This window comes from Schistocerca serialis, chromosome 2 (genome assembly GCF_023864345.2).
Source record: "Schistocerca serialis cubense isolate TAMUIC-IGC-003099 chromosome 2, iqSchSeri2.2, whole genome shotgun sequence".
Classification (NCBI taxonomy): Eukaryota; Metazoa; Arthropoda; class Insecta; order Orthoptera; family Acrididae; genus Schistocerca; species Schistocerca serialis.
Window position 1 is genome coordinate 138667101 of NC_064639.1, and position 72089 is coordinate 138739189.

Below are 72089 nucleotides of genomic sequence, written 5' to 3' on the forward strand. Positions count from 1 at the left end.
TCAAGGATTTTAATGTGTTCTATAGTGTAATGGCAAATGTCTCAATGTATGAGAGTGAAATTACACCTCGTGTTGCAAAGAGAGATGTAAATTAGATTTGTAGTGAATGTAACAGTTAGTAGGGGGATCATTACACTTTGATGAATACACTATTTGGAGCATTGAGCTTCTCCAAGCTTGGTGGTTCTATCCTTCCTTTCTAGAATCGCTCCATTCTCTGGCTACCCTGACTATCCTAATCTTAGTTTGTAAAAAGAAAAAGACAGTTATCTCCTACTATTCACCAATGTGTATAATAGATCACTATGTTAAGGTTTAAATTCTTCATGCGTGCTTTTAAATTAAAACTTGTGTATGTTAATGTATATTGAAAGAAAGGTAAGATACTGGAATTCTATTAAAGGTCAGATAAAGTTTATAAAGAATTATCTTGTGTCCTGCTATGGTATAATTTTTGTGCTAATAACAATGAATTTATATCAGATAAGAACAAAACTTAGAATAATAGGTAAGCCAGGGTTTGTGGAAATCCTGATTGTCAGAAAATACTGGGAATCTTTAAGTACCTTAGGAAAATGAACTGAAAATTTCGTAGCAGCAAGACGGAAAGATCTTTAGAGTGTGTGTAATTCAATTCCAACTGTGTAATTATATGGGTAAAGAGGTACATGAAATGATGAAATAATTTAATATTATGAAGTATATGTGAAGCAGTGGACTTGGAAGCCTCATCTTTGTAGTAGCTTCTTTTGTGAATACATCTCTTCAGTTGACAAGAAGTGGAATAACAGGCACTGATGAGTAGAGTGTGAGGAGGTACAGGAGAATATTGTTGTAGTGACACATTCAAATAATGTGAGACAACTTGATGAGAAACTAATTATAAGTTTGGCACTGCAATCAGTAACCATTTGGTATTTCCTGCAAGAAATAATGGTACTAATGAAAGTTTGTGCAACATTATGAAGTCTAACTAACTGAAATTTATGTAACAACTTTTGAATAAAAACTGCTACTAAGTTCATTTCAATGACACTTTCCTGTTTATATCTCACATAGTGTGATTGTTTTTCTGACATAAATTAGAAATTGCTGAGTTTCACTAACTAAATTTTACATTTAAAAATCTCAGTTTTACATTTTTCAAGTAAGTTAATTGGTCATACTTCAGAAGTGAACACTTGCGTAATTGAAACAGCTCTTTAAAGTTTTCTGCATACATAATTATAAATTTTCATTGTTGTGCTATGTTGCCAACTGAATATATCCAGAAGAAGTAACAAATGTGTATCAAATGAGAAATCTTTATAGCAGGTTTAATGATAAAAAGCGCTAATATAAAAAAAATTGTTTGTCTTTTCATGTTTACTAACACTGAGTACTGACTTGTCAATGAATACAAGTGAATATATAGGGAAGAATAGATATGAAGAAGGCAGTGAGAATGGTTTTTGTAAACTTTGTGCTCACAGTGAGTAGTAAATCTTGTTGGTAAAGTGACAAAAAATTATGAAAGAACTCATAAACTGAAGACATGAGGAAATATGACAAATATGAAGTGAAATATTGTAAATTCTTATGAAATGCACTTCTATGCTTTGACGTTTTGTAAAACAATGTTGTAAAAATGATGGTCAGTAAAGTTTATTAGGTAAAATCAATTTATGATAGCTAATTTGAAAATTAGTCTCAAATATTATTATCAGGTTGTTTCTTTTCTGTTTTGCATAAATAAAACAAACTTTTATAGGTCATTGAATTATGCTGTCTGCTCTTTGTCAGTGATTGGCTGTTCAGGGGGTGTTGAGATGTAGCAAGCTGGAGTCTAATCCATCTGCTATGTTTTCTGCTCCTAAGAATAACTTTTTTTTTCACTTTTTGTTCTGTATCCAATGCAGTGCACACATAATACACCAAATGTACAGGAATATATTTTATTATTATTAATGCAAATCTCATTTTTATATTCATGCTCACAAGTATAATGTTGGAATTCGTTTTATTGGAAGCTCAAGTAATTAAAATTAACACCCAATTAAAGTTACAACAATGTTGTTTGATGTAAAAAGCATTGTGAGCAAACAAACAGCAGTGAAGGTATTGTTACCAATCATTTGAAAGTATACACTCCAAACATTCTGAGAGCATATTTAGAATTATCACAAGTTAATTAACTCATAAAATAATTTACATTAAAAATTTGAACCCTCTAAATTTCAATTGCCTATTTTGCTTTAATGACTGCAAGATTCTGAACTTTGACAATATAATTTTATTGCTGTATTTGTTCTGAATCAGTTATCATGTTACTAATTAATTCAGTCAGTAATTAGATTTCAAATAATGCAGAATCCTAAAGTATCCATTTCAAGATGAAAGCCATACTCATGAATATGGGACTCCAAAAACTGCATTATAATAATATACTTGTACTGTCTTAGAGCCCCCGCAAAATAGTAAAACCTAACCTACCTGAATTTCAAAACATTACATAGTTTCAGAATTCACATCATTTTTTTTTTACATCTGTCAATCAATAGCCACCCTCAACCAAATGTGTCTGAGCCAGACCAGCATCAAGGTAACATCTCTGTGTCAGTAAAAGTGAAATTTTCCACCAGGAAGTAAATGCTAAACATATATGTGCATTAAAGTCTGCAACAGGGGTTCAAACTTTTAGTGTCATCATTACAGATTACATAAGAAAGTCAGTGACTGGCTAACATACTATTAACATCCATATGTTGGTTCATGTTTGAGCTCATGGTTGATCAGCAATTTGGTAATGTTTATATGTTAGTAAAGTATGTGCCCAAAGTTTATGACATTGGCATCTCTATGTCCAACCATACTGTTCGATTAACATCAGTGTGTTGTTCTTTATGGGATGCTGCATAGTGCTATTGTTATGTTCAAATTTCTATGTTGGCCACAGTGAAATACTGCATCTCAATGTTAAACATGTAACAAGTGTAAGTGCCAAGGGTGTGAAACTGTGTAACTGACTTTGTGTTTAAAGAATCTCGGGTGATCCAATGGGTATCCAACCTGAAGATGTGAATGATCTACTGGACAGCGTTATTCAATCTGGTAACAATACTGCAAATCCTTTTGTGTGCACTGATACAATCATATTTCAGTAATCATATATTCTGCCGCTGTGAGCTTCAACCAAATCTCTGATGTTGCCTTGTAGCTGCGTCAGCCTGCTAAGGGAATACAAAGAAGAAGATGCAGTTCCATTACCTGTATATAGAGTGAACTGTGAAACTGGAACTGGCCACCAACCATAATACAGCACAAATATATCGGAATGAAACAACTTTGAAACTCATTTCATGTGCAGTTTACAGGATCTGTACAAAAAGTACAAGGAAAAGTTTGAAAAAATAGATTTATTTGAGCTATTGCTATAGTATCTCACAATTCTTCAAAGTATAGCCCTTTACAGTCAAAAAACTTTTGCCAGTGGCTTTTCGTGACTTGAAATAGTCTACTGGTGTCAAGTTGGGACTGTAAGGGGATTAGGGAATCACTGTGATGCCATTTATCATCAGGTAGTCAGTGTTTGTGGACCAGGTGTGGCTGGGAGCATTGTCATGATGCAGTTTCCAATTTCCACTGATGGCTGGACTCACCTGGTTGACCTTGTCTTCAGTCTTATTAGCACTTCTTGGTAAAAAGCACCATTCATTGTCTGCCCCTCAGGTACAAATTTGTAGCAGCACACCTCCTTGATATCAAAGAAAACTATAAACATGTCTTTCACCCTTGATTCACTCATTCAAGACTTTTTGAATGAGATGCTGCTGTAGTGTGTCATTCACAACTTTGCCACATATTTTGTCTGCCATGACAGTGGTGTCATGGGGTCTTCTTCAACAAATTGCGGACAGTCTTCACAAGCAGACACTCACCTATACTTTGGTTGTTTACAAGACCTTCAGAATGAATTTAGTGCATATCATTCTTATCACAGAATTGTCAGCAATAATGATGTATGCTGTCAGCTTATCAATGCCAAGTGCAACTGTGTTCATGCGTGCACTTGAGTGATGGTCTGAATTCAGCACTTCGCGCATGCTTCGCACATTGCCATCGGCCCTTGACGTCAATGAGTATCCAAACTCAGGGCTCATCTCCACACTCTCTCAGCCATCTTTGTTGGACTAGTGCCAGTTAAAAATGCAGTTTGTGACGTGCTTTCAACCTTCATCACTTGGCGAATCATGGCCAATGTCCCCAGCCCAACACAAAATTTAATGGCATACCGGTGCTCAATCATACTCTGCATATTGCGCTTGCACTGAGTCACTTGACAAGGTTCCAATAAAAACATGATCTTGCCTGAATGCGTGCTTGCTGTCAACTAGTGCTTGAAGTTTGTTGAAGGTCACACCCTCCACCACCAAGCCTGCATGATGCCGGCACACTCCAATGTACAGTCATGCGAGGAAAAATTTTTCCCAATACTTGTTATAGAGACTCCATATATCATTTGTCTCTCTCTTACTTGACCTTACTTGACATCACTTCTCAGTCTGTTATTTCAATTCAGTGAGATATGAGATTCAAGATTCTTCATAACTAGATATTATGCAAATCCAGATTTTGGCTAGTAGCTAGCCATTCTCGATGTGCTTTCTTTTTTCTTTTCTGTTTTTTCAGTGCATGCAAGTCCCTGTGGTTCAGGCATCAGTCACAGTTCTTTGTGACCTTCACTCATAACTCAGTGCAACAAAACAACAGACTAGCAGAATATCACAAACTGTAGCGCAAATACTGTTTTCTGATACTGTGGATATTTGGGCTGAATTAAGAGTAGCATTCATTTACTGCTTTCAGAACGTATTTGATGCCAAGGTAAACCATTAAGAAGTGATAACAGTTTTCAGCATTGAACATTTTTGTGATGTGGAAATATTTGAAATATTGTTCACACTTTTTCGCCAATACTCAACATTTGGTGATGTGTCAAATTGGAAATTGTTGACAACAAGACAGTGCAAACCCACAGCATTCTTATGAATGACAAGAAAAAAGACATAAGGTGATGAGAAAAAAGATGCACTGGAACAAGAAAAGAAAAAATTACAATTCCTTAGCAGGAAAATTTTATTTTACTTGCTTTGAGTGCATGTTCATTTAATTGATTTTTCTACCAACAATGCATGGCTTTATTCCCTGTTTATTAAAATTAGGATTGCTAATCTGTTTTGTTTCCAGAACAATTTTTGTGAATTTTATATACTGTTCTGAGCATGTTTTTCAGACATGACCCAAACAGGACTGGTCCTGTAACTAGTGCTAACCTTATTGGAACAACTGACAGTAGAATCTCTTGGTGGCATGCTTCACCTGACTTGAAGTACACTAGGATGATTTCCAACACAAACAACTACTGGCCATTTGGGATCCACATGCAGCTGAGAGTGGAGCAAGTACAACTGCAAATCCAGGATTTTCACCATGTGCCACCCTGGTTACTGTGGAGGCCCAGTGTCACTTTAAATTTAATGCTGTACAGGAGTGATTGCACTCCTCTTTCTGTTTTTAATGTGATATTTTCTGAATTTTATATGAGCACCAGAACTATGTAGCTGCTTTGCAGATGTGTCTAAACAGGGGGAGCCCATTGGTTGCTCTGCCATTTTTCTGGATCATGTCCTCAACGTCTGACTGCTTCAAGAATTTACTGTCTTCAATGTAGAATTACATGTGATATTGCTGGCACTGGAGCAGATGGGATGTTCTTCCAGTGATGAATTTATTGTCTGTTCCAATTCTCTGAGTGTCCTTCACTCTCCACAATGTTTATACCCAGCAGATAAAGTAGTGCTGAATGTCCAGGATGCAGGACTACAATGACTAGGGAAGAAGACGTCTTTCTGCTGGGTACCAGGAGCCATGGGTATTGCAGGGAGTGAAAAGGCGGAGCTATCAGCCTAGGAAGCATGTCCTGGTCCTGATTTATTGCAGAGTACTATTTCCCCAACATGCTGTCACCTCACTGTTGATGTACAAGGTCATTGGAAGATGAGTGGCAGGGATTGACAGAAAATAAGCTCTGTCTAATATAGCCCACAACATGGCTGTAGCATATCTCTTTCTAGCCACATCAGTGGGACGAGGTCCTCCTTACTTGTCTCTGTGGAGGCCAGAGCCATGTGATGCATGGCTTCTTGCTCCGAAAAGAGGAAATTTCAATGTATGGTGCTTGTGGCCTACAGATCACTGTGTACCAAATTTTATTGGTCTGTGATTTATTTTCTTACCAGCAGGCCATGGCTGATTTGTTACAGGTTCTGCCCACCATTTTAAGTGATGTTCAAATGAATGTGGTTTGAATTTAAGAGTTTTGTGAATTGTCCAATATTTATCACAACATTTTAGAGAGATGGTTTTAATGAGTTAACAGGGTGACTGGCTCACACATTTTTTTGTGTTTTTCTTTTCTTGTGTTTTTCTCTTAGCTCCTTTGTCATTTTTATTGTGTTTTAATTCCATGGTTATCTACTTTTCCTCTACATTTGAGATAATGATTGTGTGGTCAGTGCAAGTGGGGTGGTAGTGAGAGCATGAGTACGCAACAGTTTTAGATATTTGATCCACATTCATTTGCTTTAATGAGTGTAAGGGCACTGATGATCACCTCACACACACACACACACACACACACACACAGACACACAAAGCACTGAAATTCAAGCTGCCACCACCACCCTTTCTGACCAGAAAAACTGGTTCTTATAACAACTGCATCCAGGGACTTGTGCAGCATTAGCCTACCCTACTTATTAGATATTGGGTGACGTGAAATGTAAGTAATTTTTATTAGCATATGCAGGCCCCAGTGTATTTCAACTTCTTAAAAAATTGTGTCTTACATGCGAACCAATGACTCTCATATTCTGACATTAAAGAAAGACTCCTTTTGGCTTGCAAATTCATGTTACTGCTGCAAGACATACACTTTTCTCAATGTTTCAAGAAGCCAGATCAAAACTGTAAAAAGTGGATTAATCAGTTACAGAGCCTGATATGAGTACCTACATTTCTAAATTTCATGGCGAAAGGGGTCAATATAAGAAATCTTATCCAGACTCACTAATTTGTGGCATGCTTTACATGCAATCCCCAGACAATGAATTAAAGAAGAAAGTGTTTATTTTAATAAACACATTTTTACAAGATTGTTTGACATTAAATTTGGCATATGAACAAACACATGTGCCTGCAGATGCTATACAGTGTGAAGATACTGACATATTCATTACACATCAACAGCTGAATGGTCCAGAAACTAGCATGGTGAGACCTGGAAATCACATGACACGCATGCTACTTGACTCAGACTTTCAGAAAACAAGTTTATAAATTCTAAATTACAATTTTGTTCATGCTGTGGCATAAAACACAAAAGAGATGATTGTTTCTATCACTACACACATTGCACTTAATGTAAAAAGACCAACTGAGGGCTGAGGTGAGAAAAACAAAGCACAACTGTCAAGAGCAGCACACACTCAAGCATATGTCAATGAGTAATAGTATACACTCAAGTATGGTATTGTTCAAAATGAACATGTATGAGCTCCAATATTTTCAAAGGTGAAAAATCACATAAATGCCACTTTGCTGCAATAATAAGCATAACTGTAACTCTTTGAGTTAACAAAGGTCTGATCAGTTTTCAGATTGACACATGGTCATCAATTTCAATTGTTAACCTGCAGGCATATGAAACATAGGAATGTCAGTGTTAACAGCAATCAGGAGAATCCAGTAAAAGGACAGTTTTCAACAGATGTGTAAATAATTTACAAAAGTGGCTACATTCACAGTTGTAAGTGCCAATAAAAGAAGTTTTTACTAGGACTGGGTCTCTTATGCTTTTGGCTTCACCATTTTCATGGGAACAAATCAATTTAAACTAACATTCAGAATGTAAAATTAAATCAGCTGCTGCAAAAATATGATAATATTTTTTGCAAAGTGATAAGCAGTAAAGTTTACAAATGTTGAAGTTGAATGCAATGACAAAGGTTTGCAAAGCACACAACATTCCTTTTGTGTTGAAAGATAAAATAAAGCAGCAACTCAACTCTTTTAAACAGAATGAAGTTAACAAAGCCATGACCAGTAGCTAATGGGTAATACCAATTGTAGTTGTACATAAACCGAACACCTCTCTTCACATCAGCAGAGATTTCAAAGCATGGGTTAATTCTCAATCTATTATTGATTCACATCCTTTTCCCAGGCAGAGAGAACTGGCATCAAAATTAGCTGTTGGCGCATACTTTACCATGCTGGATCATAGAGAACATATTTGCAATTCGCTTTGGATGAAGGCACACAGAGAGTTATGGTCATAAACACTCCATTTCATCTCTATCACTACTAAAGGTTTCCCTTCACAGTAGCTTACATTGAGTCTGTTCTAATGGCATTAAGAACAATTAATTTGGAAGGCTCTGAATGTTGTGAACTACCATAACCAACTCAGGCACAATTCCACAGGCACTCTTGCAGAATTTGGAATCTGTTTTCAAAATTCTATAAACGGCCAATTTGAAATGCAACAAAGGTAAGTGCAATTTCTTCCAGTGTGAAGTACAATACAAAGGAGATATACTGTCTGCAAACAGCATCAAGTTGATGCTACAGTGTACTTATGCCATTAAAAATCTGGCTCACAGGGCCATCAAGTAATTATGGTGGGACAAATAAATTATAATCAGAAGTTCCTCCTTCATGCAGCTTCCATCAGTGAACCCCTGCAGAAGTTGCTGTGTAAAGGCTCAAAATCAAACTGGAACAGCAAATTCCAACATGCATTTAAGAAGGTGATACAATGTTTGCTTGATGCCAGATGTCTTACGACATATAATCTGATCAAAATGCTCCATTTTTGCAGACGCTTCAGATTATGGCATAGAACAGACATCATGGTTTTGAAAGACAAACTGCATTGGCTTCAAGGGCTGTGACACAACACTGGCACAAAGAAAATACAGTCAGATCTAGCAGTATTTGCTGTCAAGAAATTTCATGATTACATTTATCCTACTTCCACACCACAAATCTTTACTGGCTATATTTGGACCAAACAGTACTGTTCCTACACAGACAGCTCAAAATATGCAGTGATGGATGCTACTTCTGCTGCATAATGATTCTGAAATTATATTCAGGTCCACAGCACAACAGATGAATGCTGATTCCTTTCATGTTTGTCAAAGGGCAAGACAAAAAGTTTGACTCATCAGCTGAAGTCATTTTTCAATAGATATCAGTAGTGACAACAGAAAAATTTCCCAGTAAACTCAAATTTAGTTTTCAAACTTGTACCTAAAGATCCTGTTTTGTCGTAGGTTCAACAGTATTTTCAAATGGAATGGCCTAATGAAAATAAGTTAATTAAGCGGCCAGAGATTAAATCTTATTGCAGTATCAAGCATGCAATATATGAGCCATGTAATAGTGTAAATATATGGAATATGGATTGGGTTGGTGTGATATTGATGGTGAATCATAACACAGCCTCAACAATATTGCCCATGGCCAAAGGTATGAGACTCCAGGTCATATCTGCATGCTGATTTTGTATGACCATTGATTGAAAGCTACTGGCTCATCTTTATTGATGCTTTCTTCAGGTGTCCATTTTCAATGCAGAGTACAAAGGTGACACTCTGGTACATTCATAATCAGGCAAGACGAGTGGTTATTCCTGTGATGTTTAAATATTGGGTACTTCAGATGCTAATTAGTGCCACTGGTACATGGTTCAGACCAAACGCATTGCCAGAGGGCATTGGTACTGGAAGAATATTGACAAGGACACTGAAATGATGTTGGCTACATTCTGCTTATGTAAAAAATAACAGTCAGTTTCCTATCTGTTTGGTCATCCTCTGGTGGATGCCGAGGTGTTGGTGGTTGCTATAACATGGAGCAAAAGAATGAGACCCGTTAATAGTGTGCGATGAACTTCATTTACTTAACTCAGTTTCCAGTGACAACTCCAAATCAATAAACAGCACAAATGCATGAGATAGTCCAAGTCCATATTAACACAGTAGTGGCAAAGGCTGAGTGCCATCCACCACAATTATACGGTGAGCTAGACCAGGCAGGTGTGATAGCCTTAAAGTGCCTCTGGTCACACTGCTGGTCCTGCATACTGATGAGGACATGTCTCAGAGGTGGCCACAGATTGGCAGTGCAATCACATGCTTGCTGCCAACTTCAGAATGTGAACTGGCTTGGCAAGGTATTGATGGTGAATGATACCACAGCCTCAACAACATCATCCATAGCCGTAGGTATGAGAACCCTGGACACATTTGCATACTGATTTTTCTTGATTTCATTCTCATCAATGCTTGCTCCAAATTTCCATTTGTGATACAAACGTCATCAATGCATTATAAACAACAGCCAACCGGCTGCAAAATGCAGGTTTGTTAAACCTTGAGAACGGTTTTAATGGTTTCAAAACTATCTTCTTCAGAAGATGTAGGACGTAAAATCACATTACCTATAGTCAAAGTGGGAATCGTTGACTGTCTAGTAAATGTCATTCAGTTAATCACCATGTAAATACATTATACAAAAGTAACAGCCATCTGCTGTATGGTTTTATCTCCTTTTTCTTAAGACAAAACCCTACAGCAGACAGCTGCTACTTTTATATAATTTATTTCTGTGGTGATTGAATGAATGACATGACGTGTACCAGTTAGACAAAACTCCCACTCTGACTATAGATAATCAGTTTTACATCATACATCTTCTGAAGAAGATGATTTTAAAACTGTCAAAACAATGCTCAATGTTTAACAAACCTGTATTTTGCTACTGATTCCCTTTTATTTGTAATGCATTGAAGCTCTTACATGCACAGTTGTTGATGTGCACCCATATTCAAAATCTTACAGATGTCATCAATCATAGATATCTTTATCAAAGGGTGTTCAGGCTTTGTTTAAGGTTTTAGTTTTTGAAGGACTACCAAAATCTGTTGTCACTGACAATAGATTTTGGCAGTCCGATGTTCTTCTCAGGAATTTGAACCATTTTGTGAAACCAATAGCATTTTATACTTCAGGACTACACCATTTCATCATGAGGCTAACAGATTCACTGAAAGCATCATATGAACTTTCAAGTCACACATGATGAAGCTGGTTCAACAATAGAATAACATCAATGCCTTACTGATCTTCTAGTCTCAGTATGGAGGCACTCTATGCCATGCACTGTCTCCAGTGCAGAAACTCCATGGGAGACCACACTGAACATTAACACCAATTTTAAAGCCACTCATGCTTCCACATGCCAAGCATCAGACACTGAGTAGATGACAATTTTTTAAACTGAAAGATCCAGGACTCATTTCAGTGTACAAGTACTGAGACATGGGTACCAGGCACAGTCATAGAGCAGCTCAATAATGCTGCCTTTAAGATTAAATGAGCACATAGTGTTGGAACACACCATAAACATCGAATCAGGCTGCGCCACATTCACATGCATACAGATATAACTTCTAGGTTCTTTTCCTTTACAGAAGCAGAAGACCTGTATGGACCGAGCTACCTGAGTGATCTTCCACTGCAGCCAGTATCCGCTCCCACCAACTCCTCCAGCAGCAGGCCCCAACTGTATCCAGCCTGTGTCGAACTGATGGAAGTGGACATCATGCCTGCCACCTCAGACCAGTCTACGGATGTCTAAATGGCAAATACTTGACTGGCCACCCCATCAATGTGACTTTGTGTGGGTTCAAGTACTGTGCACCCACCTAATACACATGGCTGCAAGCGAGGAAGCAGAAAATTAATGAACTACTGAGACTAGGTACACAACAAATACCACAAGAGGGCACCACCACATAGGCACAACTGTTCACCTGGCACCTCTCAGCACCTTGCAGCAACCTCTACATGGTGCTTTCCACTTCTGTGCCATTTCCTCCAGTACACTGTATGTCAGTTGATAGTGGGGATAGCCAATAGGGAGTGCTGTCAACCATGGACTACTTCACTTTTACCATGTGCTGGCAGTCTTATCAGTTCTTCCATCAACAGGCTCAAAATACGACATACCACAGATATTCAGACAGTTCTGCACCAGCAATTAGACAGCACCATTCAGTGCCTGCAGTTAGCTCAGTAGAATACTATGAAGACTACCTTTTGACATAGCTGTTGCTGTTCTTGGAGAAGTACAAGCAGTAACTGAGTGTCTGTAAACGTTATTACCAGTGATACTTACAATATCATAGACTGCCAAGAGACAATAAATTAGTTAGATATCATTGTATTATGTTTAGAACATCAAATGTCACCCATTGAACTTTACCAAATTTAGGCACCATTTGTGACACTCTCTTAATAAATGTTATCTGTTATTTCTTATTGTATTGCCACATACTTGTTATCATGTCATCCTATAAGATACTTGTTTAATAATCATAGCAAGCAACAACCATTATTCAGGACATGTAGCCTGGAAACATTTTTCTGCTACTGTAAATGTTTCAAATGAATTAAGAGTAGCATTCATTCACTACATTCAGAACACATTTCAGTTAAATAAAATTTGACATATAGTATCCATGTTGAGAGTCTTACTTGGTTATTTTTACTTTGTTTCTTGGTATTACTACTAGTAGAGGAACCACAAATTCATTAGTACAATCCATCATCCATCACATTTTACCTTTAATTACAGTTAAAATTATCTCTCAGTTCTATCATCATATAAGTTCACTGGTACTATCAGTTTTTCGTGGTGCTCACTTCTTGTCCCAGATCTTGTCATCCAATGTGCTTTGTTTTAATATCTGCCTAACAATATTTTTCATGATATTATTTTGTAGGATGACAAAAAAATATTGCTATATGTGATCCATCTCTACTGTAAAACATAATGGAGTAACACTAAGCACTGCCATAGCAAATAATTAAATAAAAATGCCAATTTGACAGGTGCTTTTTGACCATGAGAATTTCTATATCATATGGTGATGGCATAGCCCTATCTGAAAGGCCTGTTGAGAACCATGATGTCCTGAGATTTGGCATTAAAGGGTAACTGGTGGTATGCCTCAGCCAGGTCGATCTTTGAAAAAAACTCTCCCCTGGCAAGCTTGGCGAGAAGGTCTTCCTTTCAGAGAATGGGGTCAGTGTCGACAAGGGACTGAGCACTGACATTAGTTCTGAAGTCCCCACACAGCTGAAGGGACCAATTGGGTTTACGTATGACCACCAATGGTGTCGCCCAGGCACTGTAAGTCACAGGCTCCAGAACACCAGCAGCCTGGAGCCGATCAAGTTCTGCTTGACTACTGGCTGTAATGCCACCAGAAGGGGCCAGGCCCAGAAAAAGTGAGTCTGTGCATCCGGCCAAAGGGTGATGTGTGCCTGACAACCGGAAGCACATCCGAGATCCGTTGCAAACAACGAAGCAGCGAAAGCGGGAGCACAGATCGTCCAGGTCCTGAAAAGGAACAGCTGTGGAAATGGCCTTAACTTCACCGGAAATTGAAAAGCCAAACAGTTGAAAGGCACCCAGGCCGAAAATATTTGAAGCTGGTGCATGGTCGACGACAAAGAGGGTAAGGAGCTGCGGAACACGCTTGTACATCGCCTTGACGACGTTTTGTCCATGAAGGAGAATGGAATCGTCTCCATAGGTGACCAAATGGCGAGAGGGAGGTGACAACTCAGGAGAGCCCGGCCGGGTATACGTCATCATATTAATCAGGGAGAGGGTGGCCACAGTGTAGACCTGAAAACTGACATCCTCAGTGAAAAGGCGGAGCATGAGGGAAAGCTTCCGCGCCAACGTGTCGTACTATGGGACAACTGATTGCAGAGAATGGATGGTATCTTGAGGCCCAGGAGGGGTAGGACTGGAGTGAGTTGAGCGACTACGACAAACCAATCAGATGTGACCCTCCTTGTTACACAGGTTGCAGGTTTTCCAGCTGTGGGGACAATCAGCTCGAGAATGTGCAGTAAGGCACTGTGGGCAAGACGGAAGTGGGCCACGCAACTGGCAACGAGGGGTGACAGGAGGCACCGATGCCATAGAGACGTCAGACAACGAGGAGTCTTGACGGCGCTGGCCTCTGTCGGTCGGGCCACGTTGATGGTGCGATGGTGGGACCCGCTGTGACGCCTCAGTCGCCGCCACTGGTGGCCACGCCATAAGATGCTCATTAGCAGCTTGAGCAATTTCAAATGAGTGGGTAATGCAGAGGGGTTATCGAGTTTCAACGCCGCAGTATGGACATCAGGATCAGGAGCCAGCTGAACCACCACATCTCAGATCAGAGAGTCTGCATATGAAGCCTTACACTGCTGATTGGTGGACGTAAAATCGCCTTGACGGTTGAGGCCTTGCAAGTCCATGACACAGGAAAGATACGATTGACCAGACTGTTTATGGTACTGGTGGAACTCCACCCGAGGGGTGGCCACAGGGTAGCGTTGGGAATAATAGTTTGTCAGCAAAAGGAGATCTTCTGGAAAGAGAGAGCCAGCTTGCGGAGAAGAAAGAACATGTCTGGGGAGGCCCAAGACTAAAACAACAACCGCTGCAAGGAGTCATCTGTGACTTGAAAAGGCATGAAATGTTGTTTCAGTCAATGCAAGTACGTCTCCAAGTCTTCTTTAGCGCCATTAAATGGTGGGAACACATTGGACACCCAAGGACTCAGAAGCTGTTGTGGTAATCTGTCCTGGGCATCGACTTTGTCCATTAGCAAATGCAGCGACTGCTGTAAGATGTCTAACTGGAGCTGCTGCTGCTGCATGAGCTGCTGCTGCTGCTCCAGCAGACAGACCAACTTCACCTGCATGCCAATAACGACCACCGTTTACATCGTCGCCAAGATGTTGTAACTGCAACTGGACCAGCGGGACCCACGGAGTGGCCCGCGAACAACAACATAAACGGAAAAGGGTGGACATGACCAACAAAGGACCTAATGAACAACAACAAGACTGCAATGACTGAATCACAAGAAAACCATGTCCACTCATACACCGAACAAGTAAATATGCTGTCTAAGGCAAAGTGATACTTCCAGAGATGCACGCAAGATTAGACTGGCTGGCTGAGCGAGAGGCAGGCCCTTAAATAAATGATCTGGAGAGGTGCTATTGGCTGCCAGAACCATGTGTTCCACTGTGGTGCCCTCACACTAAATGTGGCCCAGGAGGCGCGCCGCCACAGCTTATGGCTCAATGGTGCACAGACCTCTAGGGGTCTTCGATGTCCAAGCTGTCTGGCGTGGATTCAAATTGCGCGGCAACGGTACCAGAGATTGCAGTAGAGGAGTAGAATAAGCCTGTGACAGGATTGAAATAGGAAGTGGTGGGTGTGTGTGTGTTTGACAGGTCTTGGGTCTTCCATAGGGATCCCTGTAGCAATGGGTTTGGACTGGGAATGGCATAAAGATGGATTAGATATTGTGGAGGTTGGGTGGGCAACAGCACCACTTTAGGAAGGGTGGAAAGGATCTTGGATAGGATGTTCCAAATTTTGAGGTATTATGATAAGTAATCAAATGTCTGGTGAAGGATGTCGCTCAGTTGTGCTAGTCTGGAGTGTACTGGGTGACAAAGGAGGTACTCCTTGGTAACTGGTTCTTGGTGTGGAGGATTGGGGGTGTGGAGGGCAAGAGCAGGGGAGATCTGTCTGAGGACTATGTCCGGGGGATAGTGCCTTTCTGTGAAGGTCTTGGTGAGATCCTCAGCATTCCGGGTAACAGAGTTTTTGTCACTACAGCTATGCTGCCCTTGGGTTGTGAAGTTGTATGAGCAGGATTTTTTTGTGTGGTGTGGATAGAACCATCAGTGAGGAAGACATCAGTGTACTGGAAGGTGGTGTGGTGGCTTGAGGAGGACCAGATGGAGCTGATGGGAGTAAAGGTGTTGAGATTGTGAAAGAATGAAGATACGGTGTCTTGGCCCTGAGACCAAATCATGAAGATATCATCAGTGAACTTGAACTAGATTAGGGGTTTGGCGTTTTGAGAGGCTAAGAACCTTCACTATAAACAGGTTGAAATAGGAGGGTGCCTGAAGGTGCCCATGGCTGTGCTATGGATTTGTTTTTATACCTTCCCTTCAAAGGATCATGAGTTAGGATAAAGTTAGTAGGGTGTATGAGAAATGAGGTAGTGGGTCTGGAGTCTGAAGGATGTTGGGAAAGATACTGTTCAGTAGCAGTAAGACCATGGGCATGAGGGATGTTGTTATTTGGGGAAGTGGCATCAAATGCTGCAAGTAGGGATCCGGGAGTTAAAGGGGTGGAGATGGCGGGGAGTTGGTGATTGGTGAAGTAAGTGGTTGGTATCATTTATGATGTTGGAAGCTAGATTATGGGAAATTGGTTGGAGGTGTTGGTCAATCATGGCTGAAAGTCTTTCTTTGGGGGGGAAACATAACCAGCTATAATGGGGTATCCAGGATTGCAGGGTTTTGGATTTTAAGGAGCATGTAAAAGGTGGGTGAGGGGTGAGGAAGGTAATGGATTTAGGGGAGAGGTTGTGGGAAGGACCTAAGGTTTTAAGCAGGGGGATTGGAGGTTATTTTGGACCTCTGGGTTGGGATCACTCAGGCAGAGTTTATAGTTGGAGGAGTTGGATAGTTGGCAGAGGCATTCTGCCACTTAGTTACTGCTATTCATGACAGTAGTGGTGGAACCTCTGTCTGCAGGTAAGATGATTAGGTCATGATTTGTTTTGAGGTTGCGTACGGCTATCATTCCTTCTGCTAAAAGTTTGGTGTTCTGAGGAAGTGGCCTAGGGAAAGAAGGCGAGGCAGGCTTGGAGGTAAGGAATTCCTTGTAGGTGACCAGGAAATGGTTAGGCCGAACTGTGGATGATCATGGTTGGAGGCTTTGATTGCATTGCAGGAATCCAGAGAAGGACAGTACATCTTTGACAATTCCAACATGGTTAAATTTGGGTGTAGGGCAAAAGTTGATTTCTATTGATAGGACTGAAACTGCTGTAGGGCATAGGGTTTTGGTGGAAAGGTTAAGTACAGTGTTATGGGAATATTCCAGCTCTAGCTTTGGTGGAGTGTTGGTAGGAGGTTTTGGGGAATGTGGCAAGTTGAAAAGGTCAGCTAGCAGGATATGGGTGCTAGGAGGGGTCGATAAGCAGGAAATTTGTGGATAGGATAGGGGTTGGACGGCAGTGCCCCAAGGCACCAGAAGGATGTCAGCAGGTTGGATAACTTGTGGAGGTGGTATTTGGAATGCTCCTCCAGGTGCTGGACTGCAAGGGATTCAGTTTCAGAGACATGATGTATGTAGCAGGGATTGCAGAGTAGCAGTATCTTACAGAGGGAGCAGAGGTGGTTCTATGATGCTTGTGCTATGGAGATGTGTTTTTGCAGTATTAAGTTTTTGAGGACCAGGGAATGTCAGAATCTGAAAGGGTAGAGGTTATTATGAAAGCAGGGGTGTGATCAAGGAAAGGAATTTTTATCGTTACACAACATTTAAGAAACTATCCCATGATTGGACTTTTGCCAGGGAAAGGGATACTTTTCTGAACTAGTGTTGAAAGATGGACCAGGGATCCATTGTGTTAAGGATGGTGTAGGAAAAACAAGAATGATGTGTAAATGGGCAAATGAAGATGTTATGTAGTCCATTAAACTAAAGGCATGCAGCCGTCCAGATAAAATTTATTTCACTGATATTTCGTCTGCATATTGTCCAGCTGTCTTCATAGTGAGCTGCAAATGTTAGACGGTTTTGAGGGGGGCTGGATAACAGAAAAGACATGTAAAAATACTCAAAAGCATGCACAGGTTCATAAAAATGTGCACAAATGCATAAAAATAGGCAAACTGCATGGAACTACATAAATTATGCACAAATGTGTTAAAACATACAAAAACTTGAGAGAAAAGTATTGGATGAGTTATGGGAGTGTGTGTGTATTGGGGTAAGGGAAGAGAGGGGGAAGAGGGATGGATTAGTTGGAGGATCATGAGTTCATGTGGCACAGGTAGGATTGGAAAATAAAATGCTAAAAAACGTGAGGATGTGGTAGGAAGTGGTATCAATGGGATCAGAGGGAAGAATCTGGGGCATAAGGTGCTGCATCAACAATCCATATGGTCACAGAGGTGTTGCTGTGAATCGATGAGATCATTGATACAGTGTGGCTAGGACATGTATGCAGTTTATAAGGCAGTGAATAAACACAGGAATGTAGAGAAAGGATGGTCATTACAAACAGCAATGCTCTAGAGAATAGTAACAAAGAAAAAGATCACAGGGTTTTGGGATGGAAGAAAAGCTGTAGTCTAAATCAAACAATGGAAACTCCAGGTAGGAATATCAACAATGTAAGGGTAAGACAGATTGCTACTCACTGTAACAAATTGAGTTGCAGGCAGGCACAATCAAAAGGTGCTTGCACATTAACTTTTGGCCAAAGCCTGCTGGTACCTGTAATTCATTTCTACATCTACATAATACTCAGCAAGACACTGTACAGTGTGTGGTGGAGGGTGCCATGTACCACTACTAGCCATTTCCTTTTCTGTTCCACTCCCAAACAGAGCAAGGGAAAAACAACTGGTTATATCCATCCATAGGAGCCTTAATTTCTCATGTCTTATTGTGACGAAGCAAGCTGGGATCTCTTTACTTCCTCTCTTGTTTTGCCATCTGCCTCCTTAAATTAATATTTTCATTTTTGCCTAATTACCTTTAACATACATGAGTATTATCTGCATTTCCATAAAACAGAAAGGTTGGCTCTCTTCCTTAAAGAGTATAGCACCAGATCTAATTTTGTGCTTAGTTTTGTGTATGTAATCAATTTCCTAATTTATTTTTACTATTCAGAGTTAATATCTTTTGTTATAGGATGAAATCAGTCATTGTTCCCTGACTTAGATTCTACTGTTGATGTATAGACAGATATAAATTCTTTACTAATTATATACATTTGGAAGAAGAACCGCTAGGATTCTGTAAGTATTCATTTGGCTCCATTTGAAAACATATTAGCAAAGCCAGCCCTTAATTCCAAAATAATTACCAGATTTGGCAAAAACATTGTTTGCATAACTATATCTATTAATTTAATTATTTAAACAAATAATTCGGCTTAACCTTGGTGATAGAAGAAACAGTTAAAAAAGAAATAATTTTTCGAGGTATTCAGTTAATCGAATGAGTTATATTTTATTGTAATTTCTGTAAATTGAGTATTGGACAATGCATAGTTTCAGTACCTACTATTGTGAGGATATATAAAGGCCTGATTTTAGGTCCTGAGACAGTAGGCCCACAGACGATATTCAGATATGAAGCCTGTATTAATTTAGAGTAACAGCAATGCATCAACTGAACAGTGGAATTAGTGTAACGCTAATAGGCAGTGTATTAAAACAATGACAGTGTCTGCTCAATTTATTTGAGAAATAGTGTCACACATACCTTATTATTCTGAAAGAACTATGAACTATGTAGTTAGATTTTTACTGCTCATAGATATTCAACAGTAAACTATTGTAGCAGTATACTGATGTTTGCTTGCAAACAATTAATGAAGCTTAACAGAAGTTAACCAATAGTTGAACTGGCCATATAACTGTGTAATATTGGGGGGGGGGGGGGGGGGGGGGGGGGGGGTTGTGAACAGTGAAAGTAAAGAACTGTGATATTCAACTGTGCAGTTGTCAGCTACATCATTTGGCAGTAGTCAGTGTTGAACTTCCAACTCCCCCCCCCCCCCCCCCCCCCCCCCCCCCCCTCCCCAGCCAGTATAACAATGCATTATGTTGACACTGATGACTATCAATGAAGAAATAAAGCAAGCAAATGTCACATTATCTTCGTGGTCCTCACATGCAGTATATGTTGACAGCAGTAGAATTGTTTTGGCAGTTAGCTTCAAATGTTGTGAACCGTGAACTTACTACTTTCAAAATATTTTCTTAAAGAATTTACTTTAATTACTAGCGATTCATCAAGAACATTAACACATTTAATCACACTAAGGTGAGCATGGAAGTAGTTGCCAGGGAGTAACTGATGAAAATGAAATTACCTTTAACAAATGGGAATTTTATTCATAAAAGCCTTTTCTAAAACAGATTTAAAATTTATAAGCAGAAAAGCACGCTTGAAATATCAAGTTACAAATTTATTTAGAGGCAGAAAGAAACACAAACACATTAACTATGCACCCCTTAAGAGGGATGGAAATTGTACAAACACTCACACTAAAAATTATTTGCCACCGAAAGAGAAACTTGTTGTTAAAAGGACTCTTACGGTGGAAGGGTAGCGACTTTATAAAAATGGCTATTTAAATAAAACCCATGAAATTCAGACTTACATAAAATGTACAACATGCTCTACATTACACATACACCGCCTCGCAAGATAATAGGCAAGATAAAAACATATTTCAGGAAATCGGCCTTTATGCCTTAATTCTATAAATTCATTAACATCGAATATGCCAAACATGACAGAGGCAGCTATTAATGTACGGCAGACAGACAGACAGACAGACAGGCGGACACTAACTGACTAACAAATGTGGATGAGACATACGAGCAAGCTGGGGACGAGAGACTGACCAAGAAAACAAGTAGAATTTAACAAGTGAAATGAAACAACATATCTCGAATCACTTAACTTCTAATAAACTGCGATTTCTGGCAAAGACCTGGCGCAGAACCCCCAACGCTCTCCCAAACCGCTTCAGCAGATGCAGGAAGGCGCACCGATCTCCCGTCTCACTGTGTTGCAGGTCACACCGGCCAGACTGACGTCGTGGGCTGACCGCTGCCACTCCCATGTCGGTCGTGAAGCTTCTCCTCCCGCTACATGGCATGGCCCACTGGACTGACGTGGTGACCTCACACGCCCCGATGCCCAAGATGGACAAGTCATCCCGCGTCTCAGTACGCAACTGACCAACTGATTGATCCAACCACCAACGATCACTGCCCGGACTAACTCGGGCAGACCGGTGGCCCAACACACACCTGCACTCCAGAGAACAGACAGACACTGCCCACCCCACACTGACCCAGTTGACCAACCTACCACACTCGCCCCGACTGCCAGACTGATCCGACTGCGGAGCTCATAGCGCCCCTTAAATGCACGTGAACAGGCAAATTTTCTCCTTTCCCACCAGAGGGAGACACCAAAGCTGCTGCTGCCACAGCGGCGCCACCACCAGAAATGGAAGGCGACTGCTTTACACTATGCACTGCGGCGTGCTCTTCAAAATAGCAAATTTTACCATAGCTCATGTTAGTTCTTTAAATTTTCTCAATAGTGTTCCTCAAAAAGAATGTCACCTTCCCTCCATGGATTCCCATTTGTGTTCCCAAAGCATCTCTGTAAGTTGTATTGTTTGAACATACTGGTAACAAATCTAGCAGACCTCCTCAGAGTAGTTGTTACAGGCTTCGCGCATAGAACTTCTCACTTTGTGTGGGATTGTACAATATGAATATTTGTAAGATTATGACTAAGCTGTTTGCCATCAACCAGTTGTATGCTTGTTCCACTATTCTCATAACTGTGGCTAGTATGGATGTGTTTGTGACATTTATCAGTATATTTGCATCAACAACAAACATCAGGTTTTGAAGAGTGCCACTCATGAATCATTTACGTGGGCTGAAAATAAGAGCACCCTAACGCTGAAAATTTAAGGTACAGTATGTAATATTTCTACACTATGAATTTACCTCTAATGCAATGGAATTATTCTTTAATATGACTCTGTACTTTCTACTTTTATGTTATGAGTCCTGTAGCACAGATTGAATTTAATTAGCAACATAACACCTTAGTTTCTCTGGCGGAAGTTTATGATGTTTCGGAAATATAACAGAAAATGCCAATAAAGTACTTTCTTGCTTATTGTTTAAGGACTGTGCTTGTGAGGTCATATCATCTTTTCTTTTAGAAAATTGTTTTTGGATGAGAAAATTAACTTTTGTTAAAAAGTTATTCTTCACAAACATGGTTCAGTATTCTGTTGTGAACAACAATCTCAAAAACATTTGTGAGAACATTGGAAAGAAAAAGTATGATTAAGGTAATTAGCTTCTCTGCCTCTTATGAATGGGCATTACTACTGAATATTTCAGTCTCCCAGCAAATACATCTTCACTGACTGATCGATGAAACAGGTAGCTCAAAAAGTGGGAGATCTCTATAATTCCAACACAAGATGGAAGCAATTTAATTGAAATACCACCACTGTAAACAGGAGACACACCACATTTCAGTGATACAATGATTTTTGTGATCTCTTTGATAGTTTAGCAACCTGTTTTTCATTTCAAGAGACAAACAATAATTAATATGAGGAACTTCCTGTAGCTTAGTCAGAAGGAGTCTCCTGGGTTTGGATCCTCCACAACATTAATCTATCTATTTGACAGGTACTGGTGTCAAAGATGAAGTGGCATGTCCACTGCTTCCAAGAGCAGATAACTGATTGGCATTGAAAACATCACCACAACACAGACTCTAATACATCAGTACTATATTTTGTCTAATTTGGTGAGTGATAGCATCATTCCACTGTGATAGAAGATCACACTGTAATCTAGTTCATATTACACCAACAATCGGTACAGTGTGTGCACTGTGCTTATGTGGGCACTCCACTAATTATGGACCAACAGATGGAGGAAGTTTAAAACTTGTCTTAACTTCAGCAGCAGATTCTGATGTGGGAGGCATCATACTATTTGTGCATTGCCAATTAGTCCCAAGAGATGTGCAGATGAGTTTATTGCTGTATTGAGAATAGTTACAGTGACCAGTGGCAGGAATCCAAAATGATCTGTACATAATACTTTCAAAGTAAAGGACACTTTGGAACTTCCTGGCAGATTAAGACTGTGTGCCAGACTGAGACTCGAACTTGAGACCCTTGCCTTATCTCATTCTAAAGGACACTTTATTTATAAAAAGAAGAGGAATGTAATATAACTTCTCATTATGAAGTGGATTTATTGGCGTCCTGTGCTGTGCCTCTTGCATGCAAGTATTTGTGTACAATATTACTACTCGCAGATGCAGGCTAGGTACAATTTTCCTATTACTCAGTACTAAGGCCCTCAAAGTCTGCACTAAACTGTGGTCAACCAGCGATGGTTGACTGGTTGAGTCAGCATTGAACACTGTGTTCCTGGAGGTGTGGCACTGCCCGTTCTTTCCATTGGTGAGTGGGTCAGCACCTTCTTGACGCTATTTCATGGCAGTATTTATTGCATATAACTGAAATGCAGTAGAGAACTAGTGTTGAGTGGAAAGATACTGAGCCACAATGAATTTATTAATTTTTCCAAAAACACAAATGAATTTATTTTTTAAAATAAAAAATCCAAGAATAACATTAACTGAAAAGATTAAATTTTGATATCACAACTGATAGCAAACACCTTAAAACGGCAGCAGTATAAAATCACTTCCTTTTAGTAAAGAATATTAAATGAAGTAGAAAAAACATTTACATTACAAACAGCAAAACTTATGATCAAATGATTATGTCACAAATATCAACCATCGGCTATTGCCAGTAATTATCACAGCATCATTGCCTTTGAACTAGCTGAAATGACTGACAAATGTGGTTCAAATTTATGATGGTAGAGGTGGTGGCAGAGGCAATGCCAGTAGCAATAATTCCTCGTTGTCTACTAACATAGGAAAGTGGTTGCCGCTACCACAGTACAAGAAACCTTCGTTAAAAATTTCAATCATGGTACACAGGCATTTTTAACTTAATCATAGTTAACAAGAGATACAATCATCTATCCTGTAACACAGAGACAACTCATTAATTAATTAGTAAAAATTAAACATACTACAAACGCAGAAATTCTTCTTTAATTTTTTTTGTAGATGCAACAATTTAGTAAACAGCTCAGGCTCTTGGTACTAGCTAACAGGTAACTACAGACATGCCTCAGAAATAGGGTAGGCAGATTCAACAATTTTCACTGAGTATAAAGCACAATTCACAAATCAGAAGAATTACATCTGCATTCTATACCCTTAGATTCTAAAATCAGTTTGGAAAAGTGACAGCCACAAGCCCACACACATTGACAAAAGTGAACTCCAGTAGTACCAGGCAAAACCTTTGTAAATACCACATTTATATATGAAGTCAAAATAGCCACCACACAACACCAAGTGATGTGCACACTAATTGGATGCTCACCGTGATTTATCATAAAATCCAGTGCCCATGCTTGCTTAGAGGGTGCTGAGAGAAGAATGTAACAAAAATTACTCATAGTCGGAAACCCACAGGTATAATTCAGCAAACGCCACTGCATCCAGTGCTTGCAAAGGTCAGACCAGACTCCTACCTGGCACCATAATGGACACAAACTGCTTGCAACTTCAATAGCAGAAGACACGCTGAATACTGTGCGTCCTACCAAAGTAGCCTTTAACAAGCAATGTTCACAGCTGCGACCATCACTTGGCCCCACCAAACCCACAGTGAACAAAGGTACCCATCTTGCCAAAAGGCCATGGCAGACACTTGGCCATAAAGCACACCTCACTTGCACTCCTCGCCACCCGTGCCACACTCTCTCCTCTCCTCCAGGTCACGGCTGTCCTTAACTAACTTCTCCTCTGGCCTGCCCTCTACCGGCAATAGTAATGCTTGATGCTCTCTTGTTGCTAGAAGGATTCCAAATCCATGGGAATTATGCAAAATTAAACTTGGGCCCATGGAACAACAATGTTCTGCTAAAGACTGTTCCTTGAGGGATGGATACCCAATGATTGTGAAGCAATGTATATCCATAGACATTTTATAATGGTATCTGATATTCCAAGAGAATTAAGATACATCAGTAGAGGCAGTTGTACACATGTGAGATATTGAAGAAGTGAAGTGGCAAGGAAGCACCACCAAACCAACACAGCTATCACTTTTTACTACTGAAAAATCTGATTCTAAAGGCATTTTGGGTGTATGGCAGTAAATAATTGTGTTCCAGTCACCATTAGAGTCCTGTTTTAAGAATAGATTCCATTGTTTTTCTTAAACATGAGATCAGTGCAATTGTCCAATAATACAAGGTGTGTCAAAACTCTGTCTCTTTAGTTCTGGCACAATGATTTGTGTGACTTGTGTTATAGAGAGTGGTTCTATTTGAGAATACATAGCAGGAATTGTAATGGCTCTCACAGTAACAGAGTGATCATGGCAAAAAATATTGTCTACCCTGGTTAAAGTATTAGAGATGGGCTCAACTGCCAGCTGGAGCTCCCTCATAGTAATGAGATTGCATAGAAAGTGATCTTTTACTGAGAAACCAAGTGAAATGGTTGGGAGGGGGGACAAATTACTCTGGTCATCAGTAGTCTGAAAAGACTTCTGGTCAACCTGTAACTTATAACATTATATATGCTAGCTATGAAATATATTCAAAATGGTTCAAATGGCTCTGAGCACTATGGGACTTAACTACTGTGGTCATCAGTCCCCTAGAACTTAGAACTACTTAAACCTAACTAACCTAAGGACATCACACACATCCATGCCCGAGGCAGGATTCGAACCTGCGACCGTAGCAGTCGCGCGGTTCCGGACTGCGCGCCTAGAACCGCTAGACCACCGCGGCTGGCATGAAATATATTAAAGCATTCCCCCATGAAACTATGTAAATGTATCAGGAATAAAAAAATGGTATACCAATGAAAACATATTACTACTATAATACCATACAAATTTCTATTTTACTTTTCTTTGTGAAATATTTCATGTAATTAAAATCAACTTAGTGATGTTTCGTCAGAGACTTTTGTTAAAGAGGCCAAATTAAAAGGAACTCTGCATATCTTTTTGTTTAAAACAAATGAAATGCTGTACTTCATTTATTCTTGGGCACATTCTATCATCTTGCTGTTGTAACAAAAGCATCCACATTTCTGTATACCCCTATTTTGATGTAATAAAGTGTATTGTTATAACTGTGTACAGAAAATTTTTGTTTGATTGTTTGGTGAGTTATCTCTGAACAATGATTCAGTAATTGCTTCATTAGCCTGATGTGTCTAGCCTCGCAATATGAATGGACAGTGGCCTAACATATTATGGTAATGTGTAATTATCTAAAATCATCAGCAATTATTATTTTCTTTTGTCTAAAATTTTTCTGTGAGGTTCATCATAATTGTGGGTTTCTCTCTCGTTCACAGTGTTATATTAAATTCAGTGCTTTGACAATTACATTTCATCATTCCCTTGATTTTCTTAGAAACTTTCATTTAAAATATCTCAGCATTTTTCTTCTTTGCCAAAGAATTTGAGACATGAACAATGTGGTTGAGATAAATGACAAACTGTGTTAGATGTGTCTATATGATTTTCTTCACTGTTGCGTGTAACTATGTGGTTGGAAACTACAGATGTAAATCTAAACTGTGATAACAAGTTTTAAGAGGAAGAAGTTATGAAGGAATGACATTTTTTGCTATTGAAAAGCAAATAACATTACTGTATGAATTATGCAACACATTACAATCAGGTAAGGGCCTCACTGTTATGTGCTTGCATTTTGCATTGCTGTGACTCCCAGACAGTGCCTTATGTGGTCCATGTTTCACTCCTGCATTTGTTATTATTTCAAAATTTTTAACTGAGAAAATTTGACATTTGTTAAATTTGTTATTCGAACAAAGGAAGTCAAAGCAATGTGGCAGATATTACACTGTGTGTGAACAGGGAGGAAGGAGGATTTCTGTCTTACATTTGAATTAGAAACTTACACCTTGTTACTGTGTATTAAGTTAGACATTGCTGTGTGTGATTGCTTGAAGTTATTTGTCTATGCTGAGTAGCTACAACCTGTAGAATTACTTGTCATTCTATAGTATGACAAGGATTGGAAAAGTAGCTGAGGATGACATTGAAAATATCAAAACAAGTTCAAATGTCAATGGTGATGATGTAGTCAATCTGACACTTTCTGCTCCAGATTTAAATAATGTAGGAAATGAGATAAATATGCAACCTGTTTTAATGAAAAAAAAATCCACAGATGAGTGCTGTTCCAGATCCTTTCATAACTTTATTTGATGAATTAGCAATATTGAGAGCAACAGTTTCAAACACTTACCACAGAAATAGTCAGAACAATTAACATCTAACTTTGACCACATGTCTCATCAACAGAGAATGGAAATAAATCAAACTTTAAAACATGTATTTAAAGAACAATCTGAAGAATTGCAAAATGATTTTGATCACACTTCACAAGAATGATTAATAGAAAATTTTGATAAACTGTCACAGCAGCAGGCAATAGAGATCAACACAACTCTTGATTACATTTTCAAGGAACAAGCATCAAAAATTGATGAGAATTTGTTGTGATACATACTGAAATTACTGAATTAGAAATACTTAAAGGTACACATAAGGCAGAAAAAGATTATTGGACAATATTGGTACACTAAAAACTGTTCATGACACACTACTGAGAAATGTAACTCAACCCTCATATCAGTTGAATGAATTAACCATTACACAAGAATAAAAGATAAGTGAAGGGCTTGCAGAATAGCTGATACATGATTTCAATCACTGGTTATGGGATAAGAATACCCTAATCAATGAAAAACTTGAGACTGAGTTACATGTTGGCACACAATCTATAGCTGCAGCATTATCACGTGTATCAGGTGCTGGAAATGTAAACATCCAACATGACCTGCCAGAAATTAAACAGATATTGAAGAGTGAATTACCAGATCAGTTCAATAGTGTAAATGCACAGGTCTCTGACCCCCACTGTGAAGTTGCTGCCATTAAGGATACCAGACATTATGCATATCTGGCATCTACACCTGAACATGATGAGTATGGAAACACAAACTTCTATCATTGAGTTCACTGAGATGAGTCGAAGCAGGCTAGTCCATACACTAATTATTCAACCAAATTGTAGGGGCAGCTTTGACCTAAACAACTGTACTATTAGAGTAAAACCTCTTAAGGAACCAGCAGTTCCAGGTTTTCTTGCTAGAGAGGAAATCCGCTTATCAAATTGTATTCATAAAAGCTCTTAGAGGAGTACTGGAATGAGAAGCAGAAAATTCATTTTGCCATATATCACATCCTGGATGATGCAATCTTATGGGCAACTGACACAGCAAAAACTTGTACAACATATGATGAATTTGAGAAGATGTTCCTCGCAGAGTATGGTTGGTATGTTCAAGACAGGTTGAAGAAAGAAGTTTACAGTCAAATTCAATTCAAACCAGGGAAGCCTTCAGAAGTACTTTGAGAGATATGTAACAAAAACCTGCTATTGGGATGAATCAGTAGTGAATAATGATATTTTGAAAATACTCAAAACTAAACTGCCAACACCATTATGGGAAAAACTCATTCGTATGCCAGACAATAAAAATATCTTATCTGTTTTGGATTCAGTTGATTTGATCCAGGAAGTCTGTAAAAGGGTGCAATGGCAATGGTGGAGTGCAGTATCCACCGGCCAATAGCCACAACAAATGAGTACATTACATAGGGTGGCAATGGTGCAGCACCATACCACATGAGCAAAAATCAACATATAGAGAAAATATGCACTGTCTATCAAAAGCAGACAGGTGACAACAACATCAAAATAATGAACATCATTTTACTTCAGGAAACAATGGTCATCAGAGTAACAGAAATAATGGATGATGGGAACCAAAGTATTTGAACCAGTAGCAGCCAGATTTCAGGCACTTGCCACCAAGTAACTATAATAATAACTGCCAGGGTATAGCTGTACAAAACATGGGACTTACACCTAACTGGCCACCACCCTGCAGGGTCAGACAGTAAGATGGTAGAGGTGTCCAAGGAGTGGCCCTCAGACAACACTGGCATGCAAATCAAATATAAATTTAGAAAGGGCAGCTAATCAAATTTTTACTGACATTAATAAGTGGTTCACAGCCATGTATGGAAGTGAAACATGGATGATAAATAGTTTGGACAAGAAGAGAATAGAGGCTTCCGAAATGTGGTGCTACAGAAGAATGCTGCAGATTAGATGGGTAGATCACGTAACAAGAGGAGTTTGTAGCACAACTTGACAAGAAGAAGGGACCAGTTGGTAGGGCATGTTCTGAGGCATCAAGGGACGACAAATTTAGCATTGGAGGGCAGCGTGGAGGGTAAAAGTCGTAGAGAGAGACCAAGAGATGAACACACTAAGCAGATTCAGAAGGATGTAGGTTACAGTAAGTACTGGGAGATGAAGAAGCTTGCACAGGATAGAGTAGTGTGGAGAGCTGCATCAAACCAGTCTCAGGACTGAAGACCACAACAACAACAACAACAGCCAATTCACTGTCATTGAACTTTGAAAAGACCCACTATATGCAGTTCAGAACTTCCAAGAGATTTCCTTCTGGTGTGTGTACAAAATGTGATGACATGGAAATAGGAGAAGTTGAGAGTGTAAAATTCTTGGGCCTACAACTTGATAATAAATTCAGTTGGGAGCAACATACTAACGAACTGCTAAAGTACCTAAACAAGTCTGTGTTTGCAATGCGAATGATGTCAGACATAGGAGACATAAATATAAAAAAACTGGCGTATTTTGCTTATTTTCACTCCATTATGTCATATGGTATCATATTTTGGGGTAACTCCACAAACAGAGAAAAAATTTTAGAGTACAGAAGCATATAATAAGAGTAATGAGTAGTGTAAATCCAAGAACATTATGTCGAAACCTATTCAAAGAATTGGGCATATTAACCACAGCTTCTCAGTATATTTATTCCTTAATGAAGTTCATTGTAAATAATACATCTCTTTTTCCAACTAACTGCTTAGTACACAGTACCAATACTAGGAATCAGAACAATATGCATAAAGATTTAAAATCACTTCCTCTTGCCCAGAAAGGAGTCCAGTATTCAGCAACGAATATTTTCAATAAGTTACCAGCAACCATTAAGAGTTTAGTTTCAGACAAGGCTCCTCCTTCTGTTCCATCCATGAGTTTCTCAAGTGCAGTAGACCATTTTAATGAAAATTTATTACACTTTAATTTTTGACAATTCTTGCTTGTAACAGCCAAGTAACTACTTACTGTGTGAATGATGGATGTATGGAAAGCAGATGTAAGTCTTAAGTCTGTAAATAGTGGAAGTTTAATTTTAAATCTTGTATATAATCTGACTGTTATTAACTGACAATCAATGAAATGAATAATTTACTTTAATATTTGACAATACTTGGTTGTAATAGCCAAGAAACTAGCAAATGTCTGAATGATGGATTTAACGAAAGCAGATGTTAAGTATTAAACTTGTAAATATTAGAAGTTTTAATTTAATTCAGGTACATAATTTTACTGTTTATTGACAGAGGATCATTAAAATTAATGAAACTCAAGTTTTTCTAATTACATTTCTGTAATGTGTTTATCTGATCTGTTCCACACCCAAGAGGATTCTCTCATTTATGGGTCTATGGAATGAATAATTAATCTAATCTAATCTAATCTAAAACTAAAACCAACCCCATCATGCTCCCTGATGATGGTCGGATAGGGATGGAAAGGGAATAACAGTCATTTGGAACAATTTCACATACTGAAACACAATGAAGATGTTGACATTTGAGAAGAACTTTGTGACGATTTTGAGTCACTTACAGAATCTAAGGAAGACTTATTTCAGGCAGCGGTGAATGCTGTAGTGGGAAGTATACTCATGACAGTTGTGCTACACACAGGTGTAGGTGTACATGTCATTTGTTCAAATTTTTTTAAGGGAATTACTGATAAAATGCCAGTACTGACATTTCCTGCCCAGAATTTTATAGTGGCATTATTTGCGCCAAGGGATAATTAATTAAATGGCAAGGGCAGATAGGTATTGAATTCAAGGATGGAACAATAGAATGTATATTTGCCATGCTAAAAAGTTTGTCCGTGACCTGTTCATTCCTAACAAACAGGTCACAGACAAACATTTTAGCATGACAAATATACATCCTATTGTTCCACCCTTGAATTCAACAAGGCAGGGATCCAAAGATTAATTTTCTAAGCAGAACATGTCTTTTATTTATGAGTTGCAGGGAATTAATTTTAAATATGTTAAGGAAAAAGGCACTCATGGCTGGTACTGCTGGAAGGTAGAGGTTACAGTATTAAAGGCTGAAGTGCTATACAGTAATGGTGACAATCCTGTGCATGCAGTGCACTATAGTATCAGAATGCAAAAGACGATATAGCTATCTTATTCTGTATCAGATGAAAATGGGAGAATCAGAGTGTTTGCCTGACCAACAGAAAGCTGAACTAGCCAACTTGCTATCCAGATACTAGGCGATTATAATTAAAGTGCAGCTGCTCATGGAGGTCTATTGTGGGATGCAATTATCATCTGTCAGTGAAATGTGGTAGATATTCTAATGCATTAATGAGGGGCCGATTTTCAATGAAAAAAATTAGTTCCAATATTTACCACCAGGTGCCACTCTGGCACTGTACAGCATCTCAACGATGTCTCCAGTAAGTGGCAGTTAACGATAAAATCAATGTTGTACCTTTCTCACTTGTTTGACCTTTTCTGTCCATGTCCCATTCCTAATCCATTACATATGGGAACATTTTTAAATGTCTTCATTGCATTCACAGTACCAGATTTGTACATGGCCTCCAAAATCGGAACTAATTTTTTTTTCAGCATAAATCAGTTCCACATAAACACATTTGAATACCTACCAAATTTCACTGCCATATGATAATTACAGCTCACTCTGGAACTCTTTGGGTGGCTGCACTTTAATTATAACCACCTGGTATATAAACTTCTTCTAGAATAAGCCTGGTATCGTTAAGGGGTACCATCATCACAGACTGGTAGTTCCATATACTGGTAGTCCAGCATCAGACATATTGTTACATTTCCTCGTTACAAAGGGAGGTGGTAAAGAGCAAACTAGGAAAGATGTTAAAAAGTAGCTACACTAGAAAGATATTTTCCTACATTGATCTCCGTATATAATAGGTTTTAGTCAAGGTGTTAAAGTACATGAATACGTGTGTAATCTTGTTGTGTAGATGTGTACAAAGTAACCACTTAGTGCACTGATTTGGAAAGTAAAGACAGTACTTAAGCATGACATTTGTTTCATAGCTAGGTGTGAAACACAAGCAATATTTGGTATTAGTACATAAACACATTTCAGTGAGTTACGCTGGAATCTTGTGGTATATAAATCTGAAGAATACTTGCTCTAAACTGAAAGAACTTTTGTAAACACACTGTAAATACTTAGAGGAATATGAGCAGTTGTGCTACTGAAATGGACTTATGTATATAGTCATAATAGAGGGAAACATTCCACGTAGGAAAAATATATCTAAAAACAAAGATGTAGTGACTTACCAAATGAAAGTGCTGGCAGGTCGACAGGCACACAAACAAACACAAACATACACACAAAATTCAAGCTTTCGCAACAAACTGTTGCCTCATCAGGAAAGAGGAAAGGAGAGGGAAAGACGAAAGGATGTGGGTTTTAAGGGAGAGGGTAAGGAGTCATTCCAATCCCGGGAGTGGAAAGACTTACCTTAGGGGGAAAAAAGGATGGGTATACACTCGCACACACACACACATATCCATCCACACATATACAGACACAAACAGACATGATAAGACTGAAGGGTAGTTCAAAAGATTTGGTGTTAATACAGGTATATATGCCAACCAGCCAGCATAGGGTAGAGGAAGTGGAAGAATATTACGAGAAAATACAAGAACTCATTGAGAAAGAAAATAGTAATGCCTGCGTTCTCATTATGGGGGACTAGAATGCAATGGTGGGTGAAGGAAGAGATGAAGATACAGTGGGAAAATTTGAATTAGGAATAAGAAATGAGAGAGGTAAATGACTAATTAGCTTCTGTAAAGAAAATTCATTAGCAGTGGGTAACACATTATTTGAACACCACAAAAGGAGACGTTACACATGATATCAAATTTGAATGAAGAAAGATATCAGTTGGACTAAATCCTGATACAGAAAATGTTTGGAAATTGTTTGAAGAATACCAAAGCTCATCCAGGAGCGGATATAAATTCAGATCGCAACCAAGTATTGGTAGAAATACAAGTGAAGTTGAAAAAAATCTGCAGAGGTAAAGCAAAAGAAAGACTAAACATAGAAAGACTCAAAGAGGTAGGAAAGACATCAGATTTTGAAAACAGATTTACGGAAAATGGGAAAGAGGTAGTGTTGATGAAAGTGTTAATGACAAATGGATAAAAATGAGGGAAGGACTTATGGTATCTGCCAAAGAAGTAATAGGAATTAGAATATCCCAAAGTAACGGGAAAGATTGGATAACAGAAAACATGTTGAACATGATGAAAGGCTGGAGAAAGTGAAAAAATGTAGGAACTGGAAAAGGCAAAAAGAGGTACAGGAAACTGAATAATAAATTAAGAAGAGAAACTGAAGAAGCAAGGGAAAAATAGATGAAACAGAAATGCGATGAAATAGAGAAAATGGAGAAAGAGAGAAAGCATGAAATGATGTATAGACTGGCTAGTGAGATAGGTTTTGAATATAAAAGAAAGAGGAATAACATGAAAATAGAAAGAGTGGATGGTCCTCTAGGAGAAGAGCCACAGGAGTTTTTGAACAGATGGCAAGAATATATTGAATGTCTGTACAAGGGGAATGAAATACAAAGCAAAATTAAGGTTTAAGAGGAGCAATGTGCTTTGGAAGATGGGAAGGGCTTCACCATCTTGGAAGCAGAAGGAGAAAAGGTGCTGAAGGAGATAAAGAATAGGAAGGCACATGGAATTGATGATTTGCCAGCAGAATTGTTGAAGGGTCTGGGAAACAAGGCAAGAAAAGAAATAGTCTACCTCTGTAACGAGATATATGACAAAGGGGAATGGCCTGAGGATTTTCTTGCAACACTTATGATACCAATAGAGAAAAACAGAAACACTAAAATATGTGAAGAGCATAGGACCATCAGTCTAATTTCTCATGCAGCTAAAGTGTTGCTGAGATTGTTGAATAGAAGGCTATATGGCAAGCTGGATAGAGGAATTGCAGAGGAACAGTTCGGATTTAAAAGATAAAAAGGAACAAGAGATGCTATTGTCCTGTTAAGAACTATACGGGAAAGATATATGGAAAAAGGTAGAGAAATCTTTGCTGTTTTTATAGATTTAGAAAAGGCTTTTAACAGAGTTCAGGAACAAGCTGATGGATATTTTGAAGAGGAAAGGAGTGGATTGGAAAGAGGGAAGACTGATACAGAATCTATATTTACACCAGAAAGTAATGATAAGGATTGGAAATGAAATGTCAGAATGAATCAGCATTGGACAAGGTGTTAGACAATCTTATTGCCTTTCACCACTCTTGTTTAATGCATACCTTGAACAGATTATTGCGAAAGGCTTAGATGGGAAAAGAGGAATATGTTCTGGTGGAAAGAGAGTAGAATGTATAAGATTTGCTGAGGATATGGTTTTAGTGACAGAAAATGAGCAGACAGTGAATAACGTGCTGAAAGATCTGAATGAAGCTCGTGTGGAATATGGGATGCAAATAAACACAGCAAAAACAAAGAGCATAGTCATCAGTACAAGATGCAGACTGTCCAATATTAAAATAGGACACTCTACCATTAGCCAAGTAAGTGCATTTAAATATCTTGGAAGCACAATAACTAAAGACTTGAGATGTCACTGTGAGGTGAAAATTTTCATAGTGAAGGAGGGCTTCAACAGAAAGAGGAGACTCTCACGTGGCAAATTAGATAAAGGTCTACGGAAAAGGCTTGGCAACTTTTTTGTCTGGAGTGTGGCACTATACGGCGCAGAAACATGGATACTAAGATGAGAGAATGAAAAAAGGTTGGAAACATCTGAGATGTGGATGTGGAGGAGAATGGAGAGAATAAGCTGGATGCTAAGAGTGAGTAATGAAAGAGTATGGGAAAGGGTTGGTGAGAGAAGATGTCTGCTGAAGGTTGTAAGAGAAAGGAAAAAGAACTGGTAGGGACATTCATTGAGAAGGGAGTGCTTGCTAGCATGTGATTTGGAAGGATTGGCTTGTGGGAGAAGACTGAGAGGAAGAAGGAGAAACAAGATGATAGATGACATAAAGGGAAGATGAAAGTATGTAGACCTGAAGAGGATGGCAGAAGACTGGACAGCCTGGAGAACTACCATGTGAAAACCTGCCTTTTGGCAGAACACTGATGATGATGATGATGATGATGATGATGATATAAAACATGCTAGCTATGAAATATATTAATGTGTCCCCCTGACAAACTACATAAACATGTAAGGAATAAAATAAATCATTATCAATGAAAACATATTATAACTGTAATACTGCATGATTTTCTGTTTTGTTTCTCTTTGTGAAATATTTCATATAATTAAAATTAACATTATGATTTTTGGTGAGAACCTTTTGTTAAAGAGGGCAAATTGGAAGGAACCCTGTGTATATATTTCTTTAAAACAAATGAAATATTGTACCTCAGTTACTCTTGCCACAGTCAGGCACCTTTATTGTCTTTGCAATTACTAAAGGAAGCATCCATGTTTCTATGTACCACAATTTTGACTTACATAGAGTGTGTTGTTATAACTATGTATGCAGAATTCTGTCAGTAATATTAGATCACAACAACTCTCAAGTTAACAACCATAATTCTGCAAGAATTTTTAAATTTTTTCCAGAGACAGTAAGAAAAGTGTTGGTGATCAATTGTTTATAGGTATAATGACCAAACACAGTATCTGTTCTTTCATTATTCATGTTTTATGGCTAAGCTGGACCTCTATCAGATTGACTTGCATCATTTCTTTCAGTTCTTTGCATATATTTTTTTGCATGTTAATTTTTGTTTGGTTGATTGGCCAATCACGTATGAACAATGGCATCAGCAGCTGCTTAACTAGCTTGACTTGTCTAACCTAACAATATCAACATATTACACTAATGTGTAATTATCATCAATTATTATTTTCTTTTGCCTAAAATTTTTGGATCAGGTTCACTGTCACTGTCGATTTCTATCTCTTGTCACAAAATAATATCATATTCAGTGCCTCTGTAATAACATTTCATTGATGGTGTGGTTTTCTAAGACAACTTTCATCTAAGGAATCTCAACTTTTTTCTTTATCATTAAATAATTTGGGAGAGGAACACTTCAGACTGTATGTATGATGTTAAGAACATACATTTAGTTTATAAAACTTTTGGCTTTCTGCCATATGCCTGTCATTTCAGCACCTCTCCCCTGCCTATCCCCCACCCAGTGAGGCACAGAATTACTTCCAAGCATCACTTTTGCAGTATTTATAAAATGTTTGAAACTGGCAGAGACAAAGATTTAGTTTAGGTTCATTTTTCCTCAATAACAAATTCAGAAGAATCACTGAAAGAGTGCAGGACAACACTCCTAATGACAAGAAAGCTAACAAGTTAATAAAAATTTCTGAATGATTTAATAGGTTAAGTAATATTGCTTTATTGCAGTTACTGTATGCAAGGAAGAAATGACCTCTTTCCTGCTCCCCTTGCACTGATATATGCTGTCCTGTTATGTCTGTGTTGTCATTACTATCATCCCGTTTCATCTGGCTGTGGCATTTAAAATGTGGAATGCTACAAGGATCCATCATGGGGCCATTATTGTTTTTTATCTTTGTGTGAACACTTAGAGAAAATTTACTCTTCTTGCTGATTACACTACTATACTGCTTGAGAGCAACACAGTTAGTGTAATGCTGTCCTTGTAGATATTGTACACTGGTTTAAGTCTAATGGATTAACACTAAATAATGAAGAAACTCAGTATATTCAGTTTTATGTATCTCAACAAGAAAATGAAGTAATCCACTTGAACTGTGATAACCAAAATATATTAGATGTATGTTGTGAATATTCTAAGGTCCAGGGCATTTTAATTGATGGCAAGTTTAATAGGCCTGGACACATTCTAGACATTCAAAACAGGCTTATTGTGGTAACTTATGCTCTGTGGGTAATTACCCCCATTGATGAGACAAATGCTATCATTCTGTCATGGTATAATTTTTTAGGCTAATCAACTTTTAGCCAAAAAATACCTTTATTGCACAAAAAAGAGCAGTTAAGAGTCATGATTGGTGTTCATCTTAGATACTCTTGCAGAAACTTGCTCCATAAGCTCAAAATATGAGCCACAACATCTCAATGCTTATTTTTTCCATGACTTTTGGCTCAATAACCTTTCTCTTTTCACATCTAATAGTGCATGTCATGATCACAATGTGAGGTCTAAAAATGATGCACACTGGGATCTAAAAAACCTAAATCTTTTGCAAAAGGGTGTTCACTATACTGTCACAAAAGTTTTCAGTTTTTCAGTTCTCTTCTTTCAGATATTAGTGTCCTTATTAAGGCCCCCCCCCCCCCCCCCCCTCACACACACACACACATTTCAACCTAAGTTAAGAAAATATCTTACGGACAAATCATTCTGATCTCTTCATGAGTATATACAGATTAATCAATGACTGTTTTGAAAATTTGTATTGTGATTTGTATTTATGTTTTGAGACATTCTATGCTAACCTATGCAAACCTTTGCTCCTGAGAGTGAGTCAGTGGGAAATAATAGTCAAAAGTGCGTTAAAAACCACTCAGACTTACAAGTGGAAATAACGGCCAAAACAAATCAAACAGACATACTAGTAGGCCTACTAGTGTAAACAACAGTGGACAATGTGTAATAATATCTAACACAGAGTCTAAAGTAGGGAAGAAATTACCTGTAGGAAATGTGCAGAAACATAGCATGGCTTCTGGATAAATACATGTTTCCATAACATCGAGTGCGAGAAAAGTAAAAAACGATCTTTGTGTGTTAGGTGATAGCCACGGATGTGGAATTTTGCACTTTTGACAGAAGAATGTAATTTAACGATATAAGGCAATGACAAACCAGGAGCACCTCTACTTAAATACATTAGGAATAGAACTTTTAGCAGAAAAGCTATTTACCAGTATCTGTCTCTTGAGGACACATACACCAAGCTTAATAATCGCCAGAAAAACACAAATTACCGATTGGTTTAAACCAAAAACTACAATCTTGTTAGCAGAAGTAGATCACTCTCACCAACTTGAAGATATATTATATACTGATGCAGCAGGAGAAACCATCCCACCTTCAACAGCCAGCCCAGCAGCAGAAACCAATCCACCACCAACAGCCAGTATGACAGCAACAACCACCCGACTCCCAGCATGGGAAACAATTCCACCATCAACAGCCAGCCCAGCAGCAGAAACCAATCCACCACCAACAGCCAGTACGACAGCAACAACCACCCGACTCCCAGTGTGGGAAACAATTCCACCATCAACAGCCAGCCCAGTAGCAGATATCAATCCACCACCAACAGCCAGTATGAAAGTAACAACCACTCAACTCTGAAATAGAAAAACCAAAAAACAACGATTGCATTTAAAGGATTTTTTTAGTGCCAGTGAGCTTAAGGCAAATACAAAGGTAAGAGACGTTTTTATTCATGATTGTACTGGTTCCCAAACATTTCCAACAAAAACTGTTAATAAGGAAAAAGAGAATAGGAAGTGTAAAAATCCTATAAAGAAATGAAAGAAATGAAAGAATGAATAAAATTTATGAACTACAAATTTTACTCTCAGAATGTAAAAGTATTAAAATGGTTTTTTTAAACGAGCATTGGCTTACAAAAGATAGTATTATAATTTTAAATAAGTTAAAAAATTTCAGTGTAGCGTAAGGTTTTTGTAGAACAAATAGTACTAATGGGGGCTCGTGCAGACTTGTAAATAACTCTGTAGAGTATAGAGTAAAGGACGATATCAATTTTCTAAATGAAGAGGGAGTATTTGAAAGCTACTCAATTGAATTAGAAACACAAAATATTATTATTGTTTCTATATATAGAATCCCAGGTGTAGAGATAACCAAACTATTTTTATCAAAATTAAAAAATCGTTAACAGAAAGTCATCAATGAGAAAAAGTAAAATGTATTAATAGCAGCTGATTTCAATATAAATTTATTAAATCAAACAAATGACTCAATAAAGTTTATGGACTTAATCCATAAATTGGGTTTTAAGGTAAACTTCATGGAAATCACAAGAATGAACGAAAATACAGGAAGTTGTATTGATAACATTTTAACAAATTATAAATTTGATGGTGCAAAGAAGTTATGTGTGGAATTAGGACTCTCAGACCACTCTGCTCTGTTCATTGAAATAGCAAATGCAAATGAACCAAGCACTAAAAATACTTATAGCAAAAGATGTTTTACTGCTGAAAATTTAAAACTGTTCTACTGTAAATTAGAAGAGGTGGAGTGGCAAGCTGAAAATGATACTTCAATCTCTGTACAATTTAACAGGTTTCTAGAAAGTTTCTTACATGTTTTTAATGAAATATTTCCACTTAGAGTGTTCCACACAAAGGTGTCAAATAAGATCAATCACCACTGGAATAGAAATATCCAGTTGGAAGAAAAGACAACTTCACAAGGAGTTAAAATACAACAAAGACCCATTTTTCATAAATTATGTCAAACAGTATAAAGGCTTATTTAAAAGGTTAGTGCAAGCTGCAAAAGAAATGGTAAATAATAAATACATCTTGGCTCATGAAAACAAAACAAAGGCAGTCTGGTCTGTTGTAAAATCAGAACTGGGGATGAGAACTAACAGCAAAGTAATCTCCAAAATTAAGGTGGGAAATAAAACTGTAGCAAACCCTGCTCTGATTTCAGAATCTTTTAACAATTTTTTTTATAAGTTTATCGAAATCTGTTGCAGATGTAAATGGTTATACCGAAAAAGTACAATTAGGTCAGAAGGCGGAAGAATGATTTAACAAATTTTTAAAAAAAAGGCAGCCAAAGATGTAGAATACACTATATTACAGCACAAAAACAAACATTCTGCAGGGTGGGATGGCATACCTACTAAAGTAGTTAAATCAGCTGCCTGGATAATACCTCACCCCCTTTGCTCAATAATCACTCGAAGAAGGCCACTTTCCAGATGCCCTGAAGCATGCAGAGGTAAAACCTTCGTTCAAAAAAGGCTCAAGAGAAGATATGGGGAACTACTGCCCAATCTCTATTCTCCCAATTTTCTCAAAAATATTTGAAAAAGTGGTAGTAATGCAAATCAAAAAATTTACAGAAAAATCTAACATCAATATGGCTTTTAGAAAGGGCAAAAACACAATAGACGTCATAAATAAGTTTGTGGAAAAAATTTATTCTGCCTTAGACAAGTGTAGCAAATTTACAGGATCGTTCTGTGACCTCACGAAAGCATTTGATTGTGTAAACATAAATTGATCCAGTATAAAATGGAAAAGTACGGTATTGGAGCTCGTGCTTTAGAGTGGTTCAGGTCATACATCACAAAGACAAACCAGAGAGTAGTTATATCATCAAGCAATAGAAATTTCATCTCAGAATGGATGATTATTCCACAAGGAATTCCACAAGGCTCAATTCTGGGGCCAATTTTATTCTTATTTTACATAAATGACTTGCCACTAAACGTAAATTCATACTCAGTTTTATTCACTGATGATACGTCTGCCCTCATCGAAAGCAATCACTCAGAACAAATTCCCTCAACTGTCACAAATCTACTAGACAGTTTAGAAAACTGGCCCAACTAAATGGGTTTATACTGAATATTGAGAAAACACAATTACTACAGTTTGAAACTAAAAACTCTAAGATAAAAGAAATTCATATTACCTGCAGAAACCAGGAACTGAAAGAATGAGATTGTGTTAAATTTTTAGGAATACATTTGAACAAAATTTTATCCTGGTATTCACATACAGAATCCTTAGCAAATAAGTTAAATAGCCTGACCTTTGCTATGAAGATTTTCTCATGTTAAACTAGCATGGAGATAAGAAAAGTAGTTTATTACAGCAATTTTGAAGCTGTTATAAGGCAGGGCATTATCTTTTGGGGTAATACAAGCAAAATCATTAGAATATTAAAATTACAGAAATCAATTGTTAGAAATATGTGTAAAGCTAGACCAAACGAATCTTGTCACCCACTTTTAAGAAATCTAAAAATATTAAGCGCCCCTGTACATCTATGAACTGATTATTTTTGTATACAGTAACCCTTTGTTGTTCACAGACAACAATTTTAAGCATCAATACAGCACTAGGAATAAGACAAACTTCACAAGTTAAAGTTATATGCACAAACCCCAGAATATATATGCATGAAAATCTACAACATGCTAAAAAAAGAAACAAATAAACAACATGGAGCTAGGGCAATTGAAACAAAAGCTGCACAAATTGTTAGTGGAGAAATGTTATTACTCCATAGAAGAATTTATGAATGATGGTGTGGAAGTCTGAGCAAGGAAACATCACCTGTAAATTAAGTGTGTGTTATGTTTTGTGTCAAATAAATGATTGTAAAAATATGTTCACAATGTAAATGCTGTTGTTATATATATTACTTTGTAATACATGTTAACTGGAGTGTTGATATATTGTTATGCAAATTTAGTAGAAATGTAAATGTAATGTTGATGAGTCCCCAGTACATCAGATCTGTGATTTGACTTTGTATGTTAGGGGATAATAAAAATTTTGATTATGATTCTGATTCTCTATGTGTTAGCCATAATTTGCCTTCCCTTTTCTTCTGTACCTTAAGTCATTTTCAGTAATTTGTCATGTTTACTTGAACTATGTTTTTGTAATAATAGTTCAACTTTAAAGCATACTCGACAACTTGCTACATTTTTCTTATTTTATATTTGTTTATTGTATTTCTATAAGGACTAAAACCTGACTCATTACACATCCTTGTAATTCATTGCAATATGGCTTCACAGAATATGTAATAATAAATAAATTAGAATGAGTCATTTGCACATCTTACCTAATTTCAGAGCTGAGGTTGATAATGCAGGCCTCTGTGGTGGTGGATGAAATTTTCACCTCCACTATTTTGCCAGCAAGAGGAGGAGAGATGGTGGCATTTAATTTATGATCACCAAACTTTGTGTCAGTTTGCTGGATTAAATTCCAAACCTCTCTGCAGTCTCTTGTGAACTAAGGTCATGTGGCACAGGTGGCTGTGTCGATGATGATTGGTCTGTCAGACGAGAATGTTAAGCTCAGTGGCCCCCTTGGTGCTATTGAAGAAGCATGGCAGCACCAGGCTGCTCACCCTCCCTCGTCTCATCATCAGTTAACACAATTATGACATAACACTGCACACCAAGCCATTGCTAGATATGTTACTTGAAGCATAGCTCTCACACATTGTGAGGAAAGAGGTCTATTGTGTGTGGAAAAAGAAACATTTTGAACCAGGCATTTGAAACTATCCCTTTGTATCTTCCTGCCACAATGCCAAATGACTACCTTTCTTTTCTTTCTATAATGCATTACCTGAACTTAGTTACCCATCATCGCTGGCTGCAGTGCGTCAATGACCTAGCTTATGACTTACTCTCAGATTTCCTCCTTATGTTACACTGCATTAGTGTGCTACATATTGTCATATGTTTTTCTTTGCAGAAACACCCTAAAATGACATAAAAATTTGCCTTTTTTAGTTGAAATTATGCCAAATAGCAATACTTGCTGAAAAGTGTTTGTGGTCAGCACTCCATTATTTAAATCCAAGCTCTGTCCCACATCAATACCTGGTGGCATGTAAAGCACAGTTTGGAATCTACAGCTTATTTTATTTTTTCAACTGTATATTATTATTTCACTATACCCATCAGTGACTCCATTTTAAATTCCAGTATCACTGAATGAGGTCACACACTTCATAGAGGTTGTGCATTTGGGAGGAAAAAAATGGATCAAATGGCTCTGAGCACTATGGGACTTAACATCTGAGGTCACCAGTCCCCTAGAACTTAGAACTACATAAACCTAACTAACCTAAAGACATCACACACAACCATGCTCGAGACAGGATTAGAACCTGTGACTGTAGGGGTCGCACGGTTCCAGACTGAAGAGTCTAGAATCGCTCGGCCACATCGGCCGGCGTTTGGGAGGACAGTGATTCAAATCTGCATCTGGCCATTGTGGTTTAGGTTTTCTGTGATTTCCCTAAATTACATGTGGAAAATGCCGTGATAATTCTTGTGGAAAGACATGGCCAATTTACTTCCCTATTCTTCATTAATCCAAGTTTGTGCTCTGCCTCTAATGACTTCATTTGCAAGATCACCAATCCCTCTTCCAGCATGTATTTCGTTTTGTATATTGTGTAGAAGTTACTCACTAGTCAATTAAACAGAGAATTTGTGATGATAACTAGGAGTAAAACTGCACTCTTAAACTAATACATTTGAGCTAGGTATACTATTTAATAAAACATTATGATGTTTTATTACATCACCAACTCAAACCCATTTTCTGGAGTATAAACAACTATAGAAACTATTAAAAACAGTTAAAACTGGAACCCCTATACCTCTTCCTTCAAAGTTTCATTTCTGTGTCTGGTGTACACTGCAACAGAATAAAATTAATGTGCACTAATTGGCTTTGTAATCTCATCTGCATTCACCAACCTCAAATGCAATGAGACGCTGCTCTTGAGTATCTTTTGCTGTCAATTGATCAACTGTCTAAGGGACTGGAAATTGACAGACTGCATTTGAGGACCTCCTCCATACTTATAAGGCAGGAAACTTATTTCTGACAATTTTAAAAATCCTAAATGTAGGTAAAAATTGTGTAAAATGACTTCACCAAAATGTGTCTGTGACCTTCCCTGCCTCACAGAAAAGTCCTTGGGATTTGAATTACACTAGAAAATATGCATCACCCTCAACAGAGTGCAAACAAAGTAGAGCAGATGCGTGGATTCACAGCTCTGAAGAAATGCTGTTTCACCAAAATCTCAGAGTGGTGACAACGTACAAACCTCAACCATACTACAGTAAAAGACACTTCATGAACTTATACTGGTCAGCAAGCCACTCTCTTCACTGTGAACCAAACTGTAATAAAAAATAGAAAATAAATTTATTGGTGTGACTCTTACAATTATGTCCATTTTTTATGAACTTGTACATACTCTTAGGCTAATGTTTGTATTTTATTTTGCTTAGTAATCGAAGCTCCTTTGCTGAATTTTGAAGCTAACACTTTACTCTGAGTGAGACTTTTAGAATAACTGAAACATAATCAATTGACTTTTGCTGCTCACTGCAGCAAAACCTTCATTTGAAAATTCACTAAAATTTTGATGTAGGTGAAGCAGTAATACTGGATTTTTAATGCTCATGATTGCATACTGTAATTTTATTCATCATCTGCAAGAAACTCACATTTATTGAATTTAATGCGAATAGACATCTCTGGTATTTATCATAAAACATATTACAATACTAACAACATCCAAACTGATATCCAATATCAGAATAGCTATTAAAGTGTGTAACAAATTCTCAAATTATGCCCAATGTATGCCTCCAGATTATTCATTAGAGTTCCTTCATATTTCCAATATGAGTATAACATTCTAATACTGTACTTATGTAAACTATCATATTCAGAAATATTAGTACTGTAGATTAAGTATGCTGATAATATCAACTGCATATATTTGTATAAAATGAATAATAAAGAAACTCAATTTGAATATCGTTATGATGCTTCAGTCTTAAGGTATGAGCTAGATTCATACAATGAATATTATCTTTTGTAGGTCAAATAACCTAAGCTACCGACATATGATGTCAAAAAACAAGAAAAATCTAAAGACCTTACTTCTCATTTTACCTGAGAGATGGTAATGATTTCGTAATTTGGATGCTAAACAGCATTGGCACTACTACCACTGCTAAAATAATGTGTGACCTCTGTGGGAAAAAATTATATATCCATAAAGTAAAAATCTTCACAAATACTGTTTATTTATCATTATCACTTTCTTTTGCTTACACACAGTCACAGAAACATACTGTTGCTGCTGTAGTCCTTGTACAAAATTTCTCTAAAAAATCAAGTAGTCAAATTTGCAAAGATTAAAATTATAAACTACAAAATATGACCTACTGACCACTAATAATCACACTGGAAGTACACAATAAAGGCTTCTACGGAACAAGTGCTGGGCAAGGCAAAATATCAAAACTCATAAATATGTCTCAGAGCCAGATAGATTAGCAGGCATGTATGGCGGAATACTAGCAAGCTGTCCCCCTGACAGAACATGAAATATATTCCCCAAAAAGTAGTATACAGGTACTTAAATCAGTATTGCGAGAATGATAGTTGCTACTCACCACATAGCAGAGATGATGAGTTGGAGATACGCACAACAAAAGACTGTCAGACCGTGAGTTTGCAGCATTTTATAAACGTCAATGAGACACGCCTTACTGCAGATACTTTTTCTGTAATGAAGTACATTTATGTAAGCTTCATGTTCATTTTGAAAAATACTTTCCTCAAAGTGTGATAGGTTTCAGTGGGTTCAAGATCCCTCCCGTCATAATTATCTTCCTGAGTTCAGTGCTATACAAGAAGAAGAGTTGATGGAACTTTCGTCGGATTCTTCACAAGACGCGAAGTTTTCGTCAATGACATTGCCACAATTTCGGTATTCAGAAAGAAAATATTTTCCAAGCTTGAGATAGGAAGGGCATTATTTCATTTTGAAACTTTCTACCTTTTTTGAGAGTGGCTGTCATTAAAACCAAATACAGATAAATGCTTTATGAGAAGGAAATGAGGGTAGCTGTAGCTTATTTGGTGCCGAATTTGACAAGAAGCCAGCTTACGTGTCGCAATGAGGCGATAAGGATTTTATTCGTAACTTTTCTGATTAATAATTTCATTAAGGTATCTCCGGAGGAGCACCGGAAACAATGTAGTTGGTCAGGGGGAGCTATGAAATCAAAAAGGTTGAAAACCATCCCTTCAAGGAATCGGAGGTATATGGCAGTTGCAATCAGCAACATTAACAATCGCCCTCTATGCAAACTCAACGATAAACAAAAGGTCACACTAAGAATTACTGCTGATTTGCCTTCTGTTTTCAAACTACACAACTTTTGGCCAAATGTATCGAAAATAGTTGCTGTTCGAGATCTCTCAGCATTCCCTTTCCTGTCGGCACCACGCATACAGTAGGCCTACACGTGCGAAGCCACAAAGGCGGTCCAGACAAGTCCCCATATTAAAGAAAGAGAGCCAAAAAGTTTGAAATTTCAATCATGGATTCTAGATGCTTGCAATAGTCACAGTTCGTTACAGACAGGCCTAACTGTTAATCAAATAAAAAAAATTAAACTAATCATTTTAAGATCAATTTACTCCGACAAACGGGACCGACCGAAGGTTTGGCTGCGTGGAGGAGCATCGATTAGTGATGGCGAAATAAATTTCACATTCACCATTTAATTAATTTAGGATGTTCGGAAGATGATGAAAATCAATAAAATTCAGGACGTTGGTTCTAATTTAAGATACAGCCGAGCCGTGGCGGAAGGACACTTGTGTCATTCGCTTTCGGAGAATTGGCACTAAGCAGCGATACACAGAATGTCGATTCAATCAAAATTCAGATTTCTTGTTTCCGAACATTAGAAAGTCATTGTTCGTGACACAAGACAATTAAAATATTCTTAAATCCTGAATGAAACCTCTAAAGAATTTCAGACAGCTCATCATACAACGAACATTTATCAGGCGTTTTCAGAAGACACATCAACAAACTTTAGCGGCTTGTTGCCTAGCGAACATGAAGAAAGTGAGACAGAGCAGAGAAGCTGAGATGTTGAGGTAAGAAAGCATCTGTGAAAAACATTGAAAACCCTTGTATATGACAACAGTAAATCTCGAGTGAGTCCAGTTGTCGTCTGTATACCTTGGGCAGCAAGCGATATGCAAGCCAATTTAATAAATTTTTCAACAAACAGTTGTGCAACTATTATATTTGTCTGCATATTAGTGTTTTTATGGAATATGTTGTTGTTTCACAAGATTTCTGTGGGTTCAGCAAGAAGTTTACACAACGGAAGGTCGTTTTTAACAAGCGCACAAACGATTCTCACTTCTGTAAAATTAGATTGATTTCGTACGCCTTCCCATGTTAACGCTTCTACTGCCAACGAAATACCATATCCGACAATAGTTACCCCGCAGTAGTAAGTTGTATTTATCCTAAATATTTTGCGCGACTTGGCAGCATTGTTCATTCAAATATGTCGATTCGTCGGTTTAGGAAATCGAGATATAAATACTGCACTCATAATATTTATCTGAAGCTTGCCATTTTTCGCACTGTATTCTGAGAACCACAGATGAAGGGTAACATTCGGATTCCTTATGTCTAGATTTCCGGAAAGCCTTTGCCACGGTGTCACACTGAGACTGTTGAAGAAACGTCCAGGCTTACGGAATAGGTTCTCAGCTATGAGAATGAGCTGAAAAAGTCTTAAGTAATAGAACCCAATGCGTTGTCCTGGACGGCGAGTGTATGTCGGATACAAGGTTACCGTCAGGAGTACCCCAGGGAAGTTTGATAGGACCGCTCTTGCGATTTATGCATGTAAACGACCTGAAGGATAGGATAAGCTGCAATCAGCGACTGTTTGCTGATGATAATGTCGTTTACGGAAAGGTGTCGGTGCTCGGTGGGTGTAGTAGGATACAGGATGACTTGGGCGGAATTTCTAACTGATGTGATGAATTGCAGGACCCTCTAAATGTGGAAAATGTAAATTGATACATTCGAATAGGAAAAGCAGTCTTATAATGTTCTAGTTTTATGGGTGGTGTGCTGCTCGACACAGTCTTTTCCATTAAATATCTGCAGGTAAAATTACAAAGCAACATGAAATGGAATTTACGTTCGGTTGCAGGGAACATTAGCGGTCGGTTTCGGTTTATTGGGAGAATTTTAGGGGAGTACAGTTCATCATAAGGAATACCTCGTGCAAAGCTGTTGTGAGACCCATTCTAGAATACTTCTAGAATGTGTCGGATCTGCACCAGGTTGAATGTGGTTCGATCAACACGTATCAGAAAATCAGAAAAGTACTACGTGAACTCAAATGGGAAGACGTTCTTTTTGCGTAATACTATCGAGAGAGCTTAGACAACCGGCATGTGTAGCAGACGATTGTACTGCCGCCAACATACATCTTGCGTAGGTATCGCAAAGGTACCCTCCGCCATGCACCGTGTAGTGTTTTCGAAATATGCATTTACATGTACACAGATACGCAGAGTGACTGGGCTGCAGCTGCCAAGACTTCTTAAAACATGAGCAACACACGTGAAAGATTCCGATGTAGACGTTTACCTGCAAACTTCTGGTCTCAAAACACCACTTATTTTCGAATTTCCAGCTAGGCGGAATAACTGCAGGTCAGCAACTTCTGTTAGTCTACGCTACGGGAAACCAGCCAGAGTTGCAAATTTCACTTATTTTTAATTTGCTTGACGATTAGTTTCGGGCCGGGACCCATTTTCAGATTATACCACAGGCCAGCAAACCAAATTTACCATCATGTACAGTAGAGATATTACCAAATTTTTTAAGGGCATGCCAAAAATGTATAACGTATTGTTTCAAGATTTACGAACCAGATACTCAAAGTTAAAAAGTTAAAAATATACGTCGTATGAAGTGCAAATTAACAGTTACAGCGCATACTGGCAGTCTAGTCCTCCCCCTGCCGTAAGGAAACCTCGGGAAGAGGGAGCCATATCAGAATCTAGGAAACCTTTTTTATTTATTACGATATTCTCCAATCATCAAAAATATAACAGTAACAGTAAAAGTCAACTATAAAAATAATACTTTTAAAATCTATACCAGAAACAGTGAAGTACGAGTAGACCTACTTAAAATCACTGAACAGCAAAGCCACATACGGCGCGTGTGACAAAGTTATGTGCCATATGGGCACGCGAAAGACAACTTTGTGGTTTAGTGTCTGGTTTTATCTGCTACATGTCAGGAAAAAAAAAAAACCTGTTTCATCTTCATATAATTTTGTAAGATTTGTTATGCTAAAGTTTTTACACTTGTACAGGGTTGGAAGTGATGAAGCTTTTTTAATGTTCCATTACTTGTTTTCTTTTAATATTAATGCTACGGTTCACATTAACGACTTCTTACGTGCCAGCATGGCGTACAACTTTGTTATATGCGCCGTATGTGGCGCTACTGTCCTATACTGGTGAGTGATTTTAAGTATTTGCCTGTTTCTGGTAAAGATTTTAAAAAGTATTAATTTTATTGTTGACTTTTATTGTTATTGTATTAACTGTTGTATTTTTTATCACTGGACAACAAAGTAACAAATACGAAAGGTTTTCAAGTCCTGGAGCGGCACCTCCTTCTCGCGGTTACAGCGTGATTACCTGTAAATACCACATTAATGCAATAAATGCTCAAAATGATGTCTGTCAACCTCAACAGATTTGGCAATACGTGTAACGACATTCCTCTCAACAGCGAGGAGTTCGCCTTCCGTAATGCTCACACATGCATTGACAATGCGCTGACGCATGTTGCCAAGCGCTGTCGGTGTACCACGATAGCAAATATCCTTCAACTTTCCCCACAGAAAGAAATCCGGGAACGTCAGATCCGCCATTGTATGGTGCTTCGACTACCAATCCACTGTCATGAAATATGCTATTCAATATCGCTGCAACCGCACGTTTTGTTTGTGATTGTTTTCTCCAACTGATAATTAAGTAGTGCAAGAAGAGTGAATGTTATACCAAAAATGCTCTTAATTTTCTTGCATACTGGTTGGAATGGAATATTACACTCTACATTACTCAGGATAAATTTTAAAAAATGTAAACGGTTTTTATGAAAACCTGTATTTAAGTAGAAAAGTAAGGATCTGCTTCAATATGGTTTCAGACAGCATTTTGTTTTCAATGAGACTGTGTTACCTCAACAAATACAGATGGCAGACATGCCGATGTACCAGATCAGTCACCAGTCTCTGAAAAACAATATTGCCGGCCGTAGTGGCCGTGCGGTTCTAGGCGCTGCAGTCTGGAGCCGAGGGACCGCTACTGTCGCAGGTTCGAATCCTGCCTAGGGCATGGATGTGTGTGATGTCTTTAGGTTAGTTAGGTTTAATTAGTTCTAAGTTCTATGCGACTGATGACCTCAGAAGTTAAGTCGCATAGTGCTCAGAGCCATTTGAGCCAAAAACAATATCTCTTTAAAGACACTTTCATCCTTTATTGTGTACTTCTTTCCAGCTTCTACAATAACAAATTCATAACTGCTATTACCTACTAGTAATATTGAAATACTGAAATAATTCTTAAAATTAAAGTGACATGTGCCGCTATCAGCATGCTTTGTGATCTGATCGTTTATGCTGTCCATCAGTTCCAAAAAATTAGATATATTTGTTGTTCAAAATCACTGACTATTGCTTTCCAGTTATTCTACCTTTTTGGCAACTTTAACTCCACAGAGAAAATGAGCAGTGCAACACCAGTTATCGTCATATTATTTCTTGATGTTATTGTAGTTTTCTTTTTGTTTACTGATACAACAGAAGCTGCATTGTTGTATTCTTGGCATACTCGCAAAGTAAGGCGTGAGTTTATGAGGGGGTGGGGGCAAAGTGGTCAGCAGCACAGCTGACATAACACCGCAAGACGCACAAAATTAATCTGTACAGAAAACTGTAAAAAGTAACTCAATAGTTGACACTTCACGTGTTGTAGCTAGTTTCCTCCAATCGGATCACTCAATGTCACGGACGAACCGTGCGCCGTTGCCCAACTGCCACAACAGTCAATTCACTTTCAAATCCTTGTCCTTTCTCTCTTTATGTGTTTGGACCCCGTATCGTGGATCTGGATCTTGTACTTGGTATTACATCGCACATGATAACCGTAGTTTCTAGGAATCCTGTGTACTCGATTTGCTAGACAAACAATCAAACAGCCCGTATTAATGAGTTTTATTACAACAAGACAAGTACAAATATTTAACTTTAATTGATGTGTCGCAAGCAAAGGGCGACATACAAAACAATCTTCTTCAGAATAGACAAAATAATCTCCTTCAGAATAGACAAACACAAGTCTGTGCTACGTAGAGATTGCTAATGATAGAGGCTACGATGCGTCGGCTAAACGAAGGGGCTAACGTTGAAGCTGCTATTGAAGTGGGCCACTACCAGTCGGGTGCGGCGCTTTTGTCGTCTTCACCTAGGGGCCACTGCTGTCGTTCTGGAGGGAGATCGGTCAGCGTGCGATTGGCTGACCTCTTCTCGCAGTCGCCTCCACTCCGTCGTTCCCGACTGGCGTGCCAGGGCTGACTTTACACCGTCACAATAACCACACACACACACACACACACACACACACACACACACACACACACGCATAAACATACATACATACATACAACCCCCCCTCCCCCACATAATGCTAACGAAATACCCACGTTTCATACACAGCACTAGCCAAACACTACTGGATCCTTCCGCACAATATGCTATTCTGCGACATACATACAGTTGCTATAATCACATAGAACAGTTTCATTAGATAAGCTTTGCATGGCATTGCCTTTCTCAGAAATGATTAGTTCACAAAGGTACATGTATCACATTGGAACAACCGAAATAAAATATTCAAACGTACCTACGTTCTGTATTTTAATTTAAAAAACGTATATGTTACCAACTGTTCGTCTAAAACTGTGAGCCATATGTTTGTGACTATTGTGTTCAAACGTTCAAATGTCTGTGAAATCTTGTGGGACTTAACTGCTAAGGCCATCAGTCCCTAAGCTTACACACTACTTAACCTAAATTATCCTAAGGACAGACACACACACCCATGCCCGAGGGAGGACTCGAACCTCCGTCGGGACCAGCCGCATAGTCCACGACTGCAGCGCCTGAGACCGCTCGGCTAATCCCACGCGGTGTTTGTGACTGTTACAGCGCCATCTGTCACAAAGCGAAAAAAGTGGTCCAACTAAAACATTGATATTTCTTTACGTACTACACGAATATGTAATAAAAAATGACCTATGGCAGCGCCATCTAGCGGGCCAACCATAGCGCCATCTGGTTTCCCCCTTCAAGCTAGACAAGTTTCGTTTGACGCTTATTTGGTGAGATATTTGGCCCGGTCACGATCAATGGACCACCCTGTATAATACTTATGGAAATTTTAGGCTCCAAACACGCATTGATAGTTCCAGTTGTCGAGATTGCTCAATGTAACTTTCAAGTTCTTTGTGTTGTGCTGAAATGTTGCACAATGCATTTACTTAAGAAGTGGTGTAGAAATTGTCAAGAATTTATGGATAAATAAAAGAATTAATTGGAAAACATAAACAGGACCTGATATCACAGACAACGAGACAGCCATAGCAGCATAAGTAACATTTATCTCCGCAACTCGGGGTCTTGCGGTAGCGTTCTCGCTTCCCGCGCACGGGGTCCCGGGTTCGATTCCTCGCGGGGTCAGGGATTTTTCCTGCTTCAAGACGGCTGGGTGTTGTTGTGTTGTCTTCACCATCATCATTCATCCCCACTACGGTCGGAGGAAGGTAATGGCAAACCACCTCCGCTGTGACCTAGTCGGCGGTGTGTTTCAAAAGGGCTCTGAGCGCTATGGGACTTTACTTCTGAGGTCATCAGTCCCCTAGAACTTAGAAGGACCTAAACCTAACTAACCTAATGACATCACACACATACATGACCGAGGCAGGATTGGAACCTGCGACCGCAGCGGTCGCGCGGGTCCACACTGAAGCGCCTAGAGCCGCTCCGCCACTGCGGCCGTCTAGACGATGGCATGAACAATTCAGAGAAACAGGTTATCTGTGTAAAAGAAAATCACCGGGCCGTCCTCAAGTGTCTGACACAGACGTCGAACGCATCCACCATAGTTTCACAAGGAGTCCGCAGAAATCGGTTCACCGTGCAACTCGATAGCTCAATATGCCCCCGATGTCCGTCAGGTGTGTGTTGCGTCGACGCTTACACATGAAACTGTACAAAATTCAGCTACTGCAAGCTCTTCGTGAAGTGACAAACAAAAAAGTGTGGAATTCTGTAACTTCGTTCTTGGCAAGATAGAGGATGACAGTTTTCTTTCATGCTTAGTGTTTAGTGAGGAGGCAACGTTCCATTTAAATGGAAAGGTGAATCGTCATGACTTGTGGATATGGGGTACGGAAGAACCGCATGATGTTGTACAACATGAAAGGGACTCTCCAAAATGTAATGTGTTTTGTGCAGTTTCAAGGGAAAAGTTGTGTGGTCTATTTTTCTTTGCAACACTGTTACAGGAAACACCTCGATATACTTGAGAACTTTCTTTTTCCACAGATGGAGACTAATTCGAACGAGTTTATTTACCAACAGGATGGGGCACCGCCACACTGGCATCTGGAAGTGTGGGAATTTTTAAATGAAAGGATTACTGAACGATGGATTAGTCGTCCTGGACCAAATAATTCAGCCTTACATTACTGGCCTCCAAGGTCACCGGACCTGACTGTATGTGATTGTTTCTTGCGGGGGTTTATAAAAGACTCTGTTTATGTGCCTCCATTACCAATAACTATGAATGAAATGAGACACCGCATAACAGCAGCTGTGGAAGCTGTAACTCAATACAAGCGCGTTGCAGCATGGGAACAATATGAATACTGCCACATGGTGTCACATGTTGATTCTAGTATTTGTAAAAATATAAGTATTGATAATGACCATCACAGTCTTTCAAAATAATGACAATAGTAATGATAGTTTAAAAATAAATTAGTTTCATTAGCTAAACACGACTGAACAATTTCTCTTTCAGTCCTCAGAACATTACATTTTACCATTGAGAGGTAATAACCCCCCAAATTGGGAATCACTGATGCAGTCGTATGTACAGTTTACCCCAATAACCAAAAAATGTAGCTTTCTAAGAATATTTCGTTCAATTTTAGTTATGCAAGTCACATTAAATGAAAGAAGTTCTAAATAAAAGCCAATGTATTCGTTAGCATGGTCAGATGTTAAGTTTTGTAAGTAAAGAAAGTGTTATCGATGGTATCACATTTGAGTATGTTTTTTAACATTGATTTAAGGAGTATTAAGACAGCATTACTTTGCTGGCTGTCTGAGTTGCAGCCCAATACACTCTTCTCATTCGTTCTAACTTTTACTCTACAGGGTCTCCCACATAAAAGGGATACGCCTCATGTATCGGTTGATAATCTCTATTCGAATTGCTTCTGAAGACGCCACATTGTATCGAAAGTTCGCTACTCTGTATTTTATTGGAAAGTTGAGTGGAGTTGTGTGTCCGCGTGTCAGACGCTCTGAGAAGCTCGTGTTGTTGATTGGTTGCAGAAATGAGGCAGTTTGCATTAGAACAGCGAATTGATATTGTGAAGAGTTACGTTAAGACAGGCTCCATCAAGGAACGTTAAGAAATGTATCAAGCGAAGTGTCCTGATAGGAAATCCCACAAGAAAAGCACTATTCCAGACATGCACTACAAAAAGGAGAGCTGTAGGATCCGTTCAGAATGTGCAGAAAAATAGGCGACGTACAGTGAGGACCTCTGAAACTATATAAAGAATTTGTTTGGACATTGCGAGAAGGCCCGCAAGTCGATAAGGAGGTTATCACAGCATGCTGGTGTATCTCGTATATCGTACCATTATGTACTAACAGATATGAAATTGAAAGCATATCGTGCGAGTTTGGTGCAAGAGTTGAAATCTGAGACTCAAGAAAAAAGAGTGCGACTGGCTTTTAACGTAAATTGATAACGGTTACTTATGCCCTTTTACTTTACTTCATGTCAGAGGACGCCTGGTTTAATTTGTCAACTCATGTAAACTCCCAGATTGCAGATACTGGTGACAGGGCAATCCAGCGCGAAGAAGCACCCCACTCAGAACAAATACACTGACGAGCCAAATCGTTTTGACCACCTATTTAATAGCTTGTTCGTCCGCCATTGGAACAAAATACACTCCTGGAAATTGAAATAAGAACACCGTGAATTCATTCTCCCAGGAAGGGGAAACTTTATTGACACATTCCTGGGGTCAGATACATCACATGATCACACTGACAGAACCACAGGCACATGGACACAGGCAACAGAGCATGCACAATGTCGGCACTAGTACAGTGTATATCCACCTTTCGCAGCAATGCAGGCTGCTATTCTCCCATGGAGACGATCGTAGAGATGCTGGATGTAGTCCTGTGGAACGGCTTGCCATGCCATTTCCACCTGGCGCCTCAGTTGGACCAGCGTTCGTGCTGGACGTGCAGACCGCGTGAGACGACGCTTCATCCAGTCCCAAACATGCTCAATGGGGGACAGATCCGGAGATCTTGCTGGCCAGGGTAGTTGACTTACACCTTCTAGAGCACGTTGGGTGGCACGGGATACATGCGGACGTGCGTTGTCCTGTTGGAACAGCAAGTTCCCTTGCCGGTCTAGGAATGGTAGAACGATGGGTTCGATGACGGTTTGGATGTACCGTGCACTATTCAGTGTCCCCTCGACGATCACCAGTGGTGTACGGCCAGTGTAGGTGATCGCTCCCCACACCATGATGCCGGGTGTTGACCCTGTGTGCCTCGGTCGTATGCAGTCCTGATTGTGGCGCTCACCTGCACGGCGCCAAACACGCATACGACCATCATTGGCACCAAGGCAGAAGCGACTCTCATCGCTGAAGACGACACGTCTCCATTCGTCCCTCCATTCACGCCTGTCGCGACACCACTGGAGGCGGGCTGCACGATGTTGGGGCGTGAGCGGAAGACGGCCTAACGGTGTGCGGGACCGTAGCCCAGCTTCATGGAGACGGTTGCGAATGGTCCTCGCCGATACCCCAGGAGCAACAGTGTCCCTAATTTGCTGGGAAGTGGCGGTGCGGTCCCCTACGGCACTGCGTAGGATCCTACGGTCTTGGCGTGCATCTGTGCGTCGCTGCGGTCCGGTCCCAGGTCGACGGGCACGTGCACCTTCCGCCGACCACTGGCGACAACATCGATGTACTGTGGAGACCTCACGCCCCACGTGTTGAGCAATTCGGCGGTACGTCCACCCGGCCTCCCGCATGCCCACTATACGCCCTCGCTCAAAGTCCGTCAACTGCACATACGGTTCACGTCCACGCTGTCGCGGCATGCTACCAGTGTTAAAGACTGCGATGGAGCTCCGTATGCCACGGCAAACTGGCTGACACTGACGGCGGCGGTGCACAAATGCTGCGCAGCTAGCGCCATTCGACGGCCAACACCGCGGTTCCTGGCGTGTCCGCTGTGCCGTGCGTGTGATCATTGCTAGTACAGCCCTCTCGCAGTGTCCGGAGCAAGTATGGTGGGTCTGACACACCGGTGTCAATGTGTTCTTTTTTCCATTTCCAGGAGTGTACATTACTGATTATATCTGTCAGGGATCCGGCAGTTTGTTGGCAGGTTTGTGGAGGGATGTGGCGTTAGATCTCTACTCACAGGTCACGAGGTACGCGTAAATGACGGACCGCTGAATTGAGTAAGCGGTGATGGCGCCCAATAGCGACCGAGATGGGTTCCATAGAGTTTACATCCGGCGATTTTGATCGCCGAGACATCAACGTTAGTTCACTATACGAGGTGCGGCTAGAAAAAAACCGGACTGATGCTGGAAAAAACATTTATTTGCAATTATTTACAATTTCATGTTATCTCCTTCAATGTACTCTCCTCCTCGGTCTCTACACCGCTCCATACGAATTTTCCACTGTTCATAGCAATGCTGCAGATCATTTTCGGTAAGTCCATACATTACTTCCGTCGCTTTTTCTTTTACTGCTTCAACAGTCTCAAATCTAGTTCCTTTCAAAGCTGACTTGACTTTAGGGAAAAGAAAAAAGTCACAGGGGGCCAAATCAGGTGAGTAGGGTGGATGATCTAAGATGGGAATGTTGTGTTTTGCCAAAAACGTCTTCACTGACAACGCACTGTGAGCTGGGGCATTGTCTTGGTGAAGGTTCCATGACTTTTTTCTCCACAAATCGTTCCGTTTTCTCCGTACTCGCTCACGTAGGGTAGCCAGGACGCTAATGTAGTAATGCTGATTCACTGTTTGTCCCTCTGGTACCCAATCAATGTGCACAATCCCTTTGATGTCAAAAAAAAATCATCATTGCCTGAATTTCGATTTTGACATTCGTGTCTTTTTTTTGTCGTGGAGAACCAGGAGTTTTCCAATGCATCGATTGTCGTTTAGTTTCGGGATCGTAAGTAAAAAACCACGATTCATCGCAAGTAATAACATTTTGTAAGAAGGTGGGATCACTTTCAATGTTTTCCAGGATGTCAGAACAAATCATTTTTCGGCGTTCCTTCTGTTCAATTGTGAGACACTTTGGAACCATTTTTGAACACACTTTGTTCATGTTGAAACTTTCATGAAGAATCTGCCTAACACTTTCCTTGTCAACTCCTGTTAACTCAGTCACTGATCTGATTGTTAAACGGCGATCTTGTCGAACAAGTTTACCGGGGAAGACATCAAGCACGAAGGGATGCAGGTGGTTGGCATATGTCACCGTGTCTTCCATTACTACTACAGATCCCATGCAAGCAGAGCTATATGTCTCCTATAGCATAATACTGCTCCCACCAGCCTGAGTCCGTGGCATGCTGCACGTTTCCAGCCGCCGTTATCCCGATGACGGCAGTTGTGGAGACGACTACCGACCTCGTGTAGCAAAAATCTGATTCTCCCGAAGACCAGACACGTTTCCATTCACCGACGGTTGAACGCGGATGGTCCCGTGCCCTCTGCAGTCGTAATTGCCGATGTCGTGAACACTTGGGGGTGCTCTGCTGCGGAGCTCCATGTTGAACAGTATACGATGAACGGTGTGCTCCGAAACACTTGTGTGCGCACCAGCGTTTTGCTCTTTCAGCAGAGATGCCGCGGATCACCACCCATTCTGCTTCATACAGCAGCCAAGCCTCCGAAACCCACGCTCTGTGAAGAGTGGTGGACATCCAACCATTAAGCGCCTAGTAGTAGTTTCACTTTCTAGCTCCTTCCGTAGGTTATTTCCCCGTTTCCGGCCCATATCTTGGCTAGGGTGATCCCCCATCTGTGTCTGCCCCGCTTACATACTTTTGTTACCGCGTCATGTGCCCACAAATGCCACCAGGCGCCATCTAACCTCTCAGTGGGCAGTGGTCATAATGTTTTGGCTGTTAATTGTTGGTGTTTGGTGTGAGTTGTCCGGCGCGACATTACTGGCCTCATATTTTTCAATTACACCTTAAACGGTGTCCGATGTCTAGAGATCTTGGACTCTTTGTATTATAATTAACAGATGCATAGAAGCTGTATGTCGTATTCCATCAAGATGGAACAACCGCTCACACATCCAACCGAAGTGTGGCCCACATCACCCACGTGTTCCCTGAAGATAGACTTGTCGATAAAGACTTCTGACCCCCAAGGTCCGTAGACTTAACATCATGCGATTTTTATCTGTGGGACACGCTAAAAAGCAAAGTGTATGCTGACAATCCTTGCAAAATACACGATCTTAAACTGAACGTTAACAACAAGCTTTGCAGCATGCTGTTGGTAACGTCATCACATCAAGTCAAGGATTCCTGGATGCCTACGGCCACCACTTCCAGTTCTCTTATAAACAAGGAAGTACATGTTTTCAACGTTACTATTATCTTTTCTTTTATTACTTATTTTTTGTTACTTGACTCTCGGACGTGAGGCGTAGCGGTTTCACGTGGGACGTCCTCTATTTCGTATGTCTAATTTTTCGTGACAAACTAACATTACTGATATAAGAATAAAAACATTTATTTCTGGATAACCCGTTGGATACCGACGATTTAACCGTAAGAATGATGTAATTTTAGAACACTAAATGAAAAAGGTGGCATTTATATCGGCGTTATTCCTTTACATATTAATTATTTTCCTCTTTGCATATTATTGATTACTTACGTATACTTATGAAATATTCTGACCACTTAGGCATGAAAGTAATCTATCTTATGATCATAAAATGAATACCTTCACCTGTTTGAGATACAATACTTTCAAGTACTTACTGTCAGTTTTAATTCTGTGCTTAGTACATTCTCAAACTCACTATGTCAGTTATTTCAACAAAGACGTTTTACAGTCTGGCCCACTCTTGAACTGATTTCTGTGTGTGCCGGTTCGTTGTATATCATTTCGTTTTTTTAGTAAAGAAATGACGTACGATTACTGTGCGAAATTACAGTTTTTGAAAAAATATTGAATTCCGAAAACCGTCATCCTCTCAAAACAGTAACTACTTGGAGATAAATTGCCCCGCGTCTGTTTTTGTTTTATCCAGACGTGCTTCAGCACTCCCTGTCTTCAATGGATTTTTGTTTATCATTTTGTATGAAATTTATTACAATATGATAGGATCTTGTATGAATTTCGGTTTAAAATTACTTGTACAAAGGAGCAATCATTACGCATCAAATTTGAAGTTGGTTTATGTATATATTTAAGACAGTAATTTTTTCTGTTAGTTTTGTGAACATATATCGTAGATTTATGTACCATGTATTCCAGAGCCTGTCATTTGAAAATAACAAAAGTTTTTCTATTTTTCCGGTTTTCATTTTCATATTGAAGTTTTCTCGATGCATCGTATTGTGTTGTTTAATATGTTAAGATTTTCAATGCCGCAGTCTTATTTCCCGTTGTTTTAGATGTGGTGAAATATTTATTTTTTTCGCTCTTACTGTTTATAACCATCGTTGACCCACCTGTTATAACTGACTTTATGAAAAGAAAATAATTTAGGAATAAACTATATTCATTGCATCACCTCTTACCTTCTTAACAACACTGTTGCGTGTAAAGTACGCAATACTCGTACTTTTAGCGATACTCTTTAATCTACGATTCTGTACGAATACATACAATGTGTACCTTCTCCGAAATAAATGTTGACATTTGCATTCGAAGTGCGATAAAGCCATAGCATAAACAGAATGATGGAAATGAAGCTTCTATGGCAACAAAGAGTTACATTACAAACCTTAATTTGCAATTCTAATTTTTCAACCCTTTTATTTCACTGCCCTTTTTTAAGGGATGGAAGGGACTGACTCTTTCATAAAGATTGAAAGCGTGCTCTAATTTTTAACGTGAGTTTTGTCCACAGCGATGAATAAGTTGAACGTTTTTCTCAGTGCTTCCAGAGCAATGCGTACATCGTTCGAAATATGTTAGAAATTTCATGAATTTATAATTTCATTTCGATTTTGATTTTTGTAACGGCATCGTCTGATATTCGTGTCAGAGCTCTTTCTCCTCTAGTCATTCAGTATTAAACTGGTTTCTGCATCGGTTTTAGAGAAAAGGAACAAACGACGACACAATCACGATGCAATAACTTTATCTTAAAAGGTAACCGAGGCGAATGAATTGACAGTATGTAGTTTAAGTTCAATTCCGTCATTCAAGCTGTGGTGTCGTACTGAACATGTAAACGAGACGACAAGTTTCATTCTTCGCTTTACACTATTACTCCGTAGAATTCAGTCTACGTAGGGAGATATGCTTGTGAAGTTCGTTCCTCTGAGGGATCTTGGGAAGGGTTTAATTTAGCTGCCGTTTTGATTTCTAAGCATGTGAATGTTTATTTTTTTTGGGTAGGAATAAACGTAGTTTGTGTTTCGTTGTGAGCGTTTAAACAATTCGACTTGCTGAGCCTTTTCGCGTTCTGAGTCGTAATATTCTGTGATGATATCTCCAGGGTAGGAAGACGAAACGTTAGGCAGAGAAACATGACTTTCACTACAGCTTGATGCTTTAACAATAAATAGAAACTAAATTGTCATCATAAAAGGCTGGGTTGTTCGCTCAAAGCATAAAAATAATAGTATCGGGTATTCAGAGCCGAATAAGGAATGTTTATGGATGAATGAAGAATATTTTTTGATTAGTGAGCTAAGTGATTAGCTAAAACTACGGCAGCACCACCTGCTAGCCCTGTCGGGCTACTCATTTCAGAGCGGCCGCCATATCATCCTCTGATAATGAGAGGTTGAAAATACCGCTACAATTGCAAGGTTCTTTTATTTTGAACGTGACTGGTTTCGCGCTCATATATAAGACCATCTTCATGTGTCGTAACTTGATGCTGGACTCCGAGCGCCGCGGTGGGCGAGTGCAAGACGCGGTGTCCATTGCCTGTAATTTGTTTTACTTTGCTAGTAATGGACATAATATTGTTTTAGTTCATACTCATTAGCTGTACAATTATTAACAGAAAGTTTGATAGTTCTATTTTCAGTAAAAGCAGAGAAAAGGTACGTTAAAGGTCGAAAAATGAAACTTTCGGGAAATTGGCTTTTAAGGTAAAACACGATGGCGTCCTCTTGGGTAAAATATTCCGGAGGTAAAATAGTCCCCCATTCGGATCTCCGGTCGGAGACTACTCTGGAGGACGTTGTTATCAGAAGAAAGAAAACTGGTATTCTACGGGTCGGAGCGTAGAATGTCAGATCCCTTAATCGAGAAGGAAGGTTTAGAAAATTTAGAAAGGGAAATGTATAGGTTAAAGTTAGATATAGTGGGGATTAGTGAAGTTCGGTTACAGGAGGAACAAGACTTCTGGTCAGGTGAATACAAGGTTATAAATGCAAAATCAAATAGGCGTGATTCAGGACTAGGTTTAATAATGAATAAAATAAATAGGAAAGCGGGTAAGGAACTACAAACAGCATAGTGAACGCCTTATTGTGACCAAGACAGGTACGAAGCCCACGCCTACCACAGTAGTACAAGTTTATATGCCGACTAGCTCCGCAGATGATGAAGAGCTTGATGAAATGTATGATGAGATAAAAGAAATTATTCAGGTAGTGAAGGGAGACGACAATTTAATAGTCATGGGTGACTGGAATTCGATAGTAGGAAAAGGAAGAGCAGGAAACGTAGTAGGTGAATACGGAATGGGTGTAAGGAATGAAAGAGGAAGCCGCCTGGTAGAATTTTGCACAGAGCATAATTTAATCATAGCTAACACTTGGCTCAAGAGTCATGAAAGAACGTTGTATACATGGAAGAAGCCTGGAGATACTGAAAGGTTTCAGATAGATTACATAATGGTAAGATAGAGATTGAGGAACCAGGTTTTAAATTGTAAGATATTTGCAGGGCAGATGTTGACTCTGACCACAATCTATTGGTTATGAACTGCAGATTAAAACTGAAGAAACTGCAAAAAGGGGGAATTGAAGGAGATGGGATCTGGATAAACTGACAGAACCAGAGGTTGTAGAGAGTTTCAGGGAGACCATTAGAGAACGATTGAAAAGAATGGGGGAAAGAAATACAGTAGAAGAAGAATGGAAAGCTTTGAGAGATGAAATAGTGAAGGCAGCAGAGGATCAAGTAGGTAAAAAGACGAGGGCTAATAGAAATCCTTGGGTAACAGAAGAGATACTGAATTTAACTGATGAAAGGAGAAGATACAAAAATGCAGTAAATGAAGCAGGCAAAATTGAATACAAACGTCTCAAAAATGAGATCGACAGGAAGTGCAAAATGGCTAAACAGGGATGGCTAGAGGACAAATGTAAGGATGCATAGGAGTATATCACTGGGGGTAAGATGGATACTGCCGACAGGAAAATTAAAGAGACCTTTGGAGAAAAGAGAACCACTTGCATGAGTATCAAGAGCTCAGATGGAAACCCAGTTCTAAGCAAAGAAGGGAAAGCAGAAAGGTAGAAGGAGTATATAGAAGGTCTATACAAGGGCGATGTTCTTGAGGACACTACTATGGAAATGGAAGAGGATTTAGATGAAAATGAAACGGGATATATGATACTGCGTGAAGAGTTTGACGGAGCACTGAAAGACCTAAGTCGAAATAAGGCCCCAGGGGTAGGCAACATTCCATTGGATCTACTGATAGCGTTCGGAGAGCCAGCCCTGAGACAGACAAAATACTCTCAGACTTCAAGAAGAATATAATAATTCCAATCCCAAAGAAAGCAGGTGTTGACAGATGTGAAAATTACTGAACTATCAGTTTAATAAGCCACGCCTGCAAAATACTAACACGAATTCTTTGCAGACGAATGGAAAAAGTTGTAGGAGCCTACCTCGGGGAAGATCAGTTTGGATTCTAAAGAAACGTTGGAACACATGAGGCAGTACTGACCCTACGACTTATCTTAAAAATAGATTAATGGAAGGCAAACCTATTTTTTAGCATTTGTAGACTTACAGAAAGCTTTTGACAATGTTGACTGGAATACTCTCTTTCAAATTGTGAAGGTGGCAGGGGTAAAATACAGGGAGCGAAAGGCTATTTACAATTTGTACAGAAACCAGTTGGCAGTTATAAGAGTCGAGGGACATGAAAGGGAAGCAGTGGTAGGGAAGGGAGTTAGACAGGGTTGTAGCTTCTCCCCGATGTTATTCAATCTGTATGTTGAGCAAGTAATAAAGAAAACAAAAGAAAAATTCGGAGTAGTAATTAAAATTCATGGAGAAGAAATAAAAACTGTGAGGTTCGTCGATGACATTGTATTTCTGTCAGAGACAGCAAAGGACCTGGAAGAGCAGCTGAACGGAATGGACAGTGTCTTGAAAGGAGGATATACGATCAACATAAGGAAAAGCAAAACGAGGATAATGGAATGTAGTCGAATTAAGTCGGGTGACGCTGAGGGAATTAGATTAGGAAACGAAGACACCTAAAGTAGTAAAGGAGTTTTGCTATTTGTGGAGCAAAATAACTGATGATGGTCGAAGTAGAGAGGACATAAAATGTAGACTGGCAATGGCAAGGAAAGCGTTTCTGAAGAAGAGAAATTTGTTAACATCCAGTATTGATTTAAGTGACAGGAAGTCGTTTCTGAAAGTATTTGTATGGAGTGTAGCCATGTATGGAAGTGAAACGTGGGCGATAAATAGTTTAGACAAGAAGAGAATAGAAGCTTTCGAAATGTGGTGCTACAGAAGAATGCTGAAGATTAGATGGGTAGCTCACATAACTAGTGAGGAGGTATTGAATAGAATTGGGGAGAAGAGAAATTTGTGGCACAACTTGACTAGAAGAAGGGGTCGCTTGGTAGGGCATATTCTGAGGCATCACGGGATCACCAAATTAGTATTGGAGGGCAGCGTGGAGGATAAAAATCATAGAGAGAGACCAGGAGATGAATGCACTAAACAGATTCAGAGGGATGTAGGTTGCAGAAGGTACTAGGAAATGAAGAAGCTTGCACAGGACAGAGTAGCATGGAGAGCTGCATGAAACCAATCTCTGGACTGAAGACCACAACAACAAACAACACCTGTTCTGGTCATCAGGACATAATCCATGACTAGGGTACTCATTTGTAGAAGCAATGTGGAAAAAGCAGTGCCCATACGGCTTTCCTCGCAGCGTGGATGTCATTTGTATTTTGTATGATAGGTAGACCATGACAGTCCTGAACAGTCTTTTGCAGCATCAGTCAGCCTCCGTTTACCATCTAATTTTTTCCCTTCATTTAGCATTTTTTATTTCATTGTCGTCTTCAGACGTCTAAGTTTAGTTCCCATTCCTTTGTGAATGTGCCCCACACACTCGATCTTCTGTATCTCAACATTGTATGCATATGGTTTGCTCTGCATAGCAGGTTTGAAGGCTCTTGAATCACCATCTCCCAAATAATGAAAGTAATGTGCATTATACCACTGAGAAGTCGGTCAAATATTGTCTTTACTCCAAGCAACCTCCATACCACCACTGCTGCCTGTACAGTTATCGCTATGTTCATTATTCACTTTAGTAGCACAGCGACAGTATTTTGACACAACAGCCACGTCAATCGGGTGTCAACACTTGTAGCTGTAACAACGCCATTGTTGGAAGTATGATCTAATTTCTAGCAAGTGTCATCGAAAGAGAATTTTCATTTTCTCTGACTGCTTCTTCTACAACTTCCCGCACAGTTCTGTGGGCTACATTCTCAGCTGCAGAGTCTAATGCATAGTTGTACATGTCAAATTTTGAAGGTGGTGCAGGAAGACTTATAACACTCAACGGCGTAGCTCCAGCTGCTCTTCCTTTACCTACAGCGCACGGCCCATACACTAATCTAATATTCACATCATAAATTTCAGTGTCATTGATTTTCACTGGATCAGAGCTGGAAAACTACCACTGTCATTACATTCACTGCTGATTAGTACAAACCAAGCAGCTTGACTGATATAGCTTTCAACATGTAGAGAAACGTTCCCTTTTAATGCTTCTCGCAGCACTGATTCTGTTAAAGAACTTCAGACAATTTACTGATGTCAATAATCTCAAACACTTCCTTGCCATTTTCAAGTAATGTATACATATTTTCAGCGTCCTTGAGCTTCCTACTGGATGCACTTGTAGCAGGGGAAGGTGTACAACATTCGCTGGGGTTCTGTGGATCAGCTGCGTAGGCACATCTAGGTTCTTCCACCACTGAAGACACTGAAACAATGTTTCCTACCATGCGTAACCTACTCTTCACTCTCTTCTGCCAATTCACACATTGTTTGAACACTTTTCCACTACCCCTTTCATTTTCACACAAAAATACAAATAATATGCTGGAATTTTCTTTGTGTATTCACCACACGTTAATAAACACTGAAGTCAAAGATATGAGCAGAATACCAGGGAGTATGTTTTCAAGCTGGCAAACAGTGAAGCTGCAAATATGTCACATAACTCAAATTCATCACTGGAAACTAGTAATCTTGAAATCGTGATGAAAGACAGACAGATCCCCAGTCAGCCATGACAGGGAGGATAACTGAGCGCATCACTTCGGAAAACTGGTAAATTAATATGGGTAGGATTGGAGTACAACAACGTGCAATACATCATGCAAAGAGGAAGTCCTGTGGAATATCTTAAAACGCTAAAAAAAATCGAAATTTTCATCGAAAATACGTTACACGCCCCCTAACTATCATTACGAGAGAGAGTACTATCAGTATTACCACAACATACATACCCATATATACCAAGCACATGTCAAATAGTTTACTATGGCAGGTAGCAATTGCTTGGAAACGTCTTGATCGCTAAATTCTTCAGCGATAACTCGTTTCGAGTAGTCGTCAGTCGATAAGTGTGACAAAATTTACACAAAAAACAATTTCTTTCTTCTGGCAGCAGCACAGTCCACCGCTCTTCAGTCAAACGGCTTTATAAAATACGGAAAGAGGGATTCTTACATAAAAAGGGAGGTGAAAAAAGGGGACATAAAAAACACTGAAAATAGAATTGTGGGGAGTTAAAATACACACTAATATGGGGGCATGCACTGCGGGACAGTTAAAGGTCGACAGAAAGTTAAAAGAACGCAGCTGCCAATTTGAAGTGCACTTAAAAAAAAACACTCGAGTCAAAAACAGCGTAAAAGGGGGCCACAATATAAAAAGCACATGAACAAGCATGGACTATATACAGGTCGAGCACACAATTAAAACCACATCACTAGACGACTATAATGGCACCAAACAGAACACTAACGCAGCACACTTGATAATGAATATAAACCTGGGAGGATCTGCCGGGAGGGGGGAGAGGGACAAGGGAGTAGAGAAAAGGTGATGAGAAGGAGGGGAGAGGAAGGGGGATGAGGTGGGGGCGCGCTGAAGGAGAGCTGGGGAGGGAAGGGGCTGGAGAGGAAAACAGCTCAGGAGGGGGTGTAGCGATTCAGGGAGGGAAGGAGGAAAATTCGCTCTGGGAGAAGGAGGGGTGAGGAAAAAGGGGCCCCTGGGGGGGGGGACAAGGCCAGGTTACAGTTGGAAGGAAGGGTAGAGGTCACAGTGAAGTTCAACATCCAGGAGGTGGAGGTGGTGGAAATTTCCCTGATGAAGGAGTTGCAGGGTGTGGAGGTGGAAAGAGAGAGGGATACAGTGATAGACGCAAGGAAATGGGTGGGAGGAAACCAGGGGTGGGGGATCATGCCTGTAGACATTGTAACAGATGCAGAGATGGAGGAAAAGGAGGAGGTGATGGAAGAGGATGACGTCATACATTAGTTGTGTGGTGGGAGGAAAGCAGATACAGAAGGCAAGGTGAAGCACTTGGCATTCGAGGATTTCGAGGGCCTTGTAAAAGTGGGGGGGGGGGAAGGTGCGGAGATACAGGCAACGCTGGCATAACAGAGGATAGGACGGATGAGAGATTTGTAGGTGTGGAGGATGGTGGAAGGATGCAATCCCCATGTCTGGCCAGACACGAGTTTCTGCAGAGGCAGGAATGGGCTTTCTGCTGGATGGTCAGGAGATGAGGGGTCCAGGTGAGGTGACGATCGTGGGTGAGGGCGAGGTATCTCAGTGTGGGGATGAGCTAGATGCAATGACCATAAATGGTGAGGTAGAAATCGTGGAGACGGAAGGAGTGGGTGGTATGGCCTATGATGATGCCTGGGTTTTGGAGGGATTGATACGAAGGAACCACTGGTTACACCAGCTGGTGAACTGGTCAAGGTGGGTTTGGAGTGTGCGTTGGGACCATTGAACGGAAGGATAGAGAGCGAGGAATGCGGTTTCATCAGCATATTGGACGAAGTGAACAGGTGGGAGTGGCTTGGGCATATCAGCAGTGTACAGGAGATAGAGGAGAGGGGAGAGGATGGAGCCCTGGGGGATGCCCGCAGTGGGATAAAAGATATGGGATTTGGTGTTGTGGAGGGTGAACAAATAACAAATTGCAAAAGCTTATATATAAATATCACAATACTAAAGTAATATCAGGAACGAAATTACATACTGAGTTCAAATACTTCCAATATGCTTAGGAAAGATTATACAAGTGAGCAGCACAAGAAAAATGCTCACTTTCAAGTAAAATTGCCGTTAGGCGTATTTGCAAAAGTTATTCTGAGACTTCAAAGACCAGAATGAAGGCAGCAAACTTGAGGACCGTATTATTTCATCTTGGTGCTAGATGTCGTCGATAACAGGGATTGAAGCATACCAGGACATAGCCTATTCCGCTGCAGGGTATGTTTGTCCTGTTTGATATAATGCACCACATGCCAAACAGTTAGACGTACACTATGTGATCAAAAGTATCCGGACACCCTCAAAAACATACGTTTTTCATATTAGGTGCATTGTGTTGCCGCCTACTGCGAGGTACTCCATATCAGCGACCTCATTACTTATTAGACATCCTGACAGAGCAGAATGCTGCGCTCTGCAGAACTCACGGACTTCGAACGTAGTCACGTGATTGGGTGTCGCCAGCCCTGGTGGCCAAGAGGTTCTCGGCACTTCAGCCTGGAACCGCGAGACCGCTACGGTCGCAGGTTCGAATCCTGCCTCGGGCATGGATGTGTGTGATGTCCTTAGGTTAGTTAGGTTTAAGTAGTTCTAAGTTCTAGGGGACTGATGACCTCAGATGTTAAGTCCCATAGCACTCAGAACCATTTTGATTGGGTGTCAGTTGAGTCATAGGTCTGTACGCTAGATTTCCACACTCCTAAACATCCCTAGGTCCACTGTTACCTATGTGATAGTGAAGTGGAAACGTGAAGGGACACGTACAGCACAAAAGCGTATGGGCCGACCTCGTCTGTTGACTGATAAGAGACCGCCAACAGTTGAAGAGAGTTGTAATATGTAATAGGCAGACATCTATCCGGACCATGACATGGGAATTCCCAACTGCATCAGTATCAACTGCAAGTACTATGACAGTTAGGCGGGAGGTGAGAAAACTTGTATTTCATGGTCGAGCGGCTGCTCATAAGCCACACGTCGCATCGATAAATGCCAAACGACGCCTTGCATGGTGTAAGGAGCGTAAACATTGGACGATTGAACAGTGGAAAAGCTTTTTGTGAAGTGACGAATCACGGTACACAATGTGGCGATCCGATGGCAGGGTGTGGGTATGGCGCATACCCGGTGAATGTCGTCTGCCAGTGTGTGTAGCGCCAGCAGTAAAATTCGGAGGCGGTGGTATTATGGTGTGGTCGTGTTTGTCATGGAGGGGGCTTGTACCTCTTGTTGTTTTGCGTGGCATTATCACAGCACAGGCCTACATTGATATTTTGAGCACCTTTTGCTTCCCACTGTTGAAGAGCTATTCGGGGATGGCGACTGCATCTTTCAACACGATCGAGCACCTGTTCATAGAGCACGGCCTGTGGTGGAGTGGTTACACTACAATAACATCCCTGTAATGAAATGGCCTGAATCCTAGAGAACACGTTTGGGATATTTTGGAACGCCGACTTTGTGGCAGGCCTCACCAAGCGACATCGATACCTCTCCTCAGTGTAGCACTCCGTGAAGAATGGGCTGTCATTCCCCAAGAAACCTTCTAACTCCTGATTGAACGTATGCCTCCGAGAGTGGAAGCTGTCATCAAGGCTAAGGGTGGGCCAACACGATCTTGAATTCAAACATTACCGATGGAGGGCGCCACGAACTTGTAAGTCATTTTCAGCCAGGTGCCTGGATCATGTAGCGTAGCATTCAACGAAACCTGCAGAATTATAACGGGCTGTTTGAAATTTACTCCTGTCTAATGGATTTACCACCTTGCAGGAATAGCACCACCTCCAATTCGAAGAGAAATTGCGGCCAATAAGGAATGAAAGAAAGTTGAACAAGAACAAACCCATACCCTGCAGAGGCATAAACCGCATTGAATAGCAAAGGTAGTTACTACCACTGCTGAAAATGTCAGGGTGCAACTTTGGAAGAATAAGACCTCCCTTCCATCTGATATGTTTCAGTGTCGACTGTGTACAGCCTCCTGTCTTGGAGAAGGCCTCAATCAAGCGACAGGAAATGGACTGGAAGTGGCCAAATTTTGGTCATAGACGATATGAGACGTATGTGAACCTTGCTTCCAGGACGTGACGAGGAATGGATTACCTGGAAATCTTTGAATAGACTGAGATCAGGAGTGGGTAGATGAAGATTTAACCTGGCAAGATGGGGCTATAGTACAGAAAACATTGTTAATTGTGATTGTGGAGAAGTCCAGACAACCCAACAATATGTTTCAGTGTCGACTGTTTACAGCCTCCTGCATTGCAGAAGGCCTCAATCAAGCGACAGAAAATGGACTGGAAGTGGCAAAATTTTGGTCATAGACTACATGGGACGTAAACTGTACACCTTTGTATGTTTCTGACACGAGAATAAATTCTGTTTTTTACAGTAAGCTTCAAATCGTCTATGAAAAAAGAAACGTAAATATCGTTCTGAGCAGAGCCTGTCGTGGACCATATACAAAGAACCTACTGTGCACCAGGCGCAATGTGCAATTATTCCATTGGGAGTGAGTGCAATGTAAAGGCTCTCATTATAAAGGAAGCTATTACAATTTTTAATTACTATTTTACAAACAACCCTATTGAGACTGGACATGGTCATGTCAAAAAACAAAACCGTATTACCAAATAATAAATTTTCCAACTGTGTCAGAGCGGTCTGAGGACAGACAGCGATAGGGCGAGGGGCTCTGGAGCGTTGCGGGAAGATGAATCGCTTGTTGAATTAGACTGTGAGGGGAGGGGTAGGGGGTGGAGGAGGGACAGGGAGATGAGAGTAGGAGAACAGGCAATTCCCCCACGAATGTTACTCCAATGCTACATTTTCACTAAATATTATACAATGATATTTAAAATGACATTATAACAGAAAAGAGCATTGTTTTTTATTCAGTACATTATTCTATTATTCTCCCTCCAGTTCTTCGGTTCTCCACCCCCACCCCCTCTCCCCGCCGTCCTTGCTTTTGCTCCAAGTCTCGTCTCCCTGTCCTCTCTCCCCCCTCTCCCTCCCCCTCTAAACTACTTCAACATGTGTCTCATCTGCCCCCTACCCCGTGCTTAGTGCCACCCTCGCTCCATCCCATAGACCCCCTATCTCTGTCTATGTCTAGTCCACCCTGACAAGGCTGGAGTATTTATTATTTGGGATAGGGTTTTGTTTTTTAACATGGTCCACCTCTGGTATCAAGGTTGAAGCTCGCTTGTTTTGTTTGAAAAATAGTAATTAAAATTTGTATTCATTTCCTTTATAACGAGGACCTCTTTATTGCTCACTCTGTCGATGGAATATTTGGACATCGTGCCAAGTGTACAGTACGGTCTTTGTATATGTTCCACAACAGTTTTTATTCACCACAGTTTTATGTCTTATTTTCCCATTGACGATATGTCGCTTATTGTAAAAAAAAAAAAAAAAAAAAAGGAAACAGATGTAATGTGGTAAGGGATACTTACGATATTTTGTTTATTATAAACGCTATGTGCTAGTATGTTTCGATCTTTGAGATTAACGCCATCGGGCGCCGAGTTAAAATAATCGTTCCTCGAGTCTGTTGCCTTCAACGTGGCATGCGAGGTCTTTTTTTTTTTTTTTTCTTTATTGAATTTCAATTCCCCCCAAAGGGGGCGGGCTGGCAGCAGCTTAGGACGCCGCTCTGCAGCCTACAGATTTTCTGACAAAGAGCAGGAGAATAAATAATAATAAAAAACAGGCGATAAAATCGGGGACTTAGTGGGTAAGAAGGTGAAAAGAAAATGGGGAAATTAAAACAAGCAACAGAGGGATGATGAAGCGAATAAAAATACATACGGAGCAGACAGGGAAAACAATAGACAGTTAAAAAAAAACACGGCGACAGTCTGGATTCTGTTCGCAAAGTATATAAAATTCACACCCAGCGACAGCATGGTTTCTGTTCACAACACAACACTGAATAGGCACTAGAACACAGCACGAAAAAGTCGGCAAAGGTGACACCACAGTCGAGAGCAGGTGGGGGGAAACTGGACAGGAGATGGGAAAACAAAAAGGGGGGAAAGGAGAGTAAAAGCGAAGGGGGGGGGGGAACCGGCAAAGGAGCTGATGGAGG

At 39.7% G+C, this 72089-nt stretch overlaps 1 protein-coding gene across 1 annotated transcript; it reads left to right on the forward strand.

Moving 5' to 3' along the window:
- The first annotated feature begins 38069 nt into the window (after positions 1-38069).
- LOC126455787 (glycoprotein gp100-like) lies at positions 38070-38573 on the forward strand. The gene has a single exon (XM_050091548.1). It carries the CDS (start codon positions 38070-38072, stop codon positions 38571-38573), a length of 504 nt encoding a protein of 167 aa, XP_049947505.1.
- The last annotated feature ends 33516 nt before the right edge of the window (positions 38574-72089 follow it).

Bases quoted from the DNA above. Each gene is read 5' to 3' on its own strand.
- LOC126455787 (XM_050091548.1), top strand. From the start codon at position 38,070: ATGACAAACCAGGAGCACCTCTACTTAAATACATTAGGAATAGAACTT.